The sequence below is a fragment of the Miniopterus schreibersii genome, assembly GCF_964146895.1.
Source record: "Miniopterus schreibersii genome assembly, chromosome: 5".
NCBI classification, from domain to species: domain Eukaryota; kingdom Metazoa; phylum Chordata; class Mammalia; order Chiroptera; family Miniopteridae; genus Miniopterus; species Miniopterus schreibersii.
In genome coordinates, this window is record NC_138106.1 from 10,238,773 (window position 1) to 10,310,861 (window position 72,089).

Here is a 72,089-nt window from a genome sequence, read left to right on the forward strand (position 1 = left end):
TAGTTTTATGGGTTTTTGTTTTATGGCTCGAAACCACAGAAATTTATTCTCTCATATGCTGGAGATCAGAAGCCCAAAAGCAAAGTGTCAGTAAGGCCACATGCCCTCTGAGAGTGCCAGAGGAGAATCCTTTCTTGTCTCTTCTGGTGTCTGATGGTTTCCAGCAAACCTTGGCCTTTTTTGGTTTATAGCTGCTGCCTCCCTCGGATCTCCATCTTCACATGGTCACCTCCCCTCTGTGCGTGTGTGTGTGTCCGTATCTGTGCCTTGTAAGGACATCAGTCATTAAATTTAGGGCCCACCCTAATCCTGGATGACCTCATAACTAATTACATCTGCAACAACCATAGTTCCAAGTAAGGTCACATTCTGTGGTTTTGGGATGGTCTCTTTTAAAGAAACAAAGAGTTGTGGTTTTAGCTTTTGCTTAATCTCTTTACCTTAGTTGCTTGTTACGTGATAATGAATATTCAAAACAAAACAAACGAAACCAGAACCGGGAACAGCAGGCCGCTGCACAGGCTGACCCCATTTCACATTATCAGAGCTGTGCACTGTAATCTAAGTTCTTCAGGAACCCCCAGGATTGGAAATGGGAGCAGCAAACCCACTAATCCCAAGGGTCCAATATGTTACTCCATGCGGTAGGAACGACAGGGGTTATCGAACCTTCCCTCAACAACCGATATCTTACTGTCACCCCCTGAATTCTCTTCTGGAGCCGGGCCTCTACAAGGCGACAGTTTCTACCAATCTGGGTTGTAGATAATTATGAGTACTTTCATAATCATAATTATGATTACTTTTCTTTTTCTTCAACTCAGACAGGGATCATGAAAAAGAAACACCAATTGAATAATCTTTGCTTTGTCTTTCCTCACTCAAACCTTCGGAGGTTAGAGGTAGTTGATTTAATTGAAATTAATTGGGGAAATCTGTGTTGAGACGGCGCAAGTTCTGATGCTGAGCTAGATGCTGGAGGCGAGGGCAGAAGGGGGCCGCAGGGTTTGCTCTGCGATGGGGGGAGGGCAGAAAAGACAAGCACGCAAGTGACTTTTCTTCTACCAGGGAGTGTGAACAGAGGACATGAGTGGGACAAATGAGGTGGTTTTGAACATCGCTCTGACATTTCGCATACACATCAGAGGTAATGACCATCGGAAGGCGCATCTCTCCAAACCTTCCTGGAGTTTCCACTTTACATCAGGCTTGTCTCCAACTTTAGCACCGGCCTGTCTTAAATATCTTTGTTCTTCCCGGCCGCAGGGACTGTCTTCCAAAACCCCCTATCAGGGTCAAGTCAGAGATCCACCATCTGAGCCAAAAGGTCAGACTGTGGCAACCTTGCTGGGGCTCTGGGGACTTCAGCTAGTGGGGAAAGGGGCCATTTCAGGTCTGACCAGCTGGAAAGAGAAAAGGGATGGGGGGGGTGATGGTGGTTGTCATGTAAGGGGTTCCTTTCTGGGACTTGGAATCAGACCTTCAGTCAGCCGGTGATGAGGGCCTTGTTGCTTCCTGTCTCCAACTTGATTCAGGGGCTGCGAAGAGGGGCATAGAAGAGTGACTCCTCCTAAATGAAAGAAGAGCTGCGATGCCTTCCCCTGAACCTCCATCCTCATGTGGGATCATAACCTGGATGACGGCTTTTCCACCCGCTTGTGCCTGACTAGGAAGGGGGGCATCCGAGAGGCAGAAAAGTCCGCGGGCGGTCACAGAAAAGGGCGCTACGTACCTTTCCCTTAAGCCTCGTGAGCAGCTTGCAGCGACCCCGGCATCGAGGGTGGGAGGTAAGCGTACTGACCGGGCCGCAGCTGTTTCCGTTTCTTATTGCCGGGGTGAGCGAGGCAGTGCCCAACGAGGTACTTTACTAAGCAGAATGAGGCAAGTGCAGTCCATGGGAGGGGCTGGGTCCTTTCCAGGAAGGTTGTGATGCTCCGGAGCTAGGAACCTAACCGTGGGGCTGCGGACCAGCAGCTCTCGCTGCTGCAAAAACAACTACGGCCACGGCCACTACCCATTGGGCGATCTGAAATCTTTCTTGAACTTGCCGTCATGTAGGAAAAACATAAAAACCTCAAATGTTTCAAATTACTCTAGGCTGGAAATTCCTGATTTTCCATGTGTTTCCAGTAAGGTTTGATTTTGAGATGATTTCCGGAAAATAAAGGGAAAAAGCAGAACTCGGGTAACTCGTAAAAGCAAGTAATATGCGCATAATTGTGTGAGAAAAGCTAAAACAACATTTCCCAGCTGGGCAGCATAAAACGGACTTGTCGGTTTTCCTTTACCAAGAGCACCTGTGTCTTAAATAACGCACATGTGCGGTACCCACTTGAAGACTTTGACAGTATAAAATTCCCGGGCATAAGAAAATGAAAATGTAGCTTTTCCAAAAATTTTCATTTCTTCTAACATTAGGTTAAGCTGATTCCAAAGCGTATATTATCCATCACCACAGAGAGACTGTCCTGTGATATTTCCTAAGCAGAGAGCAGCCAGAATGTTCTGAGTTTTCTCAGGAATGCAGAAAACGTCCCTGAAAAAATAAAGTCTCCACACTGTAGGTCCCCAGGAAGTCTTCTTGGCAAGGGGGAGTTGCTAAGATCCCCTCTCCTGTTATCTCAGCTTCCATGAGGACTTTCCATCCACCAGCCAGTGCGGCACAGAGGGGAAACTGAGTCAGGGTGAGTGTGTGTGTGAGCACACGCATGCTGGCATCACTTGCGTGTCTGTGTGTGAGGTCACACAGGTGCACTGGCGTGACAAGATGCATGTTAGAGCATCGTGGGACACGGGAGACAGGGAGGTAAAGGGCTGGAGAAGAAGAAAACTGTTCAGGTGGAGTTTCACCCTCCAAAAATTTCGGATTCCTGTCAAAGCCAGCATAGTTAACCCACTTCCTTTCCCTATCCCCCAAGTGTTATCTTTGGCTTTGTTTTGTTCTGTGGTAAGAACATTTAACACGAAATCCACCCTCAGTAGTGTTTGAAGTGTACAATATAGTGCTGTTAACTGCAGGCGTGATGTTGTACAGATCTCTACAACTTATTCTTCTGGCAAAACTCAAACTTTACGCCCATTGAGTAACAGCGCCCCACTTTCCCTGCCCCTGCCCCCTGGCCACCATCTACTCTCTGCTCCTGTGCATTGGACTATTTTATGCTTGATGGCATGGCGAACCTGCAAGATATCAAAGGAGAGAAATAAGCCAGTCACAGAAGAACAAATACTGCATGATTGCATTTAGATGAGGTACCTAAAATAACCAGTGGCTTTGAAGAAAGTCTTCTGAAAGCTAGAATTTGCAAAGCTGAGTGACGCTGAAAGGAGAGGCTGGCCAGGGGTCTCTCGGGCAGCGTGCATGGTCTCCAGTAGCAGTGGGGTGTTCGACTCCCAGCATCCACCATCTGCCACCGAGCAAGATGATGTTAAGGGGGCTCAAAATACTGCAAGGCCCAGGGTAGGGGTCTTGGTGTGAGAAAGAAACACTGTTGCAGAGTTGAGAGACTGCGCTTCTACATGGGGGGGGGGGGGGGTGAGGAGCAGGTGCTTGTTTGAAGGGGACTATTTTACTGTCAGTCTCTGTCTCACTTTTACCGTTAAAATCATAGATGGGGGAGAGGGAGGAAATAGCACTTCGGCAAATGGAAATTTGAGAAAAGACAACTTAAAAGAATGCACAAATCTTGTGGGGTGAAGGAGTGCTGGAAAAACACATCTTGGAGAACCTGCAGGATTTGCTTTCTTCCCTCTATACTTGTATTTTCCAGCTCGTATTCCAGTATCTCTCGGTACAATTGGCTCCACCTCTGAACTGTGAGATTCTTTGAACATTAATCGTGGCTTATTGGACTTTACATGCCTTCTGAGAACCTCACAGAGCACTTTGCAGCAGTCCCTCGACAGATATTTGTTAAACTGGATAGATTTTAAGAGGTGTTGCAGACTGAGCACCAATCAAAGGAGTAAGGCATTTAGGTTTCGGGAGAGCTGGCTGCTCGTGGACTTTTTAACCACAGGCAAGTCACTTTGGTCTCTACTCTCAGTTTCTCACTGGTAAATGGAGGGAGTTGCCTTAAATGACCTCCAAGATAACTTCCAACTGTAACTGTCTGCACTCAGAACTGTCTCTCCCTTTTGGAAACGGTACAATCGCATATCAGGTTTGATCAGACACTTTGTAAATGCAGTGGAAATTCTTTATTAAATATGCACAAGAAAAACTGCTACCCAGAATAATGAAATAGTAAAGTAGCAATTAGTCCACCTAAACATGATTGCTAGTATATTTTATCATTCTAAGGTAAAAAAATTAAATATAAATTGCTTTCATTCAGTGTAAAGTACTTGGACTGACAGGCATGGATTTGTTTTTGGAACATAGCAGTTCATCCTAATCCATCCACTAGGGTAATATTTTTAAAGTATCACCAATGTGCTTCCTAAAGTATCCAAATTCCTTTCACAAAACTAAAAGTTAAATCCAAGGAGAAGTTTTCTGAATATGAAAGAATTCGCTCATTATATTTATAAGCTGTATTAATTCCTATCTTTGTGAATATATGGTTCTAATAAATATTTAGTACTTGATATACACATTTGGAGTGTTACCTGCTTCAATGTATTTTTAAACATTTAAATAATCTGAGTACAGATGTCATTATTAAATTAGGGTTAAGTATAAAATTCAGAGACACGATTCATGTGAGAAATGTAGTGTTTTAGAAAGAAGAGAAAAACTTTCACTAAGAAGAAAATTCAGTCTGGCTGTGCGTGGCTCAGCAGCTGAGCATGGACCTAGGGTCCAGGAGATCGGGGGTTTGAGTCCTGGTCAGGGCACATGCCCGGGTTGTGGGCTCGGTCCCCAGCAGGAGGCAGCCCACCAATGACTCTCATCACTGATGTTTCTCTCTCTCTTCCTATCCCTTCCTCTCTCTAAAAATCAATAAAAACATATTTAAAAAAAAAAAATTCAGTTGGAATTTCTTTACATGCTAAATAAGAATGCAAATAATTGTAATTAATAAATTTAAATCAGTCATCTAAACTGCTTGTCTATGCCCGGCCAGGTGTGGCTCAGCGGTTGAGCATCAACCTAGGATCCAGGAGATCCAGGGAGGTTGGACTCCCGATTGCCAGGTGGATCCCCACTTGGGGGCGTGCAGGCCGCAGCCAATCAATGACTCTCTCATCATTGATGTTTCTCTCTCTCCCTCTCCCTTCCTCTTTGAAATCAATAAAGATATATTTTAAAAAATAAACTGTTTATCAAAATGATCCTTTGAGTAACAATGATGAAATGTTTAAAATAACTGAATCAAAATTGTTTTAGAAGATGGTGTTTATGCCAACTAGTGGACTACTTTCCATTGGAATGGGTAGGAGAGAAACTGCTTCTATAAGTCTAAGGACCGCAGCACTTGAAGGCCATTGGAGGGACAGAGAAGATTCCTGGGTTCTCATTTCTGGGAAAACCACCAGCAGCTTGGGGTCCACTGAGGCCTCCACATCCATGTAAGTTAAACAAACATGAGAAGACAGAAAAATGTGCTAATTATACCGGGTCTATTATTCAAGGGTGTATTCATTAATTTGCTTGCAGGATAATGGGAGAGGGGGGAGTCCCTTCCCTGCAGCAGACCTTCCGACAGTTTTCAGGTAATGGTTACAAAGTCATCAGATGTTCTTTTCTCTAAGAGCTGTTAAGCAGAAGAAGCAAAGCCGGGAAACCAAGGCACAGTGGCAATACCACTCCTGAACTAATAAGCACTAACCTGCATCACCCCGCCCCCCACCCCAAGTTTTTTTCTCCTAAAAGGACTTTCTGAGAATGATAGCAAGTCAGAGCCTAGGGCGATAGTGGTTGTTTTAGGAAAGATAGATACAAATATCAGTATTTATCATATAATTATCATTTAAGCCGAAGGAAAGAAAGTGTGCGCACTTTTTTTCTTTTTTTTTAATTTTATTTTTCAAATGAGCGCAATTCCCTTCAAGAGTTAACTCCTTCCGGCCCAGCCTTCTTAAAGCAAAGCAAAGCAAGTCCCAGTCACCCGGGATTAAGTGACAGATTGTGGGCACTGATGCGAAGCACGCCTGAGAAAGGGGGGAGCCCTGGGCTCGCACACAAAGGCGCGGAGTTCCCAGGCCGCGGGCGGCCCAGCGGGGGGCACCGCCGCGCGCGGGGCGCAGCGACGCGCCAGGAAGCGCCCGCGGCTCTCCCGCTGCCCGGCCCCTCTGCTGGTGGCTGGGAGAACTTAGTCACCCGGAGCCCAGACCCGGCGACTGTCGGAGCGCGCAGACCTGGGAATGGGGAGGGTAGAGAGCCGGTCCCGGGGCGCCTGGGAGGAGGCGAGGGGAGCGCGGGGCGGGGGGGCGCGCGGGAAGCCGACAGTCCTTTGCGGGTGGATACAGTTGCGAGGTTTACGAGGCCGGCGCGCCAGGGCGTGCAAAGGGGGAAAACTTGCGGCAGGAACTTCCTACGGAGGCAAAGCCAAGCAGGAGAGCAGGAGGCAGGGAGAGACTTGAGATGTCTCAGTAACTTTCAAAACACACCAAACACCCTTTCAGGAGATGAGGTAAGCCGAGGTTAGCCAACCCCGATTCGTTGTGAAATAATCAGACAAATCCGGAGCTGCTGTGGCTTTAAATGAGGCCAAGGAACTCTTCTGTTTTTCTTACCCGAATGCTTTTTCTCCCCCGCGTCCGTGTTCCCTCCCCCGTCCCTCCTTCTACCTCGCCGGGTCCCTGCCTCCCTCCCGGTCTCCCTTTCCTCGATCACCCCCCGCGCGCCCTCCCCCTCTGATTAGGCGCGGGCCGGGAAGGGTGGGAGTGGTGGGGGAAGCTCTCCCTTTAAGAGGCAGCTTGCAGTGACGAATTGTTGAAATTGCCATTGCAGGATGGCATGCCGCTATAAATTCATTGTTCCACCTCCTCGCATCTTCACAGCGCTCGCGCTGCGCTCCGCGCTCTCAGCGGCCGACTGGGGATGACGACCGGCGGGAGACGCTGCACCCGAGGGGACCCGGACGCGCCGCTCCACTGACTCGCCGCAGGCCGCCCCTGGCATTTTTGTTTTCATTTTTATGGCTTTTTTCTCTCTCTTGCTTCCCTTCCTCCTGGTTATATTAGCGTAAAGGAAACCCACGACATAAGAAAGTGGGCTCCGGAGCTTGGGAGCCCCGCGGCCGGCGGGTCCCGGGCGGCGCGGGGGCGGGAGGCAGCGCGCACCAGTTGCCCGCCTGGCGCACCGCACCGCACCGCACCTTCTTTACTTTTTCTCGGTGCGGCGATAGTGGGCTGTATTTGGGGGAGGATTTGGGTCCCCCCCCACCACCACCACCATTTTTCTCGTATTTGCTGAATCTCCACAATCTTGGCTTTTCTCTTTTTTAAATTCTTTCCTCTGGCCGGAGCACGAATCCAAACATTTTCCAAACCAACAAAGAAAAGTTCGCACGCTGGCACCGCGGTCCGGGCGGGCTGGCGCTGCGGCCGGGTCCCCCCTCCCTACGACACTTGACTCAACTTGCAAGCAAGTGTGTGTGTGCCCCCCACCTCCCGTGCGGTAACTTCCACAGCGAGTGACAAATTCCCACACGGTGCCCGCCGCGCAGCCCCTCCCCGCGGGCCGCGCACTATGCTGCTCGGGTGGGCGTCCCTGCTGCTGTGCGCGCTCCGCCTGCCCGCGCTCGCGGCCGGCCCCGCCGCCGCACCTGCCCAGGATAAAGCCGGGCGGCCTCGGGCTGCCGCAGCGGCCGCCCAGCCCGGCGGGCGGCGGGGGGAGGAGGCGCGGGAGCGGGCCGAGCCTCCGGGCCACCCGCACCCCCTGGCGCCGCAGCGCGGGAGCGGCGGGCTCGTGCAGAACATCGACCAGATCTACTCCGGCGGCGGCAAGGTGGGCTACCTCGTCTACGCGGGCGGCAGGAGGTTCCTGCTGGACCTGGAGCGGGATGGTGCGGTGGGCGCCTCTGGCTTTGCGCCCGCAGGAGGAGGGCCGAGCGCGCCCGCGCGCCACCGGGGCCACTGCTTCTACCGGGGCACCGTGGACGGCAGCCCCCGATCCCTGGCTGTGTTCGACCTCTGCGGGGGTCTGGACGGCTACTTCGCCGTCAGGCACGCGCGTTACACCCTGAAGCCGCTGCTGCGCGCGCCCTGGGCGGAGGCGGAGGCCGGGCGCGTGTACGGGGACGGGTCGGCGCGGATCCTGCACGCCTACACCCGCGAGGGCTTCAGCTTCGAGGCCCTGCCGCCGCGCGCGAGCTGCGAGACCCCCGCGTCCCCGCCGGGGACCCGCGAGCGCCCCTCGCGGCACAGCGGCCCCGACCGACGCTGGACGCCGGCTCCGCGCATCCTGGACCCGTCGCCTCCCTCCTCCGACGGGGACCAGGGACCACAGACCTGGTGGCGGCGGCGGCGCCGCTCCATCTCGCGGGCCCGCCAGGTGGAGCTGCTGCTGGTGGCCGACGCGTCCATGGCGCGGATGTACGGCCGGGGCCTGCAGCACTACTTGCTGACCCTGGCCTCCATCGCCAACCGGCTGTACAGCCACGCCAGCATCGAGAACCACATCCGCCTGGCCGTGGTGAAGGTGGTGGTGCTGGGCGACAAGGACAAGAGCCTGGAGGTGAGCAAGAACGCGGCCACCACGCTCAAGAACTTCTGCAAGTGGCAGCACCAGCACAACCAGCTGGGGGACGACCACGAGGAGCACTACGATGCGGCCATCCTGTTTACGCGCGAGGTAGGTGCCGCCCGGGCGGGAGGCTCAGACGCCGGACGCGCGGAGGGGGGGCAGCGGGGCAGCCGTACCCACGGCCCGGCGTCTCCCGCAGCCGCCTGCCACTCTGGAGACGCTTTACTGCCGCTTGCAGGATGCCCAGCCGGCCTCCAGCTCTGCTCCTGTGTCCAGGGTAACCCCAGCTGCAACCCCCGCCTTCCAGAACCAGAGCTGCTGAGACAGTCAGTCCGTCCACCCCGCAGGATGTCTCCTCTAGTCCGAGATACGGTGTCATAGATGCATAGACATGAAAGAAGGGACTGGAATGCTTGGGGAAATGAAGATAGCCAAGTGGGAAAGGGGGAAGGCAGCTTTGTCTTTGAAATCAGGGATCTTCTACTTTCCAGTGGGCTCAAAAGGAGAGCTTGGTCCAACTTAAGGGAATGGGCTCGATGGCCCATCCATTGTAGGCACTTTTCTCCATGACCTTCCTTTGCACTGTCCGCACATTCTTACCTAAACCTCTCCCACACCAAGCTGAGGGACGGGTTTCCAAGGGAAGGGCTCTTTTTACAATCTGGCTCCCTAATGAAGTGCTTTCATGCCCCCCGTTGGAATCTCATCCCTGGGAAGGAGGGAACGCAGGAGCATGTGGAGGACAGAGGAACCCAGCCTTGTGAGGGGCCTCGGCACCTCCTTTGCCACAGCACTGCCTTCTGCAGAAGGGTCACATCCCGCTTAGGTGTTTGGGTTTGGGATGTGTTTCTGCAGCCCCAGTGTGGAAAGATGTGGGCCAAGAGTCAAGACGTGGGGAAGGATGTTTTCTCAGGGTTTCCTCTTTTAAGGAAGGTGGTTACAGGAGGGGAAAGAAATTGATCTTTATAGGCCCAGAGGTTCTGGGAAGAACACAGTCTCTGTCCGCACAGTCATGAGACCACCATGTCAGCGTGACATTCAGACGCAAAGTCTGGGCTGGTTTGGAGCCTGGCTTGCTCAGAGCCCTGAGCCTCAGTTTTCCCAGCTCGACTCTAATTGGCAGTTTTAAGTTACGCCTCTCAGAGGCCTGGTAACAATGGACTTTTAAAGCTCATTCTTTAAGTGCTTGAGATCCACCCAGGATAGATGAAGGATTAGAAACTTGGAAATAGGATGCAAAGCGATGAGACAAAATGGAGCAAACAGAGCTAGGACGGGGCATTCAATGGTGGTTTAGAATCACAGAGCTGCACTAGCGAATTCTTTTTATACTAAAGCACCCCTGGTATGAAGGAAAAGTGTTGATAAATTTGGAGTGGAGAAACACTTGTGGTTTATGGGGTAGACATAAATGTAAACCACATGTAAACAAAGACAGCAGAGGGCAGCAGTTTCGGGAGAGCCGGGCAGGACACAGTGCCATGCACCATGGAAAATCTTCCTCCTCATGAGCCCATCTCCTGGAAACCGCCCTTTCATTTCTCCGTACAACATTAACCTTTGAAACGGAAGAACATTCGTTGCGTAGCCTTCAGTGTGAAGTTCTCCTGTAAAACGATTTCTTTCTCCCTTGGTTTCCAAGTTCTTTTTATTTTTTTGTGAGCAACTTTCCATGTCTGGATTTCTTGCTTTGCTACATCACAAGAGGCTGCCAAGAGGGAGGCTCCGGAGAGTTTATGGAAGGAAGTTCTATAAAGACAGAGGAAAAAATACTTTTGTAGGCAAACTGCTCCAAAGAGTAGGTCATTTTAATGCTTCGCTTTCATTTTTGAATGCAAATGCACATTCCATAATTTTTTAAATAAATAAAAATTAATAGAAGACTAGTACTTCTTACCTCCTGCCCCACAATTTTCCTAATTGCTTCCCTGTGAAACGGAAAACTAGTCAGTGATTCTAAATGATGTCTGTTGCTTCTCCTGGATTTGTTTTTAGTTTGGATAGCTAACATTTCCTATTTTCCAAGCTCTGAAACCTATCAGTGTATTTTAAATAGATAAATGCAAGGGAGAAATGAATTAACAGTCTATCTTCATGTTAATAAGTATTATAATAACATTTATTTCTCAAACTAGTCTACACATGGAAAGTATTTTGCACAGGCCCTCCCTGGTCCCCTCGCCAAGCAGAAACACACCTTTAGTAAGGCAGTTGTCATTTAGATTGTGGCTGGCCTTCTGGTATATACATCAAACTTGATGAGAACCAAATATTTGAAAAGCATGTGTGTTATGAATACATGCACCTAATTTAAAAGAGTGCTATTAATTAAAGGGGCTGAGAGAAATACTCTAAGACCCTTATGCAGCATCCACTTGAGAGTACTTAAAAATGTAAAGTTAATCTCCACCTAATACTTCAGAATGTGGAAAACACATTCTGGGCTAGAGGAGAAATGATCTGAGCTCTTCTATCCCATGGAAATCAGATATCTTAAGACCTAAAGAAAAGTGTTCACAGCTATTTTTTTTTTCAATGAGAAATACCGAGTTGGCACCAGGATCCTACTTTTACAACTCTGTTTTGATGTCAGAAATCCGTTGCTTAGCAGCCAGACGCCAAGCCATGAAATTCATGTTTTGATGGGCGCTGAGCTCTGTTCAAATTTTGTGTCCAGATGTCCTCTGCTAAATTACTTGTTTTTCAGGCATGAAGAAACTGTGAGGATATGCTTTCCACCCCTGTTTACTAGCCGAGGCCACCTTGAGCGTTGTGTCTGGGAGTCAGCAGAGTAGTGCAAGTAATTCATTTATCAAACTAACACGCTTCATTGTCAGGACTGTCCTCCAGCACTCAGTGCTGTTCTAATTAGAGGAACGTTAGTACCAGTCAGTTTTCTGGCATAAGAGCCATTTTTCATTCTGGAATGGCACTTATGCTGGAATTCACACCACTTTTGCCTTCACGCAGCAGAAATCCAATCTCCCCAGGATTTAATTGGACTTTCCAGAACCCTTCCTTATTCCCACCTTCTTCTTTTATTTTAAAGTAGTTTCTTTAAAGTCAAACTCTTAAACCCATTTTGGAGACCGTGCACTCTTCTTTAGAAGCAAAGGCCCTACCTGCTTGATACCTAAATTGGCGTTTTCTAACATCCTCTAACTGGTACAGCACCAGTGAAAGCTTCACTCACTCATGGATGGAAGGCATTGGATCGAAACTGAACCAGCTCGAGACTATGCAATATAGAAGGTTCGTGCACTTCATTCTTAATTATCGGTGTGCCAGTAATTGTCTCTCAGCTAAAACCTCTCTTTATGTTGTGCTTTCTAATGCTCTGATAGGGACTCCACAGATAGCATTTCTCCTTTCCCATCTGGCTTCTTGTTAGGTTCAGACAATAGTGGGCCCTAGAGGGAGACCGGGAGCTTGGAGGAGGCAGAAGGATATGATTTTTCTTATGTGCTTGCTGACTGGATTGACAAAATCAATCTCATATTTGAGTTCAAATCCCATTTCAAGCCAAAAGTTAACCCTTAACTAGGATTTATAGCCTATAGGTCAACCCCAATCAATAAAAGATGAAAGAACTCAGAAATGGGAAGACTGGAGCAGATTAACAGCTCTAGTTGACATTTGAAAAATGATTGATGAATTGAAAGTTGCTAAGAGAGTCGATCTTAAAAGTTCTCACACACAAAAAAATTGTAGCTATGTGTGGTGATGGATGTTAACTAGACTCGCTGTGGTGATCATTTCACGATATGTATATATATTGAATCATGATGTTGTACACCTGAAACTGATACGATGTTACGTCAATTATATAACAAAACAAAAATTGTGAAGAATATTCTGAAAAATCTAAAATCTGTTAGAGATAATATAGCACAGTACACAGAACCAACTTCATTATTGTCTTTCTCATGCAGTACATGCCAATAATGCAAGATGGAAAACGCTGGTTCCTTCCCACCAGGGCTTATCGCCAGGGGAGAGGAAGCAGATCCATGCATAAGTCACTCTAATGTTAGGAAGACTCTGATAAATGCTACAACTGAGCTAAAATCAAAGTCTGCCAAAGGGGAGGGGCGGGATCAATCAGTTCTGCCTATGGATCTTTATACAGACTTCATCGCACAGGTAGAATTGCATTGACCCTTGAAGGATGATTAGATTTTATTTGGAATGAGCCGGCTTTCAACGAGCATTTTTTACATACTATCCATAACCACTAACGAGTTTACAATTAATCTTTTCAACAACCTGCAACCATAGTATCATGGCTGTAATTTGAGAGAAAGAGAGAACTCTAGTATCTCTTCCTTTAGGACACTAATCCACTAGTGAATCAGGGCCTCACCCTTATGATCTCATTTATCCTTAATTCTTAATTACCTGCTTATGGGACCTATCTCCAAATACAGTTACACTGGGGATTTAAGGCTTCAACATAAAAACTTGGGCGGGGGGACCCAAGTCAGTTTATAGCACTCTGCTAAAGAGTTCAAATTACAAATTAAATTCTAGGATTATCTATGGAAGGAAACAGCAGTGACCAGAGGTATGTTCTGGAATAAGCCCTCTGGCCTATGGTAGTCATGTGGATCCAGGAGTTTTCAAGAGGAGATTGGAGGCGGTCTAAGTGAAAGTAGTGACACTAGAAATAGAGAAGTGGAGCTCAAGTCAAGAAATGTTAAAGTAAGGTGGATGTGAGTTAATTCATCCTTTCTGGCAGAAGGAATATGGAGTCTTAGGTTTAGGGCCAAAATATTGATGAGAAACACAGGAAATAATGGACAAGATGGGTCATGAAGGTGCGTAGAGGCTGACAGGAAGCTTGGGTTGCATCGTGCAAGGTTGAATGGCAGGCAATGTTGTGTCTTTTAAATGTCAGAAGAATGGAGGAATCGTATAAGATCTGGCGTCTATTGTATACATGTGCCACAACCTTTTTATACACTCATCTGTTGATGGGCATTTGGGTTGCTTCCATATCTTGACTATTGTAAATAGTGCTGCAGTGAACCTAGGGGTGCATATATTCTTTTCAATTAGTGTTTTGGAAATCTCAGAGGGAACACTGTGTAATGTATATGATTGTCTAACCAATATGCTGTATGTGCACCTGAAACTCATACAAAATACTATTGAATGTAAATTGTAATTGAAAAATAAAATAAGTGTTAAAAAAAGATCTGGGGTCTAAGAAGGTCACCTGTCGCAGCACATAGGTAGGCAAGTCACAGGAGGCAAGGGGACCAGCCTGGGGTGGTAGGCGAGTCAGGAAGGAGTAATGGAGTGACTGAGAAAGAGAGCACAGCTACAGGAGACTTTCGGCGGATGGGTCAGTGACTTACAGTGGCCTAGCAGATGTGACGCGTGAGAGAGAGAGAGAGGCAAGTTAATGAGACCACGAGCTCTCTTACCCAGCACCTCCACATTCTTGTTTTCTGGAACATCTTTCTCAGTGCATTTTGTATATTTAGTGTGCCTCTAAATTATTGAGTTATACCAAACACACCAGAAAGATACAGGCTATGCTGTATTATTTGTTGCAAACAAGTAGTTTGCTTGACCTAGCACAGTTTATGAATGTAAAAGTTAAGAGTAATGTCGAGAATAACATATGTGATGATCTAACTGCCATAGAAAAATAGGCTCAGGAGTTGAAGTATTTAGACATAGGTTGAATTTCAGCTTCACTAGTCTCTAGCTTCCCACTTTGAACATGTGTTGCCCCTGAGCTTTAATTTCTCCATCTATAAATTAGAGTGCTTTCATTTAATATCAACAGTGTATATCTGGACAGCCACAGAGATCACCTGGTCTAAATTCTTTATGTTAATGATGATGGAACTTTGTCTCAAAGCATATAAATGACTTTCGTGATGATTCTTACTAAGAGTTAGAATTAAAAAGCAATTGCTCTTCCATTTGTTATCTCTAATTAGCTTCCATTCCTGTTTTCCAAAATGGCTCTTCCAAGCATCTGCTCCCCTCAATTCCCAACTTTCTCCATCCCTTCTTCCCCTTCTTCTTACTGTACACTTATCAAAGAAAATGTCCTGTCTTGGAACCCTGGGCCCAGACTATGTCTCAATTTTCCCAATTGCCCTGCACCTAACAAATCCTGTCTACTCCATCCCCAACCAACTTTCTGTCACTTCCAAAACAGACCCTGCCATTCACCATCTCCTGATGGATTCACCAGTCTTTCCTTGTTAGAGTGTCTTTCCTCTAAGACTGTCAGACTTCTATTTATCTCCCAAGATCAATTATCTCCTTCCAGCACCTTTATTGATCCCCCCAAAGAAAGCTCATCAAGTCCTCTGCACTCCCTCAACAATCTATTCATAACAGCATGTGGCAATCTGCTCCCTTCATGGCACATCTGTTTTGCTCACTAGATCCTTATGCTTCTTAAGGGTCAGGATCAGCTCTTATTTTATTGTGTACCACAGTGTCAGTACTTAGCCCGGTGTCTGGCAGACTGGGCACAGCATAAATGTTCGAAGAATAAATGCACTTGGATCTCTTGGCCCCTAATCCAGCTGGGCTCTGTGTGTGGTATTACTTAGTTGTATCAGAAGCATGGGTAAGAGCTTGTATGACATGGATTATTGTAATGGTTGGGCTAACAGACCCAATTAGTGTAGTCTCTACTGAGATCCAAATCAAGGCCTTTATTATTGGGGTGGCCAGAGAGCTAAATGACACTTCAAGAATCAGATCCACAGGGATTGGGGAATATGGTGTACAAATGTATGTTTGTGTAATACTATGACTAAAATATGTTCCACATCAGACTAATTCTTCTGTCACTAATCCCTCTTCATAGGAACTGGGTAGATATCTGAGGCTAGTTAAACCCTCTCCTGTGCTCTTCCCTTGAGCTCCACACTTGCCCTTACCAGGTGGTGATATCTAGAGAAACAGAAGTTGCTGTTATTTAACTCTAGATTCTCCTGTACTAGGTACTCTTCCTTCATGTTGGCTCCTGTTGCTGCAGTTGTGATGATATGTGCTCTTATCGGCATGTTTCCTTTTAGCGTCTTTCCTTTAGCACATTTATGATGCAGGAGAGACCAATTTCCTGGGCAAGGCTAGAAGTCCTACAACCCCTGTTATTTGTCCCACTTTGCATGTTCACATCTGCTCGGTTCATTTTTCCCACCCAGTACCAACAACCAGGATTCTCCAAGTTGTACTATCTTCTCAGCATCTGCTTCTCAAGGTCGTACACTTTGCTGGCCCAGCTCCAACTGCAAGAATAGGTCTGGGGTACTATTAGTTCTTCTAAATTCCATGATAAGTCACAGATACTGCCAAAGTCATAATGGCCAAACCATTCTAAATGGCCAAATCTAGTGAATGGTCACCATGCCAATGACCTCCCTCTCAAGTTTTCGTTGGTCTTGTTGACCATTTTAGCTCTATTTTTGAGTAAGATATAGTGTCCCAGTCTTGCCTCCTCACCAACACGACACCACAAGCCCACTGGTTAAATCTCTGCATACTCCTACAACCCTCCCTTTTTACTTAATCTCCCATTGCAGTATTGTCTGTCTGCACCATGGTGATAAGATATTGATCCTGCATGAAAAGAACCATCCTTAACATGACGGAGATATAACTTACCTCTAGATCTACTCTAACCGAATAGAAAAACTCTCGTTAGGACTTTTAATTAATTTACCTCTTATGTGAATACTGTATGTGACTCACATTTCTTCAGTTTCCCCTGCCCCCAGATCCAAACAGATGGATGGATGGATGGATGATAGATGATAGATAGATAGATGATAGATGATAGATAGATAGATAGATAGATAGATAGATAGATAGATGATAGATAGATAGATGATAGATAGATGATATAGATAGATGATAGATAGATGATGATAGATAGATAGATGATAGATAGATAGATAGATAGATAGATAGATAGATAGATAGATAGATAGATAGATGATAGATAGATAGATAGATAGATGATAGATAGATAGATAGATAGATAGATAGATAGATAGATAGATAGATAGATAGATGCTATTGCCCATTAGCATTCTTTTGCCAACTGCGAATAATCATACAGATTCCTATAAATTTCAAATAAGGTTCTCACCTGTAAATATTGTTATAAATCATCACAAAAAATAGACATGGCTGCGATGTGCTATATTCTTAATAATTTGATGCACAAGTTGAGTTTTAATACATTGAAATGAACATTGTGTCACAAAGAAATACAGGCATTCATTGTGAATCTTGAGGATGAAACCATAACTGGGCTGCCAAGGTTTGAAACTGTGTGAATTAAATGGAAAGACTGCCAGTTTACATAATTACAGTTACAGAAATATGGAGAGTGTGACTATGTAGTCAAGGGGTTTAATCACTGTGTTTAAAAAAAAATAGTTGCTTCTGTTCATAATTTTGTCACATGCACACATTTCCATGGCAAAGGGCCAAATGCATTTAAGCAATTCAAGGAGGACAAGAAGGGTTGATGGCCTCTAATGAGCAACTGATCACCAGTAAACACAGAGATATTAAAACCCAGATTAAACTTTGTTCAGAACGGGAGGGCCATTTCCATTTGCTGCAGCTCTTCAAGCTTATTAATGAAGTAAGGAGCAAGAAGGGGAAACAATTCTGATTTTATCATTCTATTTGAAGATAGTGAGCCCCAAGTTGTGAAGAATAACATAAATCTTGGTTGAAAAAAGTATGTGTGTGCAGAAATAAACTTAGAGTGTCAAGCAATTCACTTAAACCATGACCTGGGTCTTTGGTCTTAAAGCTACTGAAATGATTGGGGGGGAATGGATTAAGAAATGTATTGTACTATATTATTATCTCAAAGACTGATTATTATGCAGAAGTGTGTTCCAATTTCAATTTTAAAGACTACTAATTTGTTCTCAACAGCTGTAATTTGAGATCCCACAGGATGACATATAAGGATACACAGGAAACTTTGGTAGGCTATTGTTGGTTTGGTGACTTGACTCACCAAGGCTACTTGGCTGAGATTTCCACTGTCTGAAACTATAATAAGATGGCAGCCACAGTGTAATTCATCACAGCTGGGATCTCATAATACACGGAGCCCAGTAAGGACCTGAAAATATACTAGAGAGATCATAGGATATATCTTCTAAATATGTTTCACCTTGGTTGGAATTTTATGCAGCAAAATAGAGAAGAGTTAGAAGAGCATTTGACAATGAGGAGGTGGCATTAGTTATGTAGTAATAACATCCTGTGCTGGCTTCCTGACGCCCCCTCAGGCCTCACTAGCACACAGCATGCTGAAGGTGTGTGAGGTCTACATCGCATCTGCCTGTGTATTATAATTCACCGAACTTAAGCGAATGTCTGTTGAGCTCCTATCATAGCCAGACGTGGTAGTGGGCATACAAAGATGATAGCTGTAATAGAAACAGCACATGTTATTTCAACTAGTCAATTGTCATCTTTATAGTAATTAATTTTTAAAATCTTTTCATTCTAGTTCTTTACCTATGGCTTACTAAGATACTATCTTGCTTTTTTGGATATAAATGTACACACTGTCAGTGAATTTTTATTGAAAACAGTAGTCAAGAACAAAAAATTCTGATGCCTATTAATACTCAAATAGCATTTAAGGGAAAGTTTATCTGTCACGTAAAAAATTTGGGCTTATATTTTCTCTTTATACTTCTCAATTTTAAATTGCCTTGTTGTCGCTTTTATCTAAATCTATAATTTGTAACTATTTGTGGGGTATGATCATGTTCCCCCTTGAGAATCTCTTACAATACAACTTCTCACCAGAAAAATGCATACGCTCATTTATATAAACACAATAAGTGACATGTATTTTCTGAGGATTGATCAGGTTGAGAAATGCTACATTAAATTCTGTGAATCAGAATGCAGACATTTATGAAGACAAGACCTGTGAAACTACAACTCATTTTGGAAACTAAGAGATGATCTTTCAAGGAATTATGCTTTAGATTAAAATTTTGTTTCCTATCTAAATTACTGATAAATTGATATTCTGCCATAAATATGTGGTGGCAGTTTGCCCCTGTGATGGAAAATCAATCATTAGCCAGGCCTCTGATAAAGTTAGCATGCATTCAGGTCAGAATGGTAAGGCTCCCCTAAGCATGACCATGCGTGAAAATGACCCGTGATGTGCGTGTCTGCATACATGGGGTGCAGCTCTTCTAAGGCTCTGGCTGCTTTTATAACAGACAGTCCTCCGACATCTTTTTAAACGTAATTGAGTCCCCTCATCTTTCCCTGCCTCTGGGGCTCAGAGGCTCTTCAAAGAGTTGATGCCGTTGGTTTGGCCTTGGAACATTTCCAGAGCTGAACAGGTGATGCCATAAACATCCCCCAGCGCTGCCTTTTGCAGTGAGCAAGTGGTTCCCCAAGGTGGACCCTTCTGGATGTAAACTGATTTTAATGATTTCTTTCTTTCTCCTGGGAAGGATTTGTGTGGGCATCATTCATGCGACACCCTGGGAATGGCAGACGTTGGGACCATATGTTCCCCGGAGCGCAGCTGCGCTGTGATTGAAGACGATGGCCTCCACGCAGCCTTCACTGTGGCTCACGAAATTGGTATGCAGTGCTTTTCTCTTCCCTCGCCAAATCAAACACTTGTAACAGCTGCAACAGGAACCAAAATACTTGGCAATGAATTCCAGATTTCTCCTGGTTCAGATGCACCCGTGGGGATTCAATTTGTTTAAACTTGCACTTCTAGGGTTAACTAGTAAGGCAGAGGGAAGGCAGAGTCAGGCACACGGTAGATGTTTCCTGTCTGACAGTGTTGTTTAAAATCATAAGAGAAATTTGCTACCACTACTGTCTTTTAAGCATCCTCAAATGACTCTTAGAGGCAATTTGTCACAGTTGACTATGGAATGCAGAGATGTTCCTCTTAGGAGTTACTCAAGGCTCTATTGACTCATCCAGGGCTAAGCGGTTTGCACACAAATTTATCATGTTTTCTTCCATTGTGACTGACTGATAATAATAGTCTGGGCCTGTCAAAGGTAATCAATAGCTATGGTAAACATGCCTGTCTTGTTTTCAATAGCAAAGCCAAGCTCAACAGTCAACAGGGTGTGTTTTAAAATGTCACTTAACTGTTGTGTTTGTCATAAGAAACACATGTAAATCCTAGAACTAGAAGTTTAGGACCAACTGTAAAATATCCCAGCAGTTAGAAATATGTGTTTCCTAACAATGGCCTGGGCTACTAGGTATATGAGAGGTTAGTTTAGAATTTACGATTAGATGTTAGAATTAGACACCTCTGGACTCAGTTCTTGCTGAAGTACTTTCTACCTGCGCCACATTGGTCTTAATATTTAAACTCTCTAAGCTTCAGCTTTTATATCTGGGATATAGGAATAATAGCACCTATTCATGGAGTTATTTTCAGGACCAAATTGGGTAGATTGTAGATGCCATCTGTTACTGATATCCACGTAGACATCTGTTTTGCTTTTTAGTTAAGTAGTTCATTTACATTTTTAAATAGCTGGATCACCTTTTAGCATCACCTTTTGGAACGGCAAAGTATGGCTTGATAATTATTGTAATTTTTGGTGTATTTTATTAAACAGATTTATTTTTTTAAGCTTTAAAACCCTAAGTTTGAAACAGAAATAAAAACTTTTCTTCCACATTCCTAGTAGACAGAGAGTGTTCCACAAGGTGTTGATTTCTAGCTGCTTTGGGAAGTTAAAATATCTTCCAATCAGAGGTATAATTGCATAAGTACAGAGATCATTACTTAAATTTCAATTCTTATGTATTAATTATGACTTTAATTTTCTTAACTGACACTCTTCTTATCATCTAAGCAAAAAAAGAAACAAACCTAAAAGATTTGTTACATAACTAACCATTCAGAGGCCCCACTGATAATAACATTTTATGAATCGAGCATCTTTATAGACATTTTTTAAATGTCCTTATTGATTACAGAGAGAGGAAGGGAGAGGGAGAGAGAGAGATAGAAACATCAATGATGAGAGAGCCACTGATCCACTGCCTCTTGCACACCCCCTGCTGGGGATCCAGCACTGACAGGGAAGGGAACCTCGATCTCCTGGATCATAGGTCGATGCTCAACCGCTAAGCCATGCCGGCAGGGCATGAATTGAGCATCTTTTGATTAAGGAGCCAAAGATCTGAGATGAAATACCAGCTCTGTCTTCTATTCTGTGTTTTATGTCCGGCCAGTCTTTACACAGCCTGAGAATCCATGGCTCTCTGATGTGCTGGGCTAAAAGAGCTGAAAGGATTTTTAAGACCCATATGCCATTTGCGCTTCAGGGATGGGCTTATGTCTTCACCTATCACTCACTCATGCCTATTAAAGTAACTGATTAAACCTATAGCCTCACCCTGGCCAGGTGGCTCAGTTGGTCTGTGACCAAAAGGTTGAGGGTTCAATCCCCAGTCGGGACACACCCAGGAGGCAACCGATCAATGTTCTCTCTCATATAGATGTTTCTCTCTCTCTCTCTCCCTCTCTCTTTCCTTCCTTCCCTCCCTCCCGTCCTCTCTCCAAAATCAATGAAAATATCTCCTCGGGTGAGGATTGAAAAATACCCACAAAACTACAGCCTCATATAGATCCTTCCTCAATATTTATTACATGTCTCTGTGCTCATGAGTGAGTAAGCGGGAGAGACGTGAGAGCTGCCCAAGAACTGGCAACCTTCCAATTCTGCATCAGAACCTCAGAGAGATTAGTCCAACTACTCAAGAAGATTGTAATTAAACAGAGAAGATTTTAAAAGCACACCAGTAATTAATCCCCACAATTCAGAGTGAGAGAAGTCCCATAAGAAAGATTCTAAGTTCCTGGGAAGGCAGAGGCTGGATCGTCTCCATCCGGGTAGAGGGGTGGTGAGAAATACGAGCAGAGCTGAATTGTGACATCGCCCATTGATAAGATTCTGAGCCAGGTCCTGACCTTCCAAAGAAGAGATCGTAAATTCCTTGAAGGAAGGGCTGCTTCTTCCTGCAGTCCTGTAGTGGTCCCTTCCCGCACTTCGACAGCAATTGGGAGACTTCCCTGTAAGAGAACCCCAGGGCAGCGAATGCGTCTTCTTTGGGGGTGCATTGCCTCTCAAGCCAACTGGGCTGGAATGAGAAGCCCCAGCATCACCTCTCCCAGGCCTCCTGAATCCTGAACCAAGGGTCTTGGGTGAGACAGATGCGGCAGCCTGAGAGGCAAGAAGCCAGAGACCGAGGAGAGCAAATGTTTTATTAAAACGAAATACGTGCAATGCAAACTTGTCCTAACAGTTCAAGAATATTGGGCATAGTTGTACAAGACGACAGTGCGGGAGGAATGTGGGCTTCTATGTGCAAAATCAAACCTGAATCGTTGACGTATGACTACAGCCTTGAGGCCCCTTTAATTTCTTGGTTGAATCATCTCTATTTACTTCTTTAGACTTTTCTATAATTCATGCTCCAATCAAACTCTGCTTACTTAATTTCTCCCATTTTTTTGCATTATATATGGCTCTGAGACATTTAAGGTCTGGGCATAGAGGAATACAGATTTAATTCCCCTTTCATAAAGGGATCTGGCTTTCATTCATTTTCTAATTGCTTTATTATTCTTTAATTTCACTTTTTGCCTAAAAATTGTAAACACGTGTTATAAAGTACAAGCCTTACGAAATTTAGGGAAGATAACCTTACAAGATATTTCCTAATCATCTGTATGTGATTACAGTCTCGCCCCTGCAGCCAGTGTGTCCTTGGGGACTGCTGCTCCTGGGTCTGATTCCAGTGCTTTATTTTTAGGTTGTTGCGTGAAGCCACGTAACCAGCTCTCCGTGCTCTGGATTCTAATTCTGCTCCATCCTTCTCATGTAATTTCCTCCCTTCCCTTTTATTAGACATGTACTACTTTCCAGATTCAGAGGTTAGGGATACACGCTACAGATGGTGATGAAAGTGACCTTGTGAAACTTCGGTTTTGCTGGAGTGTTTCGAATTGGCTTGAGCCCATTTCAAAATGTGCAGTTTGCTTCATGCACACGGACTGTCAATATGTTACTGTGCTCAAAACATAAGCTGTGGAGAGAATTCCCAGGCTGTTTCCATAGTTTTTCTTCTTTATTTCTTCTCTAAGCCGTAAAGGATAGATTCGGTTAAGATTACACCTTCATTAACTGACTTAAAATGTTTCGTAGAGTTACCCCGCTGTGTCCTTTTTGTACACAGTGGTTTAAAATACAAAATCGATGTAGTTGAATCAAAATGTTCTCTGTTCTTTTACCTCCCCCACCTGAAAAAGTTTTGTATTGAGAATTAGCAGGTTAAATAAAGAGAGAGCAGCCTGAAGACCCTTCTGGCACCTTTCCTATGCGTGGTGTTAAAGGCGGAGTGAAGTGGGCCAGGGAACAATCGGGAAGGTGGCTGTTCTCAGGCCCGCATGTTAACAGGAACACTTCTCTTTTCCTCCTAATTCTCCCTAAGAGCTAGACTGGGCCGGTACACACTCCACCAATGTCCACACTGGCTTCTGGAAAGTAGATTTGATGGCCTTAGTCTTCCTCGCCTGCCTCCTTCTGTGCCATGTGCATGTCAACACTGACTCAGTCGCGAGGACACTTAGGAGAGTTGCCTTAACCTAGAACATCAAGGACACAGTCCCCACCCCTGATCCTTGAGCGGAGGCAAGACCGTGGCTAGAGCCATTTTACAATCCAAACGTGAACTATAGGAAGTTTCCAGTGAATGTAAGTTTATATTTTTAACTTGTCAAGCGTTTATTGTCGGCTTGTAACAGTAAAGATTTCACCTGCTGCACACATGGTTCTTCAAAGTAATAACCGCATTGATGTCGGGCCAGCTTCTAATACAGCGCGGGCGGCAATCTGATTTTATTTAGACTGATGAAGTCCATGATTGGCAAACTTGCCAAAGCTTTGCTTTATGGTAGTTAATTATAAAATGTGCTAAGTGACTCTCTTCACCACGAAAGAGTCCAAAATGCTTCCTAAGCTGAAAGCAGGCAACTGAAAAAGCTGAAGCCAAATGTTTGGCGGGAGACTTAGGAAGCGGTCGAGACACAGCAGCGTGGCCGCCTGTGTTCTGCTGCGGTTAGAGCGAGTTCTCTGGTTGTGCTGATCTGCGTGCAACGGGGCTCCCATAGATGATTAGATTAAATAAGGCCGTGTTTTGAAAAGCTGCAGAGGCCCTGCAAACACCATAGACCAAAGCCAAGTGCACGGAATCAGATGTCAGGACTGGCTGCGAGATGTGAAGGGAAAGGAAACTAAGATTAAACTTGGTATTTCTCCCCAAACCCATAGCCTTAATCAAAAGAACTGAGCATTTTTTTCTATCCAGCCTGGAGCACTGCCACACTGTGTCTTTCTTGGCCCCCAGATGAAAGGTGGGAAAAATTCTCTGCTGCGTGTCTAGCAGCATTGAGAGATTTAGTGTCTAGTGTCAGTTGTTTGTTTGTTTCATCAAATCCCAATTCATATTTCTTTAGGGGAGGCCTATAGATTGTCTGCCGTACGTGGAAATCCAACCAGTAAAGGTAGCCTAAAAAGTAAATATATCACACACTTAATGGGTGATTTTTTTTCTTCTTATGAATGGAAATGTCCCCTTCTCTCCCAAATCAAGGGTGTCAGGTAATATCAAATTGTATCAAAACTCCTGAAGACTGGAATACTCATAAGCATAGCAAACCCAGGATATCAGTGGGAACAACAACGTAGCTAAGAGTCCCTGGGCATCGCATATTTGTCAAGCCTGTATTCTAAGCGCTTTGCATCTTTTATATCACTGAATCCTCACAGAATGCCTGGAGGGAAGTGCTTTTAATGGGTCACCCAACAGAGGAGGAAACTGATGCAGAGAAATTTCTAAACATGTCGAAGTTCAGCAACTAGTATCCGAACCCATTTCCCCTGGCCCCAGAGCCAAGATTTTGATGCCACCCTCTCCTGGTTTGTTGGCACTCAGTTTGAAGGAGATAATCTTGAATTTGATTCAAAAGGATATTGACAGGGCTAGTCAAAGTGGGGAAAAAAAGCTTCATTCCTTCCAATCTATGCAATATTTACCATTTATGTTTAGTGTTTTGAAATGGGAGTTTAAGAGTTTTATGATTTTTACATAAGAATTTGCATTTGAATAGACACTAGACACATGCAGTCCGGTTATTGGAGCTCCTGACTCTCTTCTTCAAGGATTCTAGATTCTGATCCCATGTGAGCTATTGACTCACTTTTCAACCCCTTGGCAAGACCTTCTTGCACCTCAATAATCCCAGCTGGAAAATTAGGTAAAATAAAAACATGATTTCATTAAGGGACATGCTTCAGCTGAGCCGTGCGTTCCTAAGCAAACACATTACAGAGCTTCTTGGGACTATATTTTTAGGATGTGGTGTTTGTTGCAATGTCTTGTCCATTGGTCACTGTGGGGTCAAGAGACAAGAGCTTGAAATTCTGTTTAACTTGCAGACCAAAGTTTAGAAAAACAACCAGTTTCCTTCCCAAGGTTAATGTTATAAGTCAGCCCTGGTTGTACAGTAAGACCTGAGCTGAATAAGAAGCTGAACTGGCATTTTCCTTTAAAGTAACGTGTCTTCACTCAGGCGAATGTTATCTCAGGTTTTCCAACACCAGATTCACTTGTGAATTTAGGGAGGCAAAGGTGATTTTAAAATCTATATTTTTAATATTAAAGATGAAATTTAATAAAATGGCACTCATTTTCCAATTTAAAAAGATGATATTATAGTAGGAAAATTATTGGGTAACTAATTGTTTACTATCTGAACTAACAATATAACTCAGATGCTTACCCTACAGTCTTTGTTTGACATAATTTATCGTGAAATTCATTTCGTTAGCCTAAGTGAAATGCACTCCTTCCTGATATTACTTTGGGTGATGGGTACTTATTAGCAAGACTTTTGTATTTATGACATGCTTTAATATCTATTAAGAATAGATCAGCCCGGCCGGGCATGGCTCAGCGGTTGAGCATCGACCTAGGATCCAGGCGATCAGGGTTCTATTCCCAGTCAGGGCACATGCCCGGGTTGTGGGCTGCAGACGATCAATGGCTCTCTCATCATTGGTGTTTCTATCTCTCTCTCTCCCTCTCCTTTCCTCTCCCTGAAATCAATAAAGATATATTAAAAAAAAAAAATTTTTTAAATCAGTATTTTCTACAGAAATACTTATGACTTGCACCTTGATTTTAAACAGCAACATACGGTTCTGACAGCTGCCTCACTTGGGAAAATACTGGATTAAACAATTACATATTCTCTAAATTTTACTCTGACCTCTCTAATACCATTTTGTTTTATTTCTTATATAAATACAAATGCCAATAACAAGCGCACCCACTGCACAAGTGTATTTGGTCCTTAATTGCCTCAGGATTTTAGGTGAGACATTTCCAATTACATTAATTGAGAATTAAAGATTCACTGAACAAAACAGTAATGTTAAACAAGATTGCTTAACTTAGATAAAACAAACTAACTGTTCTTCAGTCTTTTGCGTGTCTACTAATATTAAGTGGTTGCAAATACAAATACTAATTTCTCCTTAAGTCGACCTCGGGACCTCTCCTTGAAACCCTGGCAGTGACTTGTCCTAAATCCACTCGGGGTTTTCACCTTCTGCTTTACTGAGGGAGCTTGGCTAAGCTTCCTCTAACCTCTTCTTTTACCCTCCAAAATTGCTTTCAGACCCTTTTACCTTTCTTTCCTATGCTTTGACTTGAGAAAGATGTATTTTTCTGTCTTTCCAAGGGTAACAGTGGCTTTTCTGTGAGTTTCTGGAATCCATCCCTCAGCCTCCTCCAAGACCTTACCCCTCAAATAACTTTGCTCTGTACTGTTCTAAAAACTCATCTTAAAATACATTTTTGAGAAAAACAACAATGAGTCGCTTGAAGAGCTGTAAACGTTTTCTCCAGCACTTTCTTCAGTGCTGCTTGACTCTGGGGCCTGCGTGTGAGTCCCCGCCGCGCTGAGCCTGCTGGAGGCCGCCCGTCGGGGACGCGCCTAATCTCCGGCCACATCTGCGATTTTAAATATCTCGTGACTGATTTATGAGCAGACTCTCCCTGGAAAAGGCGATGTCCTGGGCGGTGAATGACATCATGATAAATTCTGATTCCCCTTCACGGCATGTACTCGAAATATATTGTTGTCAGCTGGGAGATGACATTTTAAATTTCCTAGATTCTGGATTTTTCTCTGTGAATCAGCTTTTAGTGTTCTCATGTGTTGTCTTTACGGAGAGTGTCCCTTTAAAATAGCTTAGGCTTTGATGTGGACCTTGCCATTTTAGGGCTCAAAGGTATTGGCAAATTTCATACCTGGCATTAGATGTCTTAGCATAATGATCGGAGGGTGCCGTTTGCAAGTTCCCACTTTTCTGCTCACAGCCTTTAGTATGGGTGTCACGTCTTTCCTGGAGGGGATCCAACATCCCTCACATTGATCTTCCATTTGGATTCTTGTCCAGCTCCTGCGGGGAAGTCACATGGGTGTCTCTCACTGTGCCCTGGCTCCAGCCTGGACCTGGCTGCCTATTTCTCTGGGCGCTTAAATGTTCTTCGGGTTGCCCATGACTCTCACTGCCCTTGAGAGAGCATGCTTGTCCCAGGCAGCTGACACACTTTTTTCATGGGGGACGAACCATTCATCTGCCCTCCGAAGAGTCCATCTCTTTCAGTGGATGTTCAAGAAAGTCCTCTCCTGACTGACTCTTGGAGACCTTACATCTCACATCTCCTTTTGGCTCTTGCTGAAGTGGGGCTCAGGTTTGTTCATGCTCAGAATGGCAATCTTCTCTGATGGCCACGTATGAATTTCTTATATGTATCTTCAGCAGAAATGAAGCTGCATTGATAAATTACTAAATTTAAGGGGCATAAAAGTCACAATATTATGCCAAAGAGCATGCCAAAATATTCATTAAATTATTCCAAAATATTTTAAATAAACTGCTTTGCTTCTATAATAGAAACCTTTAAAATTATGCCTTACCACTCTATGAAAGAAAAAAACTTGAAGCCCTCTCTCTGGCACCTCAAGGTGAATTTGGTGTTTGCCACATGGCCTGCATTTTAAATCAGAAATCTAAAACCTACCCCTCAACTGAAGTGACAACCCCTTAATGCAATAATAAAAATGCATATGAAAAGTGCTATTTCTTTATGTAGATTTGGAGGAAAAAAAGGCTATTAGTCCACTAAATAAATGACTATCATATGAAATAGGATGTAAAAATTACACGTTTTTAAAAAAATATATAAAACCTGGATTCAAATAAATATCTTGTCGCAGGCGTCACTTTAGGCCACTTTCCCTCTTTTCTGTGCCAGGGAAAAAAATCCAGTGTGAAATTTCCCCACAAATCCCAGTGTCAGCTGATAAAGACCCTACCTTGGAAAACCTCAAGAAGCACAGGGTGCACTCTCAGCCGGCCTTTGATGTGCTAAGTAACGCTGAGCCATTTTAAACAGCACATGAATGAAAGGGTCTGTTCCTGTGAGCTGTGGGCTCCCTGAAAACTCAGCATACCACCCCAAAACTGGAAGCGCCCCTCCAGTCTTCTTAGGCATGTTACTTGGGGTGTGCTTGGCAGACTCTGATGCGCTTTCATGCTACATACCAAATAAAACGTGACTGCTGGTGGGTGGTTTTCCCCAAGAAAACTTGCTGGCGCAGTAAATGCTATTGAAGTAAATAACTACCTAAATAGCATAAAAATGTTGAGCTTCGGTAGGTCACCAAGCCCTAGCTACTTAATTTCAGCCACAACAGCAACCAGCTGCTCAGTGGACAACTTTGTTATGAGGTGCTGGTGATTTAACAAGTTGGCCAAAGGAGTTGGAATGCGGCGTGAGAGATTTCATCTCGGTTGGGTTTTACTGGTATACTCTGGACTCTTTTGGCGGAATGACCCAACTTCTTGCCCTTGGCACTCAGAAACCCACAGAGAAGGCAGCGATCATTTTTCTATAGGAGTTTCTACGTTCTTCTGTGGTGGCTTGTGTATGATTCTATGAACATTTGCAAAAATGCTACCAGGAGTATCTATTTCCTACTTTTCAGTTTCTACACTGCTGCCCCAGATTGATTGATTGATTGATTGATTTTTAAATATATCTTTATTGATTTCAGAGAGAGGGAGAGAGAGAGAGACATCAATGATGAGAGAGTCATCGATTGGCTGCCTCCCGCACACCCCCTGCCAGAGATCAAGCATGTTCCCTGACCGGGAATCAAATCGTGACCTCCTGGTTCATAGTTCAATGCCCAACTGCTGAGCCACTCTGGCCGGGCCAGATTTATTTTTAATAGCATTTTAGATCTCTTGGATAATGTCATTTTAAAAGTTTTAAATTTATTTCCTTATTGTTGACAGTATTACAGATGCCCCCCATTTCCCCCCTTTGGCCCTTCTCCCCCAGCCCTCACCCCACAATGTCATTTTATCCTTAGACTATGTAAAAATTAATCTTATGTAATAACCAATTTAGTTGGATTACAAGAATGTGGCAGTGAGCCCCGTGATATATCATCTACCTTACAGAATGGAGATGGCAGTGGCTGGGAGCCCAGAGAACGTGGTTGGGTGGTTTTGGACACAAACACCACCTAGTTGAGTGGTTTTGGACAATCACTTATCTTCCCAATATTTTTTTTCTCTCCAAGTTCTAACACTCCATGATGGTCATCTTGGTATTTTAGGCATTTCCTAAATGTAAATGAAAGTATGCCATTTATTTGTGAGATTAGTAAACATTCACAACTCACCAAATAACAAAAAGAAATGAAAGGCTGAAACAAGCTTAGGTTTGCATGGAAGTGGGAAGTTATTAATGTCACTTCTCTTTCTTTCCCACCCCCAGCCATCTCTTATATAGCTGCTTGGCTAAGAAAATAGATGTCATCTAGTAAGTGTTTACATCTTGCAGAACATTGAGTTAAATACGGAGGAGTCAACAGTCAAGGGGGGGGGAAATGTCTGATTTCATGAGGATTATGGTTGATCAGAGAAGGTGGAAAATTAGACAAATAATCACAATAGTATGCAGCGAGGGCTATGACATAATACCATGGTTGCCTTGCAAATTCTTAATTCTAAATAAGGCCTCGTTTCTACATATCATGGAGCATGTGTGATCCAGATGCACTATGGGAACATCCACTCCTTAGTGTAGTTTTCAGATTTCCTCTAGATGCTCACCAAAGTGACTGCTTCTCATTACACACAGCCTTCCTTCCCGGGGGCCCTGGGTCCACCTGAGAAGGCAGCTGAAACGAACTCATGGACAACTGGGGGGTCGAGGGCTGGTGAAACTCCCAGAAGAGCAGCAACGCGGAATCACTCTCACTTGCACCTGCTGTCTTCCCTCCCTCAGGACATCTGCTTGGCCTGTCCCATGACGATTCCAAATTCTGTGAAGAGAACTTTGGCTCCACGGAAGACAAGCGCTTAATGTCCTCCATCCTGACCAGCATCGACGCCTCCAAGCCCTGGTCCAAATGCGCCTCGGCCACCATCACAGAATTCCTGGACGATGGCCACGGTAGGTACTGTCAAGGACGACAGGGACTCGAAACCAGGCCTGGGGGTTATTACGAGCTTTCCTTCGTCAAATCCTCAGGCCATCCCCCCGCCCTCTGAGACAGCGGTGGTTCAGATAGTGTGGGAGAAAGGATCGAGGGGGCCGTCTGTTGGGGTACCATGCCAGCGTCCTTGGTGGCATATAGGGGTGATATTTTTGCCTTTGAATTGAAAAGTTCCAGAGAGCAGCAGTGTGGGAGACCACACAGAAGGCCTAGCTAGTGGCCTGAAAGCCTGGCTTCTGTTCCTCCCTCACCACCAGCTTCCTGTGAGGAGCTGGCAGGCGTCTTGTATCCCTGCTATTAGCACCACTGGCTGAATTATTTGTTGCATGCCTGTCACAGGGGTGTGGTCCAGATGGAGGTGACAGTTCTCTCAGATCCTCTTTATGGCTGCAGAAAGCCAGGAAAGGAAGCTCTTTAGATTTGTGTTCGCTGGAAGGATTTGGTTTCATCCCGATGGCAGATCCTCCTGGAAGTGGGGTGAAAACTGAGGAACAGAAATAGAAAATCAATCTGAACCGTGGGAAAATCCTTGGAGAACTTCAAAAGAAAATCTTCGGCTTTCTCACCCAGATCCAGTTCAAGAGCACGGCACACTTTATTAAATTCTGTAAATCTAGGATTAGTGAAGTATATTAAAGTACTAAAGAAGTCACAGTTTTAAGAAATAATACATCCTGACCCGTAAGTAATCTTTGAAACAAGTGGTTGCAAATTTCCTAGCGTTCCTTATTATTTTAAAATACTAGAAACACTGGAGAGTAGACACGTTAGAGTTGAAAGAGAACTTCAGAGACCACTTAGTTCAAGTTTCTCATTTTACAGAAATGGGCATAGTCTCATTTTGTTGTTTTGGTTTTTTTCTCTTAAAATTTGTCTCTTTGTAAAACTGGTGGTTGAATTGAATATGACAAATTCCTGAGCAGAATAATTGCCCATAAATTTAACTTACAATATATGGTTCAAAGTTGGGTAAAGAGAATCTGTGATGACTGTTTTTTCCTAGTTCCACAAAGTTTATGGCTTGATATTTTTGTAATTTCTTAGTGAGCTTGCCATCTTCAGCTTTGGCTCCATAATGTCAAAACAATTAAAATTTAATTTGTTTCAGACAAAAAGAATTGCTCCATAGTTCTTTGGTATCTTGTAGGCAGACTCTGTTCATTAACTCATTTTTTGCTCTGTTAGTGGAAATGCTTTATCGACTTAGGACTTTTAAAATTTCCTATTCCTAAATAAAATCCTTGCCCAACTAGGTTTAAAATTTTCCTCAGTACAAAATACATGTTCTTTGTTAATTGAAAGGACATCTCAATATCTCAAAGATTTAGAGACAATACTAAGAATCAATGAACTAGGCTTTGCCTTTATTTAGACTAATAATAAAGTGATAATTTTCTGTTTAGCTCAGTTTACAATGTTGATAAACTCCCAAAATGAATGTTTACTTAATTATCTGCCTGTCTGCATGGATCAAGTTAATATCTAGTAAAGTCCCCCTTGGGTGAGATCTTACTCTCTACTGTTAATATTGCTTTTGCTGGGGCTTTTTGAGGCTTTCTGAAAATGAAATCACATTAATATTTTATTTCAGCATCACACGTTACACATTCCAAAAGGTTGAGCTAAACTTTGAATCACTAAATGAGCGGATTTGGTTGCTAAGGCAGCAAATACTTATGGCTAAAATGGGACCAAATTTTTTCTTTCCTATGCAAGTATTAGGTCAGTTAATTACAATGCTGTGCAGAATTTTGTTTCTCATTGCCATAATTTTGGAACGATTCATTTATTTCATGTTTGTGGAATCCATGATCTTACTTTCTGTGCAGTAAATATGCTCTTAGTATCGTCTTCATTTCTTAACGTTATTTCTGTATTTAAGAGTCCATGCTCAGATTTGTTAAATTTTTGCAACAAACGTACATATTTTATATGTATCACTCTATGTCTATTCCAAAGATTCAAAAGAACATAGTTTTAGCAGAAATAGATCTAATTCACTTACAGTGATAAAATCTTATCAGAATTTCTCATATATATGTTAAATAAGTAAATTCAGTTACCTAAATTGAATTTGGACAGCAAATTCTCTTAGTTGATTTATTAATTCATTTCCTCAAACCTAGACTCTCACTTTTGAATATATTGTATTTTATTGAATATATTGAACACTGTCTTGTATTTTAACAACAACCACCACCACCACCTTTATCAGTAGCCAGAATGAATGAAGTAATTTCAGGATAAGGGAAAACAATGAAAGGCCCTATGATACCATGGCAAAGCTCAATTATGTTCATTTCAAAACAGCATGCACAGCCGTGCTCTCTGTAGTATTATCACTTAAATGTGAATTCAAATAATATATTGCAGCCGGGAAAACTGACTTAAGTGAAAGTGTGGCAGTAGAAACGAGTAAATGCAGTTTCCAGATGGTTGAGGTTCTGACATTTATACTTCAGAGCTTAGGAGAGAACCAAGAAGAAAGTCCAAGTCCAAGGTGATGGGCAAACAAGCAAATACGTCTTTGTCAGAAGGCTGAAGTGGTACCGTGAAACCATATCATAGAGCCCTTTACTCATAGAGAGCTGCTCAGGATTCCATCAAGACCTTTATTCATATTTATTAACAGTAATCTACTAGTTTTTTGTTCTAATTTTCTATGCCGCCAATAATTTTAAGCGATAATATAATCATGGCAGGGGTGGGGTGCTCTTCAGACAGGTAAACTGGGAGCAAGAATTGATGCCATTTGACAATAAGGGAGAAACCAGAAAAGCCGAAAGCTGTAGCCCTAACATATTAAAAGCTTAGAAGTCTGGCACCATTTTCAAAAGGTCAAAAACCCTATCCTATCAGCAGGATCTGTGAAGGTACCTCTATATTTTAGCATGATGCAAAAATCGATGCTCCTTTGTTTTAGGAAGATTAAACTGCGACACCAATATAAAGGCTGCAAAGCAATTGCCATTTGTAAGTAGCTACCCTCACAAAATGTATATAATTATTAGATAGTACCTAAAGAATTTATTATATGGAAAAATCTATTTATGGATAAAAATAGCTCATCCGTCCCCCTCCCATCTCCAGCTCTGCTGGAGAAATGAGGTCTTAGAGTATGATTAAATTCAAATCGTTTGATTTGTTTTTAAAATTATTAGCCATAAGTAGGTGGACATTTATAGCACTCAACCACTGCCAAATTTAAATTCATTAATACTGAGTGTTTCCTGATTTAGTTCCAACAAGAACTATGTAGCAATTAGGTTATAGTTGTGAAGTCAATACGCACACTCGAGAATAACTGTGCCCACACATTTCTGATTCAGAAAAAGAGAAACCATGTCTCACGGGGACTCCCAGCCCCCGCCAGCCTGGCCAAGATACTTGTAGACATTCTGCAGTGTTTATACAAGTTAGCTCCAGGCAAGCTGGCTACGAGTAGGGTCCTCAAAAATAAAGGGAAGCACTGGCAGAGAAATTGTGCAGTGAAAGCAGGTTATTGAATTTCCTCTCTTAAGTATTCAGGAACCTTGAAGCCAAGAAACGATAGCTGTGCCCCATTGTATCCCTAAGTTGCGGTGTCAGGCGATGAGAAAGGCCACCGCCCAAGTAGGTACAGCTCCAGTACCCATGACACAGGCTGCTAAGGAAAACCTATCGACGGCTTTGAAAAATTAACATGGAGCATATTTAAAGGTATGAATTTACAGCCACTTACTGAACACAGGACTTTGGAGATAAAATGGTATTAGAAAATCAATTCTCTAAGTATGGGCTATAAAGCTAGTAATATGATCTTAATATTCAATGTCTTTTCATCTCGCTCGATCAGAATGTATTAGCATAAAGCTGTTCATAACATCCTAATTATATTTTTAACATCTAGTGCATCTGTGCTTTTATTATTTATTTATTTAGGATTTTTTTTTTTTTTTAGGTTCTTTATTTATTTAAGCGTAGTTGGTATGCAAGATTATGTTAGTTTTAGGTGTACGATATAATGATTCCGCGTTCGTATACCTTTCAATGTGATCACCCCACTAAGTCTACTAGACTTAACATTCAGTTTTTAAGGTAGGCCTCGTCGATTCAAAGCCCATTATGGTAGGATTTGATTTTCACCATAACTGTGTCCTTTGTTCGAGTCTGCAAATAAGACATCTATTTTAAGTCCATGGTGACTTCTATGTTTAAAAAGGTAGGCTTCATCCTTTCACAGGGAGAATTTTTAATCTAATTTCCTTGGCATTAATCTGCTTAACAGTGTCCCTAGTGCTTCTAACAGTTTCCCAGCCCCTCGCTGACTGTTGGTCAGCAACCACTATCTGGGCTTCCTCTGTGCCCTCGCTAGTTTACCTGCCACTGGGCCCATAACGGGTCCGTCTCTCTTTTAATGTCAAACATTCAAATAAAGACTCAAAAGAAGAGTTGTAGGGCCAGGGAGATGCAGACAAGAAGCAAAGGGGAGGGTCTGCAGTGTTGTTAGGCTCCTTCGAATGAGTTTTATTAGGAATATTAACTAATTTCTCTGAGGCCATGGATATTTGGGGCAATGCTCAATTTCATTCCTGTATCCTGAAAAGGAAAACAGAATGACTACAGTGTTAGAAATAGGGAAGAAAAACTGAAAAGAACAGAGAGCAACCAACCTTAGTTCAGTGATTTCCATTAACTGTTAATATGAAAGACCAATCGCACTGGAAGTCAGATATAAAAAACCCCAAAGTTTTTCCTGTTCCATCTCCTAGAGGCTTGGCACGCCTCCATCACCCCATGGTGTGCCTCGTGGCCATGGAGAGACCATTCTTTATTTCTCCTTCGCAAATCACTGCATTTTACTTTTCAGTTTTTTTACCTTCCTGGTAGCATTTACCTTAACATGGGGAGTAAAACAAATATACAGTACACAGGCACTTCTATTGCCTTTCTCTTAGAAACCACCCATTTATATGCAGCAAATGTTAAAACAAAAGGAAGGAAGGAAGGAGCGAGGCAGAGAACGGAGGGAGAGAAGAGGCAGCTTGGCAGCTTGTGCGGCACAGCGAACAGAAAAGGTTGGCAGCGAAGCCCGGATAGGGTTTCAGCCGAGGGCAAATTAAAAAACACACAAAGTAGATATGAAAACGCGGCTGAGAATAAAAGCGAAGGAGCGTCGGCAGTAGACCGGGTACTTTTGGAGTCAACGTGAATGGCACTGAATGATGGATCCATTTCCTCTTTCCCACCTCCCCCAACATGTACACAATTTTTAAACTGGAAAACCTATATCCAATCCACTAGGACTGAGATTAAAATAATTTATACTGCAAGATTCAGAAGAAGGCATTTTATCTATTTTTTTTGTTTTTTTGTTACTGTTCTGTGGCACAAGTCTGCCGTTTGGTAGAGATGCCTGCACCTCGTTTACACCAAAAGGACACGATTCAACAAATAGATGAAATCGATAGATTATATATTTCAGATTAAAAAGAAACAGATGCAGCGACAAATCCTAATGCTGAACACATCAGAGTAATACATTAATGGCAGTTCTGAAATGAATCATTTAAGCAAGAAAAGGTCATCTCCAGGTGACCTCTAAGGGAAGACCATGCAGCCGAGATGCTGAATTTTTAATAGCAAAGCATATGTGTTTTTCATTTTTCAAACTTGTCTTTGGCTATTAAGCTCCATAAAGGAGGTGCCACCTCTTGCCCTCACCTGTTCGTAAGCTGATTTCAAACCGTTCGCATTACGCATTTCTTCTCACTCGTCAGCTACTAGTGAAGTAGAAAGGATGTCGGTGAGTGCGTGTCCATAGGGAGGGGGAGAGTGATTTGGCTGGAGACATACCAGCCGGTCCCATGACACATGCACACACGCACACTCTCTCTCTCTCTCTCTCTCTTCCCAGCTAATATTTAGTTACCCAGCCGTATGGCCTGTGCTTTTCAGTAAAGTTAAAGTGCTTTTGAAAACAGCACATCTGAAGCGCTGGAAGGCATTCTTCTGTCCCGGAGGTTCGTGGACAGGGCTGTCCCCCAGCCATCTGCGGAGCGCTCCTGGCTCACACAGTGCTCTCTGCGTAGCAGTGAAGACCAGGCTTCCCAGGGGGTCCCGAAATGCCCAGCCTCACCCTGTCCTCTAAACAAAGCTTAGGGAGCTTTTACTACCATTCTTTCCTCTTGACTTGATGTTGATATTTTTTCTTTTAACTCGGTGTTTTTCTCCCAAAGTTCTCTTTGGCTGGATACTTATTTTTAATGCTTTTGCTGGCTCGCCTTAAGAAGTTTTACCTCTTCAAACGCTCTGGCTCAGGAGTTAAATAGGAATTTTGCTCTTTACTCATTTTCATATAATGCCGCCGTTGCAGATTGACAAATTCTAGGGTTTTCGCTTTGAAGAAATTTGAACGTAGTAGTTGTAAAAACGTTTGCAGTATATTCAAAATGTGCTGAATAGTTCGTTTCTCAGTGGAAAATAGGATTTAAATGTGATTTTCCTTTGTTGAATAAAATAATAACTCCAATACATGTAAATGGTTGTTAACTACGTTGGGCATAGTAGCAACTCTCATTGCCTTGTATTTTTCTCGTGGCCTCTTATATCTTTTTTAGCTAATTTTACCCTCATAGTGTCACAGTGAAAAGAGAAACATTTCACAGAGCTTGAAAATAAATTAGGGAGAGGTTAACTAAGTTGGCCAAGAACACTCAGCCCTTAGTGTTTTGCCAGAATTAGACTTTAGACCTGGTGTTTCTACCATTAGGCACGATACCCACCATTTAAAGGATCCATACACGCGTTTACCCTTCAGCAATAAAACAAGAAAAACCTCTCCACGTGCAAAGCAGAAGTAAGACGGTAAGTGACCAGCAGGGCAGGCTCTGATCATAAAACCCTAATAGCTACTTGACCTTGGGTCAGTGATCTATCTTGATGTTCCTCAGCATCCTTAGCTGTAAAATAAGGAAAACAATAGTGTCTGCTTGGTAGAGTTCTCATGAGGATTAAATAAACTAGTACTTTTAAATAACTGAGAATAGTGTAAGTGGGTAAGAAATAGTTCTTATTTTTAGTACTCTCAATCATCAGCAGGTAAACCCTAAAATCAAGTAGACAAAAAAATGCAGGAAGTGTTGGGCAGTGCGCACGCTCCCGTGATGGGGGAAAAGTAATGATAGTCACTCACCCAGCAGGGATCCTTGGGGAGGCTGCGTGCCGGGAGGTGACTGCGTCGTTCACGTGGAGGGCTGGCTCCTGTTGGTCCCCAGCTCACTGTACACTCCCCATGTTACTCCGCAATGAGGGCACCGACTTGTTGGGGGCAGACACACGCCAAACACCCAACAAGTACACATTGAAAACTGGCACAAAGGGGAGAAAAGGGAGGGGAAGAGTAGAAAGATGGGCCTCGGCCCAAATCATCAACGATGATTTCTCTTTCTCCCAACCCTCCTTTGTTCTGTGACTCTTGAAAGCTCCTTATTAAAATTCTTATCAGTCTGGGAGAACTGCTTTCCTTAGTCTATTTCTTTCACTTTATTGGGAGGCCCTGAGGGACGAATCTGGGTCACTTCTTCGGTTTTCCCGATACCTAGGATGTTTGCTAGCTCACTGTAGGTGCTAAGCAAATCTGCTGGGCAGCATACCCACTGTCATTTTCAGTGAGTGCTTGAACGAATGCGGTGTCACCTTGTTTGTTATTTATGGAGTTAATAGGCGGGGGACATGGAGAGGCACATGAGGAAGAGGTGAGTTGAAAGTGGAGAGTGGGGTATAAATAGAGTGCCAAGGACACACAGCTTCTCAGTGTTGTAAATGCTTATATATTGCTGCTGTTACGTCCATTATTTTATTTCCCCTCCGTCTATCCCAGTTTCTTTTAGTCCCTCAGCACAATGGCTGTTTTCACAACTGATTATTATAAAATGTTTTTATTCAATCATGCCACTGCCATCCTTATAGACACCCCAGAGCTAACACTTTAACCCACTGAAAATCCTGGACGGTGTGAACGCAGGGAGGCACCCAGCCTCACCCCCCCCCCACGGAGTCCCTTCTCGGGGGCATCGGGCTTCAGCACAAGCTGGAGCTCTTCCCCTTGAGACCCTTGCCCTCAGGGACTGAAACCTAAACGCGGAACAGTGGCCCATCTTGGTTCTTCTTTCAGGTAACTGTTTGCTAGACCTGCCTCGCAAGCAGATCCTGGGCCCCGAGGAGCTCCCCGGACAGACCTACGATGCCACCCAGCAGTGCAACCTGACCTTCGGGCCCGAGTACTCCGTGTGCCCGGGCATGGACGTGTGCGCGCGCCTCTGGTGCGCCGTGGTGCGCCAGGGCCAGATGGTGTGCCTCACCAAGAAGCTGCCCGCCGTGGAAGGCACGCCCTGTGGCAAGGGCAGGGTCTGCCTGCAGGGCAAGTGCGTGGACAAAACCAAGAAAAAGTACTATTCCGTAAGTGATCTTCCGGCACGCGTGCCTGGAGGCCCGGGCCTGCAGTACATTCCTGTGACATGTGTGGGGACTGTCACCACAAGGCTTTATTTCCGAGTTAAAATATTTTCTCTTGAGGGATCTGTTTACGGCTTCCTCCTTTAAGCGCAGGGGCCACCTCCAGTCATCAGAAACCGGAGGAAATGCAGACCCTAGGTGCTCTTTCCGGGGCATGTCCTGGGACAGATCCACAGCCCAGAGTCTCTCTGCTTGAGACCCCAGTAGGGCCCACTTTTTGGAAGTTTACTTTCAGACTGCTCTTCGGAGACTGCATTTATTTGAATTCGTTAAGGAAATAGCAGTAGAGCTGACACATGCTCCTCACACATACTGGGTGAGCTCCAAAACGGTCATGTTTCCCCTCACAGCAAGTTAATCTAACTTTAGGAGCTAAAGTAACCCACGCCTGCTGCGGGGACACACCGCCCGCCCCACCCCTGTGGTCCACTTTCATAGCAGCGACTGCCACCTTCATTTTCAAGGCCCAAACAAAACTTCTGTTTCTCACTCACAAAATTTTCAAAGTCCCTAGAGCAGCGATTTTCAACCTTTTTCATCTCATGGCACACATAAACTACTAAAATTCTGTGGCACACCAAAAAAAATATTACATTTTTTTCTCGATATGACCAAAAAAAACAGGTATAATGTTTTCCTGTTCTTTTTTATTATATTTATTTTTTATTGTTGACACCATTACCGATGTCTCCCATCCCCCGCTTGCCCACCTCCCCCCAGCCCCCACCCCTTCCCTCTGGCCTTCACCACACTGTCGTCCCTGTCCGTGATCTATGCATGTATATTCTTTGGCTAATCTCCACCTTCTTTCAGCCAGTCCCCCTCCCCGCCCCCTGACAGCTGTCAGTCTGTTCCATGTATCCATGCCTCACACCAGATGGCTATCATTGTGTTGGCTGTTGTCATTTTTTTATTTGACAATCTAAGCGAAAAGGGGTCACTGCCCCTGATTAAATAGTCAGGTATCGCATGTTTTAAACATTCTGGCAGCACACCGGTTGGAAATCGCTGCTCTAGGAGAGTGTTGCCATGTGCACGTTGCCTGTATCTTCAAAGGCTGTCGCCTTCTCGGACCCCCCAACACAGGCAGGCAACCCTCGGACTTCTTTACACGTTCCCTCGGCAAAGGAATTCATCATTTTCTTCTTCTAGGAGTCGCAGCTTCAGGCCGCAGCGTTTCCAAAGTAACAGACCTGGGGTGTGGTAACAGGGCTTGTCATTTCCCGTGGTGTGTGTGCGTGTGGAGTGGGTGCACCTCACTATCCGCCGCATTTCCTCTCCAGGCGCTGAGACTCTAGTTAGGGATTAAGCCAACCCCGGTCAAGTACGTGGATGCACGTGGCAGAGGGTCTGTCACAAGCAGGATGTGTGACGTCAGGAAAGGCACTGCAGAACTTTCATGCCGAAGAGGGAGAGCAGACACAGCAGGATGAACCCATGCCCGGTGTCACGCAAAGCCTTTAGCATCATACGTTTTGCCAAAGATGCAAGATCAGTGTGGACAGAAAGTTAACCAGGGTTCAGTGGTGACTGACAGAAATGTGCGAGATCAGAACGCGTAAGTTAAAATGACCGGAGAAACCAGGAGGCAGTCCTTGCGGTGCGCTGAGTACGTAGGGGGAGGCAGGAAAGATGAACTGCTTAGGATCGGAAACACATTGCAATTCCAGGACATTCACTACCCACGCTAACTTCACTGAAAGCGGAACTCCGACTGTGATGACGTTTCCATTGTCATATATGCAAGGGATTTCCAAGTGCATATTTTAAATGCTTTCCTCCCTTCTGAGTTATAATGTCTTCCGTGTTCTATTTCAGACATCAAGCCACGGCAACTGGGGGTCCTGGGGGTCCTGGGGCCAGTGTTCCCGCTCATGTGGGGGCGGAGTACAGTTTGCCTACCGCCACTGCAACAACCCAGCACCCAGGAACAGCGGCCGCTACTGCACCGGGAAGAGGGCCATCTACCGCTCCTGCAGCGTGACGCCCTGCCCTGCCCAGGGTACGCCGCCCGACTGCCAGCAATCTCTGTTCTCGCTGTAATAGATAGCCTACCGGTCTTGAACGTCATACTTCCCCCAGTGTGCACATCAGTAACAAATACAGAAGTGATTTCCAAATTATTATTATTATGAACAACTGAGTATTCAGGGAGTAGGGAGAAAATAATTGCTGTTCTCAACTCTGTGTGTAGATAAAAATCCTTCGGCACTGGTGTGTAAAGAGGCTCTGAGAGGAAAAAGCATCTTCTTAAAATTGCTGAAAGGCACAAGAAGGTATGTAGGTTTCGGAACGGTAGAGTACTGATGTGACGTGTTTGCTTTTTAGGTAAATCTTTTCGTCATGAGCAGTGTGAGGCCAAAAATGGATATCAGTCTGATGCGAAAGGAGTCAAAACATTTGTGGAGTGGGTTCCCAAATATGCCGGCGTCCTGCCAGGAGACGTGTGCAAGCTGACCTGCAGAGCGAAGGGCACCGGCTACTATGTGGTGTTTTCTCCAAAGGTAACGAACCGCACACCGTCTGTCCAGACACTGGAGGCGTCCTTGGTGGACATTTGGTAGAAGGAAGCCTGGCAGATACCAACTGTAAACAATCATTATTTTGGGGGTTGGCTAGGTTTGGAAGGGTTTTATTTTCATCTCTATAATTTCTATATTTTCAAACTTTATACAATGAATAAAAATTTTCTGTAAACAGAACAAGTAAATGTTTTAAAAGCTATTTTTGAAGAGCCTAACTCTGTCAAGTCAGGTGAGATGTGACCTTAAGTTCAAAATAGCCCTGAAAATAAGTGGTATTTCCAAGGCACATTTGTAAAGGGGACTATACGGCAAGAAAGCTTTCCTATTTCTTCATCATTTACTTAAGACTTTTGTTAGTGGTTCATGAGGACAGGTTTCAAGATCATTGTCTCTGACCTAGATTTTTAAATGTCCTGCACCCTTAGTATGAATCAGTGTCCCTTTAGTTGTACACATAACGTATGCCTGTGAAATTATCCCTTATTTTTCACAGAAGAACGTTTTCTGAATTACTGCAGCTTTATGTCTCACAATCAATACTATGCAGCAATTTATCTAATACTATTTATCTAATTTGCAAACCGGTGCTACATGTATTATTTTAAATTTTTTTTCAATTACAGTTATAGTCAATATTATTTTTATTAGTTTCAGGTGTACAGGATAGTGGTTAGACAGTATATACTTTACAAAGTGTTTCCCCTGATATTTCCAGTATCCATCTGACACTATACATAGTTATTAGAATATTATTGACTATACTCCCTAAGCTGTACTTTACATCCCTGTGACTATTTTGTAACTACCAATTTGTACTTCTTAATCCCTTCACAGCAGATGATACATTTAAAACCACCTCTGTAACTGGTCTTCAGATATTTCTGACATATTTCTGAAAAATAAGTTCATATCCAACAATACATTTTCATTTTAAAAAATATACAGAGAAATAAAATCAAAAACATCACGTGGAAATATAACCATCTGGAGAGCTGTTAACCAGTTGAAGTATACCCTATTTTAATTTACAGACACTCAGACACACACACATATATGAAGACTTATGTATATTCACAAATACAAAATATACTGTTTATTTATATATATGACATGTTATTTATATACATGCATGCACAAACCACAGGTAGTCCATGTTCATCTTACTTTGTAACTAGCTTTATATGTTAATTATTTCATTCAAATATATACATTCTCTTCCAGTTAGTGGTTCTCACCAGCTTCCCCAGATTCCTTTTCCTACACTAATTTGTTCGTCTCAATTTCAGCTTCTGACAGCTCGACACAACAGGGAGTGCTTTCCAACCATTACACAGTTTTGAAAGTCGGGTTTAGATTTTCAGATTTATTGCTATAATAACAATTATGCGACAAAAAGATCTCCGGTGATCTTAGGCCTGCTCATATTCTGCTCTCGACACAAGTGACAGACAATCCCACAGGCTAAGTGAAAAAATTGCTTCTCTCTGTGTCATAAAGCCAGACTGTGCATTGGGAATGTGTTATGCGTACAGGAAGGGAGATGAGTACCTTGGGTGTCCCAGCACATTTGGATTTGAGCTCAAGAGAGAAAGTGCATGGCTGAGATTTATCCCGGATCTCCTACCAACATGTAAAGGATTTTTCAGTGAGATACTCCTGAAAACTATAGTTTTTTGGTTCTTTGTTTTTTTCTCAATGTACTATCTATTCCGATCAAACTCAAAACTCACAGATTAGAACGTGCTCTTTTACCAAAAAAAGAAACCAAGTAGGGGGCACAAGCACTGCCCACCACTAAGGCGTGTCTCACGTGCAGGTGACGGATGGAACTGAATGTAGGCCCTACAGCAATTCCGTCTGCGTCCGGGGGAAGTGTGTGCGGACGGGCTGTGACGGCATCATCGGCTCAAAGCTGCAGTATGACAAGTGTGGAGTGTGTGGAGGAGACAACTCCAGTTGCACAAAGATTATTGGAACCTTCAATAAAAAAAGGTAATGTGATGGAACAGTTGCCCATGTGTGAATTGAAGGAAGCTTCAGACTCTCCAGTTGACAAAGGACTCATGTTACGTCGTCAGCTCCTACCCAATTCCCTTACCCTTCTTTCTTTATCTCCATTACCCCGTTTGGCATCATTTCAGCTCAGTGTAACCAGAATTTATTTTTGTTTAGGATGTTATAAAATATAAATGGCACAAGAATGGGTTATATCTTTGGGAATATGGTGAGAGGAGTCCAAATTTGGAGTCAGGGGCCTGATTTTAAGCCCAGCACTGCCATTATATTAGCGCTGGGGTGAACTTGTTCAGATGCTTTAATATATGCCCACTTGATATGCTTTTTGTGTAAGATATTATCACTATCATCCCTCCTGGCTTTGTTTGAAGCCACTGTAGGTTTGCGTGACATCTCTTGATATTAGATACTTCAAAAGAAAAAGTCCTATAATGAAGTCTAATCCAAAGTGTATTACAAAAATAAAAATATTAGATCAAGTTGAATGGATAAGCAACATCATCAGGATTGCATCTTCTGTCTTCAACACAGTAGGAAGCTTAAATACATTGAAACTCTATGTTATGATAAGGTAAAATTTTTAGAGAATTTCTGTTGGTTTATCTATTTTCTAAGTGTTTACTTCTCTCTCTCTCCCCCCCTCCTTCTCCCCTGTGGCCATTCCTGCCTCCAGTAAGGGTTATACTGACGTTGTGAGGATCCCCGAAGGGGCAACCCACATAAAAGTCCGACAGTTCAAAGCCAAAGACCAGACTAGATTCACTGCCTACCTAGCCTTGAAGAAGAAAACCGGTGAGTACCTTATCAATGGCAAGTACATGATCTCCACTTCGGAAACCATCGTTGACATCAACGGCACGGTCATGAACTACAGCGGCTGGAGCCACAGGGATGACTTCTTGCATGGGATGGGCTACGCCGCCACCAAGGAGATTCTAATAGTGCAGATTCTTGCAACAGACCCAACAAAAGCGTTAGATGTCCGCTACAGCTTTTTTGTTCCCAAGAAGTCCACTCAAAAAGTAAACTCTGTGACAAGCCATGGCAGCAATAAAGTGGGATCGCACCCTCCCCAGCTGCAGTGGGTGACGGGCCCGTGGCTCGCCTGCTCCAGGTCCTGTGACACGGGCTGGCACACCCGGACCGTGCAGTGCCAGGATGGGAACCGGAAGCTAGCCAAGGGATGTCTTCTCTCCCAGAGACCTTCAGCATTTAAGCAGTGTCTGCTGAAGAAATGCTAGCCTGCGACTCTGCTCTGACGCAGGGACGACCGGGTGGCTCACCAGCTATCAGGCGTGGTGAGCAAGAGGCCCACCTGCAGCACAGAAAGTCACGCTTCAGTGTCACTGTCAACAGGAGTCCGATTATGGGCAGAATCTGCTCTCCGAGACCAAATGAAGATGTGCACTATTTCATGTGACAGTGGTGACCCTGGAATATAGAAAAACTCAGGAGCTGGCGAACATCCCCCGGGCGTGCAGGAATGAAACAACACTGATGGATGTAGCATCAGGCGACATTTGAAGACGGCAGAAGGAGAGTCCCCTTTGTCACCTACCTCTAACAGAATGTCTTCAAAGGCACTGTAACCATTTTCACCCACAACCCACAGTAGCTTCTTTTTACTGTTTGTAAATACATCCTGCCTTGGTATGTCACTTTATATCACTCGGTTCTATTAAAAAACATATATATATGTATGTACATATACATATATATTTCTATAAAAAAAAAGTGTTTGACCAAAGTAGGTCTGCAGCTATTTCAATTCTTCCAGTTTCTGGAAAGAGCTGTGGATGTTTTACTGGAAATTTAAGACCTTGCTGCTGTTTTCATGAGATTTAGTTATACTTTCAGACAACAGGAGATAAAATTTTAGTCAAAAAACCATTTGAGAGCAAGCATCTTCTGAGAAATTCTGAAAAGGAAAAGGGTCTTAGTGTATCTAGTCATTTAAATACATACATGAGTCCATCTACTTAGACATTTGACGGCCTGTGTTTTTCTCAGGCAGCCAGCCAAATTCATGCGTAATTAGGTTGTGAAAGTAGTGTTGATGATGTGTGTGTGTTATCGGTATTGAAGAGTCTAAAAGTTTGTTTCCTCATGCTAGAATTTAAAAGGGAAAAAACACATACTTCACCATATTTTCCATTTAAATTTTCACAATCGCTTTCCCTTTCTATGGCTCTCATCTGATATGATATCTCACAATGTGTAATATATACAAAATACACACAGCAAAGAGTTTCCTGATCACAGTCAGCACTCTCAGTGCCGGTATACCTTTACCAGCAAGTCTTTAAAATGTGTTCGTTTTCGCTTGTTTGTTTGGTTCCAGAGTTCTGTGAGACCTACAAGGTTTCTACTTCTTGTTAACTTAGTTTAATAGGAATATTAAAGATCACTTGGCAATTAGCCGCATCTAGAAGTGACTATCGGTAATGTGGCTAGTGCAAAAAATAAGTGGTTATTAATAAGACTGTTTCCACACTTTATAGGCAATAATTCTTTGAATTTTTAAAAATCCAAGTCTACTGATATTGCACTTGAGATTTTTCCCAATTGGAAGGCATTTGGTTGTACCAGTAAGTGTCTGAGTGATGGAATAGGATGATTTTTGAGAAGTTTGTTGCTTTTATTTCCACAGCCTGCCTGGGTAGGTTGTAAGTTTGAATAGTTAGACATGGAAAAATTTTGCAATCATTTGCCTAAAAATCTCTTTTTAGACAGTAAGCTGTATCTCTCCACCCCATAGCTCAGAAAATCTAAGGTGTTTCGTTTCATTGGGATTTCTTTTTCTTTGTGAAATATCACAAAGCCAGTTGTTTTTATAAAATTGTATAATAATCATACCAAATGTGCCTATTGTGAAGATTTTCATATCAGGATGTTAGGGGACCATTGTTTTGAGTTCCCTTAAGCTCATGAGAGTTTATTTTTATTATAAGATATTTTTAATATAAAAGGATTATGTAGTTCATCTTGCTAAATCACGTTTATTTCAGTGGGCCAGGAGAATGGATGTCTCACTGTTCAAAGTATTTTCTTAGGAAATTATTTGGTAAAACAAATAATTATTTTACAGTACTGATTAACCATATTTGGATTTTTATAAACTGACTTTGCTTTAGATGTGGTCGTTTTTTCTTAATAAATTATCAGTTAGCGAAATGAGGCCTATACGAGACTGGTAAGGTACACTTGATGGAGGTCAACCAGATAATTGGGGCCAGGGAACAAAGCTGTTCAAATTAGTCAGGACAGGAATTAAAATCACACCCACCATTTGACTACACAGAGAGAATTACTAGAGGCCAACATTATTTTTTTCCAATTTCCGAAATAATTTTAATCAAGTAATTCAATTATGACAGTTTTATTTTATCTTTTGTGGGTATATAGATGGCAACATTAAAAGATCATTGAAGAGCAAACATGATTGTCTCCTACTCTGCTTTTCTATACTGGACTCATAGATTTTTAATATGATTTATCAGTGATTCATTTTCCTCCAAATAATGAAGTCTGACACTTTTCATTGGAACAATCCTAGGGAGCTTAGAATGGATAAACCACTATTCCATGCTTTTAAAGAATTTTCTCTAGTATTTGGGGGGTTTTTGTTTTGTGGGTTTTTTGTTTTTTGTTGTTTTTGTTTTTTGGGGTTTTTTCTGTATGGGCATCAATAGATTGACTAAGGAATGTATGTATAAACTCCTGAGAAAAATGATACAGACCGGAAACTGAAATTCAGAGAAATTGAGTGTTCGATAGATAGGAAGAATGAGAAACAAAGGGAAAATCCTCTGTAACACAATCTAATTCAGTCCAGCTTGATTTTGGACTACGCCTTTCACCTTCCCGCAGTTGCATCTTGAATAAAGAATCTAAGATTCATGATGCTAGGGGATGGATACTTCCTATAAAAAAAAATAATAATAAAAAATAAAGAGTTTATCTGAAAATGCTCCGGTTAGTAAGAATCTAACCTCACTCACAAAACTAAACGCTCCAGGTTAAGTTTTATTAAATACAAAGGGAGCCCAGGAAAAAATATCATTTATTTCTTCTAGAACAGAAAAGGCCAAATTAAGCCCTGCCTTGTTGTTTAGGGATTTAAGGGCATTAATTTAATTTCTTCAACAAATTCAATTTCCTTTGCCTTCCTGTGGAAACAGTTTTATCCCATTAAACTGAGAATGAAGGGATTAATCACAAACAAAAAAAGTTGCAGCACTGAAAAAAAAGTAATTTATTGTTTATGCAACTGGTATGTGAATTTGTGTGATGAAATTATTTATTCTTATTTAACAAAAATATGTGCAAATTCTATATTTAAAATGTTTTGCTGTTGTCCTACTTTTTAATTTATGCTTCATGTTTGTGTATAAAGTACACTTTGTGAGTTTACATAATATACAGCACTGTTTGCTTTTGTATTTTTTTACAGAAAGCTTTCTGTGTGAAACAGGTGTACGTGTATATATTCCTCGTGTATCTTTATTCTGATGCTATCGTTTTCCTTTCTAAGGAATTTTTAATTTAATCTTTCATCATGACCAGTCATGTTCATTAGTTGTAGTTATATTAACAGGCCTTTTGGGTTCCATTAATACTAATTTTTCCAAGTCACAAATAAGAAAAACACTTATTCAAGGAACTACAGTCCAAGTTTTAAACTTGGATACAGAGAAAGCCTGGAAACTTCCCACTGAAGCTGACACCATTAAGAATCAGGTCTCTTCATTTCACCGATATACTTGGACAAAGAGCTGTTGATGGGTTGTATGAAAGTTGTATACACATAAACTCCAGGTGACATCAATGATAATAAAACCAAATATTGTCTTTTGCTGCTTAACAAACACTACTCAAACATTAATAATTCATATCACTTAGTCTCTAGTGTCTGTAGGATTCTGTAGATGAGAGTAAAGGAAATGGATTTAAATGATTCCAATGTTAGTAGTCATGACTGTTTCTACAAATACGGGGTCTCCGTTGATAAAGGGTGACTTTTTACTACTGCCGATGTCTTTCATGGAGTTGTAATAGGACTTGGGACAGGCAGGGACAAATCACATCAGCTTGCCCCTGACTCTGATTTCACAGTCTGGTCACAGCAATAAGGCAAAGCCCCCCTTGGACACACAATTGACCAGACCAACCTCTGGCTCTAATGCTTCTCCCAGGGACTGACTCCTTCCTTATCATCAAGGTCACTGTCATGGTTTAGGTCAGGATAGCAGCCAGATTCAAAGAAACTCAGGACGTGTGCTATGACTTAGAGGTCATTGTGAAATAGGACTGACTGTAATAATGTCCAAATTTTGCTGACGGTTTATGGCCAAGTGTGAAACCTCATTGGCACGATTGGTGAACATTCCCACTCTATTTATAATTAAACTTGAGACCATAAAAATACCTTATTATTTTTAACATTTCAAAGCTACAAAATAAATGAATAACCCTGAGTAGAGAAACGTCCATCCAAAGCTATAACAGAGCCAAGTGCAATGCCAAGGTGATCTGTCATTTAGACACACGGAAAAGGAACTTGGATATTTTCTCTATTATTTTTCTCATTCATCAAGAGCCTGTAGTTTTAGATTGTCTAAGAGGCAGATCAACTTAACTCGCTAGTCCACTGGAAAAAAGCAATCTTCCTAATAGCTTCCCGCTACCGGGAATTGCAGAAATGACTTCTCAAATTATATCACCATGAAACACATCAATCTATGAAGCATAACTGTGTTCTGGTCAATTAATATATGGGAACATGTTGCAATAAAACCCATGTATTAGTGAAACAAAAAATGGAAATGGATGTGATGTTCAGACTAGAAAAGCATTTAATCTGGCCGATGTTTTTTCTGGTGCCATGATACCGTAACTCTCAATGCAGATTTTGTGGAGACAATAAAGAAATATGTTGTTAGAAGATGCTGGTTTGAAAGAGAATAGGACTGAAATGTATGTGTTAGCTAACCCAGTTAACTGCACCCTCCTGATATACTAGCACTTTAGCAGTAAGTCTGCTGTCTGTGGCCCTTGTCCCGTAGCTCCAGCTGGCCCACGTGGACGCCATAGGTCAATGAAGAAACGGATAATGCCCCATCATCCTAGAAGGCACTGTCACCTCAGAGTGACCCAAGTCTAACACTGTGAGAAAAGCTGTGATTTATAAATAAAACAGGGCATTCTTAGTTTTTTTCATTTTCCTCTGGTACATGCAATGAACAATTATAATTTTTTATCAAGGTGCTAACATCTTCAGTGATCAACTGTCCAGTGTGGTATTTCTGAGTTACTATTTTATTCTACATGATTTTTCTGTTTTCAAGAACTTAAATTTTTTTGTTTTTTTGTTGGTTGTTTTTTTTTGTGTGTGTCAAGGCTGGGCACAACTTGATACTCAAAAGTTAGGAAAACTGCATCGAGTGGTCATTCCGATCAGCGGTGTCCAGTGATACAAGCTGTATGTACATCGGAGATGTTTCAGGTGACATCAAAACTTGAAGAGTCAGGCTGGAGAGGGGACTTTTAGATGAGTCACATTTCTTCACTGACTAAGACAATCAGCCTTCTTTTTAAACAAATGTGCTTGGTTCTTATACACAGACTTCTATGTATCCTTACTTGGCCTGACTTCGTTTAAGCTTCGCAGTATTTTACGTCCATAGTAAACACTTGGCTACTATATCTCAATCTTTGCTTTAATAATTCACAGCATATTAGCAACACTTCACCCCATACTGAGAGGATATTGAGACTAGATCATGCTGTGTGTCCTTTGTGAGGCTAGACTTTTGATTAAGAAATAAATACATCGTCCTCTGGATGGTGTTTTTGCATTTTGCTCTCAGGCATGACGTAAATGTAGGAGTTGACAAATACTGCTTACATTTGAGTATTCTATATTTGTCAGAGAAAATCATGCACATGCTTTGTAAATAGACCGCAGACAACTAAGCAGATTGCAGAAATATGTTCAATCAGATGTGAGCAGTGGCGCGAATATTTGATTTCTGTATTTGAGTCTCTGAGTAAATTCAGGTGATAAATCTAAGTAGGTAGAACTGAGTTTTTTTAAATCTTGAAAGGTGCTTACAAGGTAGAGTAAGACTTTGAAGATTTACATGTTGTATATAAGCTGCTTATTACCCCTGGTTTTTCAGAAGTGATGGTATTTTTCAGTAAATACAATGCAGTTGAAAAACCAAACATCTTGGGAAACTGTGGTGGGTCTCACTGAAAATGTCTCTCCAGCTTTGGCAAATTTCAAGCCTGAATAGACTATCGAAAGCATCACTGTGTCTTCTAGCCTGCATTCCACAACAGCTCTGTTATTCAGGTAAAGCCCTTGAACTGAGTCAACGGGGACCTGTACTGTAATAACTCATTGAGGAACAATATCCTATTTTGTAAAGCATTTTCCTATGTATGACTTTAAACTGTAAAATTAAACATTGGCTTTGTGGTTTCAGTGAGCATAATAAATGTAAACTGTAAACTAGGTTAAAGTATGTACTGCATATAATATGTTTTAGAGTTGGAAACTATTGCCCATTTATTTTAAATATTCTCATAATAGCAGTAGAACGCTGCCAGGTCTTAAGAAAACTCTAGGCTCGCTATCATTTTGACCATCCCTCATCCACTTTGGTATAGACAATTAACACTTTATCTGTTTTAAAGTCTTCTTGCCAGACCGCCACCCCCTAAGTCTGTCTAGTATCAAAATGTTGGTATTAAATCAGAAAAAGAGAACAACATAATCTACCTGGTTCACCTACTATTTTCAAGCTAAAGTTTTTCTAGATATAAAATCAAAGAGTCAAAATGATAATGCATGCATGGAAATTCAAAACAAGTTGGCATTCACTAGCAAAACCCTATTTATTTGCCAACAAATTTATGGTATTAAGGTCCGAAGGACATCAATTCTTTCTAAACCTGTAATCATTACCATTTAGCACACATTGCAAACATTGAATTTCCCTCTCATATCAAATATTTCAGAATTGTATATTTTTTCTTTTTAGTAGAATGTTTACTTTTTAAGAAATAATTTAAAACACTTATACTTCTTAAAATATTATACATAAACAGCCATCCTAAATGGCTAGGATTTGTTGAACATCTCTCTGGGTGAGGCCCAGTGGTAAATACCAACTTTCTCCCACATGTTTCTCTCCATGACCTTTTTGACCTTGGTCTTAAGAGTCCAGTATTATGGATGACTGTCACATAATAACTGTTAATGGTCATCTAGCTGTTGCCAAGTGCCAGGCACCGTTACAAGCACTTTAGACATTTATTTTCAATTACTGGCTTTTTTAAGCACTGAGAGTCTTAAATCCTTATGGACTCTGAGTCTGATGGAGGGATTGTGGGGTGGGTGGAGGATTGTGTGAGTTTGGAGAAATGAGGGGAAGTGTTTAGAAGCCCTAATGTGTGGGCCTCCTGTGTAAAAGCAAACACGATCCTAAAATTCCAATAAAAATGGCAAGAAAACTCTGGAGAATCAGGCAAGCAGCAAGACTAGAGGCAACAGCTTAGAGTGTACAAAGGACTGTTGTTTAAGGAGAGAGAATTTGATTTAGAAAACTGGTTAATTGCTCGGAAGGATTAAAACAAAAAAACCTGTGGTATTTAACCTTACAAACCCCTTTCACAGCTAATAATGGGCTAGTTCAGACAAGGTCAAGGGCATAAAAATGGTCCTGGGGGGTAGATTTTAGATTAGGAGTAGAATGAACGAAGAAGATGGTTAGAAATGAAACTATAGGTGTTTGAAAAGTCAAAATTGTCTTTAATTCCTAGGTTCTGTAGGGTGATCCCTGATATTTTACTCTTTTATCTGTTCAATTAAACTCATGTTTTCCCACAGAATGGAAGATTGTAGGTCTTAATGCAGATATATGAAGGGGTATAGTTTTTTTCTCAGTTCCCTCCCATGGCCCTCTCACGGGTTAATAGAATCACATCCCAGAATGATTAACGCTCTGGGGCAGTTCTCAGGGGTGGAAGATAAACAGTCCGAAGATCTCACTGTAACGTGAAGTCAGGATATTTGCTATAATAAAACATTTCTCTTTCCACTTCTAGATGCCTATAGCATTTTGTCTCTTTGTTTCAGCTTCATTGGAGTTTGCCTTGAATTGTAGCTACAGACCTTTTGCTCTTGTTGGTATTTATTATTAAAAGCATCTAAATATTGGATAGCAGGAAGGTACCTTTTTTTAATTGCTCGTAAGTAGAATCGTCACAAAAAAACAATGGCTGAACTAGTTTTAGGTTTAAAAAAATTCTCTATAAAAGTGTTGGGAACCACTAAGTTATTCGCTTTCCATAGAAGTCTGGTACCTTCTAGACGTTGTAAAGAGTGTACCCAGATTGTTTCTTTACTCTCCAGCTCCTTTGCTATCTCTTTTCCAAAACATCAAAGACGTTTCTCTTGCTCCCTGGATCTTAGTCATATTGTTACAGGCAGTGTTGAGATGGGAGCTCAGATTTGAGGGCTGGATAGGATCAGGCAGAAGATACAAAAGCGGGCGAGAGAGAGGCAGACGGAGAAGTAGGAGAAATCCACAGCCTGAGAAGGATTTTGTACCCCTTTGCTGGCTTTGAAGATGGAAAAACGGAGCCACAAGCCAAGAAATGCAGGTGGTGTCTAGAAGCTGAAAACAACCCCCGGCCAACAGCCAGCAGGGCAGCAGGGATCTCGGTTCTACAAGTGCAAGGAACTAGGTTGAAACAACCGCATGGAGGTGCCTGGAGTCAGACTCATCCTCAGAGGCCCCGGAAAGGGAGGCAGCCCTGTGGACCCCGTGAGCCCGACCTGGCAGCACCCAGAGCAGGGGCCCAGCGGAGCCTTGCTGGGCCCGGACAGCTACAGAACTGTGAGGCAATAAACTAGTACCGTGTTAAGCTGCGAAATGTGTGGCGATTTGTTACGGTGCTTACAGGAAATGAAAACAAGGAAGGATCTCAGCTTACAGGGGAGTGTTAGAAAGGCCATCAGGCTCGATCCTACGCTGACGGACAGGTGAGGAAGACCCAGTTATCGGGACGGCATATGGCGGGGGGGGGGGGGGGGGGACATAAAAAAACAGAATCACAATTACTAGAGCTGACACACTGTCTTGGAATAAGACCATCTAAGCTACCTTTGCTAGGGAGTCACTTGGGCTGCTAGACAAGGGGTTCATATAAACTCCCTGACTCAAGGACAGAACTCATTAAAAGTTGGTCTGAAGCGAGAGTCTTTCGCCACAGTGGTACGAATAAGTGAAACCAGGGTTGAAAATGGGGCAAAAGGAAAAGAAGTTTATGGATGGGGGCATCTATTGCCTGGATTAATGTTTTCCAAAATCCAGCTGAGGAATCCTTTGTTGGTATTAAATAAGTAAATAAAGATTTTGATCAAATAAATTAAAATTTTAGCAAAGGTGTTCTGACTATATATTGCTCTTAACAAATCATCCCGAAATTTAGTGGTGTGAGATGACAATTTATTGATTTCATGAGTCAAAGCTCAGGTGGACCCTATGTTTGCCCTTCACATCACCTGGGGTCATTTGGTGAGATTCTTCGGGTGGTTGGTCTGGACGGCAGGATCCAGGACAGGCTCACTCACACGCCTGGAGTCTTGGCAGGGGCAGCTAGGAGGTCATGCTCAGCTGTGCCCCTCCCTTTTTACGTAGCCTCAAGCTTTTCCCTGTGGTCCTTCAGTAAGTTGTAGTTAGTCTTCTCACGAGGTGACTCAGGGTTCCAGGGGGAGGTGGTTCCAGAGAATCAAATCAAACCTGCAAGGTTTCTTATGGCAGAGATCTGGGAGTCCCTAAGCATCTGTTTTAGCACAGCTAAATACAATTTGCACATCCTATGAGTCAGCAACACTCAAAGGTCTCCCTTTGGACCACTGTAGGACCAATGGTAGAAGAGCTGGTAGGATTTGGAAGTGACGTCTGTCATTTTAAAGTTCATTTTTCTTTGCAAACATGTCATTTCTGCATGCAAATCAGTGGTTGTTTTTGTTTTAAAAACAACAACGTTTAGAAATACAAAGGCATAACAGTTAATGGCCTAGTGGAAATCATTACCCTCGATATCCGTCGGAGTACGAACCCAGCAAGCGCAGACGCTAAGTCATACAGCCTTCATCCCCTTGGTGCGCCAGCCCTCACTCTAGGGAATCTTCCTCGTTGGGTGGGGAAGATGAACTGATTGTTATTTGTTTATGTCGTTTTGTTTTCCAAGTCTGCATGCCTTTCCATGAAAAGCATTTCAATATGTGTGGATCAGGAGTGCCTGACTTAAGGAGGCCTTCGATTTAAGGTTGCAAAAGAAAGCTTTTGGTATCAGTTGTCCATGTGGAATTGGATGTCTTTATTTCCCAAAATATCTTAAGCCAAATATACACAATAGCATGATAAATTGTTTAGTACTCAGCAGGCCAATTCATAAGCCACTGAAACCCCTCTAATTAGGGAGATGAAGACTTAGGAAATGTGCTCTAGAGGAAATGGGTCTAGCTCCTTAAGATGACCCTCTTTCCTGTAGCCATGGTCAAGTTCCTGTTCCTTTAAAGTGACCAACCTCACTCCCAAATCCTACTGGCTCTCCTGCCATTGGTCCTGCAGTGGGCCATTCAGATGCTCAATGAATCTGCATAAATCCATCAGCACAGCATCAAAATATATTTGCTGAAAATGGGTCTAGAGACTACAGGAAAGGCAGTTATATGTTGCATCTTTATCCTAGTGAAAGAATAAAACCATTTTAATGTTGGCAGTGTTTCTGGAACTTATTATTTTTATACTCATAATCCAATCGAGATTAGATTTGTAGACCTTTATTGGATTTTGGCACTGACTGGTTTCCATTATGGGAGCTCAGGTACAGAATTTGACGTGAAAACCAGGACTGTCACTGAAGGTGCTTTTTAAAAAATGTTTTTAAACTTTTAAAAATAGAAATCTCTCAAAAAATAGGTTTTCTCTGGCTGTCTGGATTTCCTGAGCACATCTCTTCTTTCGGCGTACTTTTCCTTTGACCTTCCATTTATTCTTTTTTAGAAAAATCTATACGAGAACTTAAAATTTCTTGAGTCAAATACCTCTTTAAGGACCTGATTAAATGCACATGCACAAAAATACTATATACAATTTCTGGAGAATTCATGGACCTCCACAAGAAATTCCAATGTAGCAGAAAGAAAATAAATATGTTGTAAATAGAAGTTTTCTAATAAACAACTTCTTGCAAGTAAGAACTTTGCTCTTAAGATTAGAACATACTGATATACATTGATAATTTTAAAAATATTTTTAGTGATTGCTTATGTATATAAGCTGTAATACTATTAGGGTGCAAATAATACAGGGTTCCAGTAATCAAGGATGTAAAGCCAGGGAGAGGCAAACTATATTGCAGTGGAATGGTTTCTATACTGCAGTTAAATAGTGTCAGTCATGCAAGATAGTTGCCAAAAAGCACCTGGACTCCTGCAGCGCACTGACAGTCACGCACACTGTATGTACACAGCGATTCCCTTCCTGCTATGCATTGAGAACATACGTTGCAGACGCTGCTGATGCAAACCTCCTTTCCACCCTCCCTTTTTGCTCTGTTTGAACAAGGGTGGGACAGATGATCAACCAGAAACTAGGCCCTGGGGCAGCTGAACTAATGCTAACAATCAACCATCTTTGAAATTCTTCTTTTGTGAGAACATTTTTTAAAAGTTTAAATTTCTACTGAATTTTCTCTTTCTTACAGACAAAAGCATTTCTAGTTGATTCAAGTTCTCATTTCAATCGTGGGAATCATAATTTGAGTATAATATTAACAGACTGTCTCCATTAGGAGAAAGAAATTAGAAAGATAAAGGAACTTAAAACTGCATCCTATATTGTATGATTAAAAAAAGTTGGAAAGGGACTTTAGAATCACACAGTATATGTTTTCAAATAATTGGGCTATTACAGGGAAGAGAAATTACAATTATTTTACATAACCAGAAGGGTAGAATGAAAACTATGAATTGGTCAAGATAGGGACCAATGTGGAAAAAAGTTTCTACCATCCACTTTTCTTCCAAACACGGGTGCTTCAGAAATGTCGTAAGTGTGGAGGTTTATTTTCACCACCCCCATCCCCAGTGGAAAGTTTTCTAACAGTGTCAATAGATGCTTTGTGTGTATGTACATTATGTTTTAATATGTTTAATTAATATTTATCTTGTTATTCCTTTTCATGCTGGAGACTGCTACAGACTTCATGCATGGAGTACGCAATGCTGGCCAATTACGAAAGCTCAGTTGTACTTTTCCCCTAGTACAGTTCTCATTCAGGGGGAACTGAGTCCCCTAGGAGAAAATTGGCAACATTTGGGGATACTTTTGATTGTCACAATGCAGGGCAAGGGGTGCTACTGGAATCCAGTGGGTTTCAGAATCGAAGGAGGCCTACCACAAAGAGTCATCCCATCCAAAATGCCCAAAGTGCTGAGGTTGAAGAACCCTGCACTAGGAGGCCACTCCTGTCCTGCTCGGCCCGTGTGATGCACATTCTCAGGGGACTACTTCTTACCTTCCAATTAGATGTGAGTCAACATGCCTGCGGCTCTTTTCTCCTTGCAGCTGGGGGCCAGGGCTTCATTCTTGGAACATTGGCACTTGGCGTGTGTTTCCTCACACAAGAACCAAATAGCCTCAGAGAGGTTATGAGCTCTGGGCATTGTTGGGACAATTGATGGATTATGCAGGTGAGCATGGCATAGACTGATGACAGGCAATTACTATAAATCACCCCCGTTAGTCTTCCAGCCACGTGCAACTGATTGCAAGAAATGTACGGAAACCAGCCCTGGTCCATCCATTTTAGAAAATTAGTATTGCGCCCAGAGCCAGGTTTGCACATTTTTTGAATGAGCTAAGTGGAATGTTTTCCATATAGCCAAATGAAGGAATTGAGAAGAAGGAAAGTTTTGTTCCTTCAAGGGCATTTTTTAGCAACATTTTATTTTAGGTGCAAATAGCACTTATTTTTCAATAGTAAGCACTGTAAGTGAGCATGTTTCGGTTTCTAGAGAATTCGAGAAATATGAAAACTCAAGAAAATGCAAAAATACAGTCATGCAATAGACAATCCCAATTCAACTTTTACATGAGTCGCTAGCTGTAGATCCTGGGGTTTTTGTCTAAAAACCTTTTTGCTTAAGAATAAGAGCTACATAAAGGCTTTATATAGCCAAATTATACATCACTACACTTAGTCATTTAGAATAGCCTGAATTCTATTCTAACTGACCAAAGAGAAAAAAGGGGGGCAGGGGTCTTTTCTTTTTTGTCAACCACAATATCCTAACGTAGAAAGAAAATCACCAATAATTCAATAGATGGAAGTTTACTCAAAACCAAAAAGGAAGCACAATACACAGTATCTTAGAGATTAAATAGAACATGAAAGAGAGGGAGGGAGAGGGAGAGAAGAGAGGGAGAGAGGGAGAGAAGTCGCAAGCATTATGGGTAAGGCCAGGTAAGATCAGCAGAGGACACACTATGAAACGCTGCTTACATTCCTGTGAGGTGATTATTCATCTTAGATATATACAGTGTCCTTGCCACTGGGCTCCATCCTGCCAAACCAGAAGGATTCCTGAGGTTCTCGTTTATTTCTGCTGTCTGAAGCCATTACCTTCCACCTCCTAAAAGGCTCAACACCACAGCTTTCAAGTCAAGGCCAAAAGCGCTCCATCTCCAGAAGTGAGGGTACAGTTTGAAAAACGATGGCTCTTTGATGTGCTTTGTTTTCCTCTCACATTGATTATTTGCGATCATAAGAGCCAACGGTGGCTTCATTCAAAACCTGACACGCAGCAAACAGTGTCACCCGGGAGCCACCGAAACTGGGGGCGGCCGCTCCAAAGGCGCCACCTTTGTGCGGATCCTCGGGCGGGACGCAGGCGGGCGGTGAATCATTACTCTTGTCCGGCCAAAGCTAACCCCTGGAGGCAGCTCTTCCCTGGGTGTCTCACTAACCCCTCTTGGCGAAGTTGGCTAGTCAGAGCTCCCGACTTCCAGACCCTTGCATTTAGAAGCACGGTGGGTTCTCCCTGTGGGGGTTCCTAGCTTTAAAGGGTGTTCACGGCTCTGTCCCTCACCCTGGGGACCAGACCCTGGAGCCCAGCTGCTGACGGGCACTCACAACATTCAAATTCCAGCCAACTTTTCCAGCCACACGTCCAGCTAGTGTGTCCGATCGTGCACACTCATGATTCTGCCACAGAAGCCATCTCCTTTCTTGAATTCTCTCTGCGTCCTCAAGTCTCTGTGCCTTTGTCACTTTGTTCCTTCTGTTTGTTCTCCGTCATCTCCCCTAACAAAACCCTACATGGGTCAAAAGTCACATTTTTCATGATGGCTGCCCAATCTACCACATAGGCACAAACACACACACACTCCCAGTCAGAAACCCTGTCTTCTAAATAACCACATTGTGGGTACCTATATTATTACACTCTCCTATTTTGCCTTGTCTTACAATTAATTGCAGACATTGGCTTGTCCCCCTACCCCACAGGCTTCACCACCCCGCATTAGATTATAAATCCCTTCAAGTCCAAGGCTAGGTTTTCAACATCCTCATATTTGCAGTCACTCCAGGTTTATTGCATGAATGATTGATATACACATATCTGAATATTAGCTCAGGCAAACACTATAAACATTAATTTATAATGTTTATAAATTAAGCTAAACTAAATTTTAAAATGTAGGCCTGTTTTTATTTAGATTATTGGTGTTTTTTTCACCATAGATATTTTGCACTAATTTTTATTTTTTTAAATGTGACACTAAATTTTTTTTTTCTTAATTACTGAGTCTTATGACACCACCCCCTCCTTCAGGTTGGTGCTACAGGCAAGTTTTTCACGAACATCATCATAAATCTGATGCTGGAATATCCATGGTTACTTTAGTTATCTAAAGTAACTGCTGAGCCCGGCCGGGCGTGGCTCAGTGGTTGAGCATCGACCTACAATCCAGGAGATCGAGATTCGTCTCCCGGTCAGGGCCCATGCCCGGGTTTCAGGTTCGATCCTCAGTGGGGGGAGTGCAGGGCAGCAGCCAATCAATGACTCTCATCATTGATGTTTCTCTCTCTCTCTCCCTCTCCCTTCCTCTCTGAAATCAATAAAGATATATTAAAAAAAAAATTTACAAAGTAACTGCTGAAAAGTTAGTAGAACATACTTTTTTTTTTATTTGTTGTCCTCAATGCTAATCAAATGCTAATACTGAAGAATAATATTATAATGTATAGATTAGAGAATTAAGGAAGCTTTAAATCATATCCCCACTCTCTTCATTGTATAGATGAAGCACCTGAAGGCCAGAGGGTTCAGGAGAAAATAGTCCAGGAAAACACTTTTACTTCCTTTTTGGTAGGTAATGCTAGATATTCAGCCAGCTCTTCAGGTTCTGTGACCATGAACAGAGCCCAGTTAGCTTCCCTGCGCAGTGGCCCAGTTCAAGGTCCTTGTCTTTATTAGAACTGCTCTCAGTCAGTTTGAACATAACCGATCTTACAATAACAATACAGTCTAAATAAAAAAAGGGGCAAAGAATTCATCTCAGGTCACATGCAATTTCGGCTCTTCTCATTTGCTCGTTGGCTCTCCTGTTTTAAAATGGTATGTATTTTCTTGGAGCATTTTATAATATACATGTTACGAAGGAACATTTCCAAGAAGGTAGGAGAAACACAATGGTTCACTGGAGGTTTTCTTATTGAAGGTTTGTCTTCTACCAGATAAAGAAAGTGCCATTCAGTGAGGGGAGCACAGTTGTAAAGAGATGTTCTTGCTAAGTCAGTGGCTCTTAATGTTGGCTGCATTAGAGTAACGTGGGGACACTTTTAAAACATATCAGTGCCCAGGCCTACCTGCACATCAGTTGTTTCACAGGCTATGGCATTGAGGCTTAGGTGTTGGTATTTTTTTTAAAAAATCTCTCCAGATTAATTGTGCAACCAGGGAAGCAAAGTATTTCTGCATGCCTTCTTGGCGACGTTCTTGGTTCTTATTTTATATTTTCCTATCATGGGCCACGTACTTTGATTTGGTTTAGTTTTTAGTGGCTCATCTTTGAAGTATCCATTCATGATTTTTGCAATGTAGAGGATGGCCAGCCTCTCTCATAATGCATTTGAATATGAGGAGTTTTCCTTTCTGAAACTAAAAGTCAAGAGGAGGTGCCTAATGCTTTGCTCATCTTGTGGACCAGGGCAGGGACTTATTCAGTGGGCCGTGGGGAACTGAGTTTGCATCTTGTCCAACATTAACAGTAGGTTGCTCTGACAATGCTTGAATCCGGTGCAGTTCACAGCTCTTCATATCTTCAGTGCTACTAGAAACACTGCCTCATGTTTAAACCCCTTTACTTCCTGGCCTTTAGTACCCTGAGACTTGTAATATCTGAATGAATGTCAAAAGGGAGGTGGATGCTTGTACGTAGAAGAAAAGAGAGAAAGGGCTGGGCTCTGAATTTCATGAGTTTGGATCTGAGCACAGTTGCTACTCAGAAGTCCATGCCCATGGGCTGAACATAGCCCTTCAATCTAATATTCAGCAACCTGCAATGGGGAGGTAAAGGCGTTTGCCTGATGGCTTGGCTGGCTTTTATCTTATCCAAGTTCAGAGGTTGGAACCTAGATTATATAGCCAAAGACCATGCTTTTCAAATCTGCCACACCCAAGATGCAATTAGAGAAAATCCTGTCCTTGTTTTCTTCTTGTGTTTAATTTATAATGTTGCAGCCACTCTGTCTGTGCATCATTATGGTATTTTAATGGGAAGTTAAGATGAGGTATATTATTAAGCATGCCTAGTATGCTAACACAGAAATCCTAGGAACTTTGACAATGAGAAAAAATAAGAAGCTAGAATTCCGGTGTTTGCCCTGTGTTGTTTAACGTCACCATTCAGGAGGTCTACTGAGATGCAGACTAGCATCCGTTTAGTGTCCCTGCCCCCAATCTCTATGCCGTCTGCCAGATCTCTGGTTTTAAAGTAGCTCTTGGTTCTTGTCATTATTGAAGCTTAGGCTTTCATTCAACAAACCTGGATTTGAATGCTAAGTTTATAGATCTTAGCAGTTTTCAACGTGTCTGAGCCCAAGTGGCCCTCGCCTCATAGTGGGGAATCTGACGTGCCTAAGTAACGTAGGGCACAAAGAATAGCTCCCCAGGCATGTGGGCTTTCTTCATTCGTTTCTCTTTTCTAGCTTACCCAGTTCCTCTTCATGGAATTCTACTTAAAACTGTCAGTGTCTAGCAAGGGCCAGTTATTCAAAAAGAACTCCTAGTCCTGGCATTCTGCGGTATGCACAAGACTAATTTTCTACCTTTCTTCTTCCTTTGCTTTTGTCTTACACCAAAGGTCACTCTCACTCATCAGAAAGGACTTGGCCCGCATGCAACCATACTCTTGCATTCAACAGTCCCACCCCCTCTGTGGGGGGAACTCTACCCCATCCTTTTGTTGTTGAAACCACACCCTTTTCTCTAAGAGCCAATTTAATGGCCACTCCCTCCCGGAAGTTAGGAGGACCTCACTCCAAAGACATGTTTCCAAATTTAGGGAGTGAAATTCATCCCTCGCTTTTTAAAATCAAAAGTCAAATAAACCCAGAGCTTATTTGAATTCACGTTGGAATCAACAAATGGAAGAAGCCAATAAATGTGCCAGGAAAAAGAAAACATGCTAAAATATGTTTTCAATTAAAAATCTGATTCTTCATTCATACACTTTGTATTTCTCATTTTAAACCGTCAGATAAGCTAAATGCCATTTGTTTCATTTTAGCTTAACCTTTTCTCGCTCTAAAAGAAGGGCGTGTGTTTACATTAATTGTCTACGTAAGTGAAAGTCTTAGATCATTGGAGGGCCTGGTGTGCATCCTGTTTGCAATCTCAGATTTCTTTATGAATGAAGAGCAAAATATGCATATGCAGGACTGAACCAGAAACCTTGCTTTGGGGCACTGCTATTAGCCCCAATCTTTATAATCGGCATCTCTGAAACGTTCCACTTTCAAACTACAAAGACTGTTTTCATGGTTCTCTCTCGTGTTTTCCTAATGCACTCTAGTTTGATGCCAGTAACTTTCTGTTGTGTTTATTATATTTTGTCTTCTCTCCACCCAGGCCCCCACCCTCAAATCCCACATTGTGAGCAAGCCTTTGAGTAACCAAAAGCTTATTAGCAAATTTTCCAGCAAATAGAATTTTTTTGGAATTTTTTCCACCTTTGGTTGACGGGCTTTCACTGAAATAAACCAGTCGTGTTTGTGCTAAACTTCTAAGGGAACTTGACTTTCAGTCATCTTAATGAATGAATGGCAAATGGAATATACCAACAAAATCGAGTCATGAGTAAAAATAGAGACAGAAAGACGTTCAGTAAAACAGAAAGAATGTGAGAAGGGAAAGTTGAGAAAGAGATTGAATGCTTACTCTCCTCTGACTTCTGTAACAAAAGCTTAAAAATATGTTTTTTTCTAAATTAAATATGAATATGTGAATATCTGAGAAGATTACCTGAAGATGTTATGCCCTTATTTTATTTTCATGTATTTTCCATAACTATTGGTCTTCCTTCAAATGGCATCATAACATTGATAAATATATTGTTAATATGAGTGTTAAAATGAACATGAGATCATAAGTGACTGAATTCAAACATTAGGTAGGCGTACCCAGGTGCGTTGAGAAGTGCACAGTGACAAAGCCTTAGAAAAATATCAGTTGGAATGGGACCTGACATCCTTACTTTTGAAAGTCCTGAGGCCTTAAGTACATTCACTCCTTGGGTTTTTGATCTCATACTATGTCCTTTCATTTATTTTTCATTTAACTTCTCTGTATCTTTCTTACTAACTTTCCAAAAAGTACCAAAGTATTAACTTTGATAAAGATGAATAACTTAATAGCAAAAGAATTTTAAAAAATCAAACAGAGGAATGACATCTTCAAAGTAGAAGAATCTTGCAAATGGTCACATTTCCATCTTCTAAATCAATTTCACACCTTGGCTCAACCCATAACCATTTGTTGTTCATTTCACTGAATTTAGCCTCGAGGATCTGAGAAAACTTGAGACGATCAGCATGCACATCCCAGTCCTGGATAATGCTGACACCTAACCTGTTCTAAACACCTCAAGATAATTCTAAATTTCTGATTACTAGATAAATAATAATAATCTCTTTCACATAAAATAGCACTGTGTATCTTTTTATAAATGCTTTTAAGTATGGCATCATATTTTATCTTATCGATGTAACCACAAAGAAACTTCATTTCTTTCTTGTGGCCTTCGCGGCTTTCTTTCCTTTTGTTTCTAACTGGCCCCATCCAGCACCCGACTCACCCACCTCCTTCTCTCTTGCACATCCAGTTCCTTAACCATTAAGCTGTCAGGACAATGAGCTTCTTTCTGGGCAGCATCAAATAATCTTAAGAACAAAGCCTCGTATCTGTTGAACACAGAGACGGAGTTTCAGTCACACTAGAGATAATATCTAGGCCTCAGCTCCAGACCCAGAAAACCAGAATGGCCCCACCAAACACATCCTGGCAAAACCAGACAAAGTGATGCCATGGCTGACATCAACATCAAATGCAATAATCAACTACCCCCTACTTTAGTGCTGACCAATCAATAGATACCAGGGCCCTAATCATGATCCTAAGTCCCTTAGTCCCCTCTATAATTCATGCCCTAGAAGCCATCTGGGAGCCAGGTCTTTGAGCAGGAACTCACCTGTGAGTCTGGGCTTGGTGCCACTTCCTTAAAAATAAACCTTTGCTCTCTTGGCTGCAAACTTCTGTTTGCATTCGATTAGACTTTGAGACCCCTTTAGTCCAGGAACAATGGTCCAAGACAGCTAGATTGAGTGCTCAGTGCTCGCTTAATTGGATACAAATATGCTGAAATCGTGTGAGAAACACTCATGAGTGTTAGGGACCTGAGAAAAGAGAAGTCAAACTAACATTAAGTTAGAGACAGAGCTTGGTTTGTATGGAGCTTAATCAGAGCTAAGGCCCAAGCTCATTGGAAGAGTTGACACACCAGAGCAGCTGGGGTTAGTTTATTTACCTGTGGAAGAAAACACTACACAGAGAGCTGATTAGAACCCGATGATGCCAAAACCAATTAGAAAATGTGTGGTCACCTGTCCTGTTGCATTTTTATGAGTAGAGATCAACAATTCATGACTAGAAGTCAAATTACCTGCCAATGCTGTTAACAGAAGTCTTTCATCTATTGACCCAAAGGGACTAAGTCTGCATTCATGTCCTCACAACACTTCATATTTCCATAAACTTCAGTGTTCTTCATGGCAAGCATGGTACCATGCTCACCTCTCTCATTGCTTCCCCTCCCACCACAAGCACTGACCAAAACCAACACCTCCTTGAGATTCAGGGAGCCAGCAAGTACACAGGACTTCTAGTCCTCACTAGGAAATCTGAAATTGTCCCACTGGCATAGCCCTGTGCTGCCTTTGTGATGTGCCAGTCTGATTTAGGGCAAGAGCAGATCGGACATAAGGTGTGAGAGCAAAGGAACCAAAGTGAGACTCTCACTAGAGTTAGAAGCATTGATTATACATGTCTGTAGATGGAAATGGGACTGCTTTAAAGTGCTCTTTGGGGACAGACACTATTTAAAGATTCCAAAAAGAAACATTAAAACTCATCTTTATCTGTTATATGCCAGGATTCACAAATGTTTAGTTAGGACCTTTGTGTATGTTTACTTGCATGGCAAAATCACAAGAGAGCAAAGAAGTTTACATTCATACAGGATTCTGTGTGCATGTGTGTGTGTGTGTACACATGCTAACAGCCTAAATTTTCTTATCTTCTTGTTTATTTGATTTGGAATTCGATACAAGACCATGATTCTAGTATGTAAAATATGATAAAGAAACAAAAACTCCTAGCAGTGCTAGTTCAATTTAAAAAATATGAATTTTACTCTGAAAACAATAAATGAAAAGCAATATATTCAAAATATTAACCATTTTAACATATGAGCAATATTAAAATATTGAGATATTTTATATTGTTTTTTAATGTAAACGAATTAACATTAAATTGAATTAAAAATTCTGTTTCTCTGTCTCACTAGCTACTTTCGGGAGTTCAGTGGTCACCCCTGGCTGACAGCTACTATATTGAACAGTGTAATGCTAGAACCAAAGAATAATGGCAATGTGTGACCTTCTGAAAAACACTCAGATTCAATGAATATCTATATCTGATGCTTACAGTCAATGAAATTCTTACTCCTCTTTGAGAAGGGCACATTTAAAAAAATTCTACTTGTTGAAAGCTTCTTAATGGCAGACGCTACTGCAGAAGCCAAAACAATCATCACTTACTGAAGAGCATTCTGAGTTAAGCTGTTTTTATTTATAATTCTGGCCTTTCTGGAATGTTCCATGACTTCTACCTGACCTTGCCACTCAGTTTCCAGATGAGCTGCCATATATTAATGATGTTCTTACTGTGGCATGAATAGACAGTGAACCCATGAGGAGAATTTTAGAGAGTTCTAAATAGTTTTGGTACAAGTGTCAGGATGAAAACTCTGCTATAAACTTGTCAAATTCCAAATAAGTGCCATTGGTATTATCCCACCCAAAAAAAGCCACGGCGGCACAGGAAATGTAAATTCTCAAAATAGGACAAGATTTTAAAACTTTCTTATGGTAACATTACAATTTCTTACCTCATTCCACCCCTAAAAAAATAAACAAAAACAAAATCATACAAAGTCAACTTATATACCAGAATAAAGCCAGATTTGACAAGCTTTTGTAATTAGGAATTTATTCTTCTATTATAAGATCAAGGACACCTATTCTCCACAAACAATTATCGGGAAATACAATCATGAAGTCATGTAATTTTGTACACATTTCTCAGGGAATAAATTTTTTTATTTTGATAGGTAGCTTAAAATACCTTCTGGTCTAGTAACTTCCATTTCAAACCTCTCCTGGCATAACCCCCAAAATGCACAGAGAGCCACACAATTCTTTTGCCAAGAGTAGGCTGAGTTCATTTAGTTCAAGGACTTTCTACAAGTTATCATTCAAGATTCATCATGTTCAACAAATAACAGCCTAAAAGGAAGGTAGCAATGACTAAAGAAATGCTAAAATAAATTATTGTAAAAATTTGCCTAAGTTGAATTATGAATTATCAACTTTTCATCACCAACATGCCCTTCTATGTTCCATATCAGAAATTATATTGACTGCCACTTATGGGAAAATATCTCAGTACTCACCTCAATCAGACCCCCTCCCAGACTGGAATAAGAGCTTATAAAACAAATAGGAATCTATCTTGAATTCCATTCCACCTCCGCCTACCAATTCATCTCATCTTTCCCACAAAAAAAGTAATCTGTGCTAGACAAAGGAGCTAGCTCAGAGTGGCTTAACCCTGACATAACTGTGTTCCATGTGAAATGGGTTGGGATAACAGCATTATGATCACCAACAAAAGTTTTCTTCTTAGATAGCTTAGTAGGATTGAGACCTTTAAATCAATCTTCATCAGAGCTGTCAGCTTTATTAGTGATATATTCATAAATACATTAAGTATATACATATTTCCATATACACATATATACATTATATATCATCATATATGTGTCTAGACGCAAACTTGTAACTTTCTCTAGGATCATCAAATGAAAAAACAACTGATAGAGTAAAATTTCTGGATTTTTCTGCATCAACTAATATACACAGTTATAGCTCTACAAAAGGCCACTTGTCTGTGACTTATGGATGGTAGCTGATTCTATAGCTGAGAACTGGCATTTAGATCCAGGTAGTCTGGCTTATATCGTTGGCCATATCCTTGACCACAATAGTCACATAAAAAATTCACTTTTGGGAAAAATTTAAGAGGTTTTCTAGTCCAACATATAAACCGGTGTTTAATGTTTTCACCATTCCTGCAAAATATGACTTCCTCTAGCAGTGAGGATAGAAAAACATTTCTGAAGGAGAAAGAGTATGTCAGGTCTTTCTTCTGTGTGACAAAGTAAAATAGTTTAAAGTTAAGCCTCAGTCAGCCCAGACATCTGATTTCTAAGTTTTGAAGATTACCTATTCCCATCTGCTGTTCCATAATCATCTTTTCTACACAGAGAGAAAACAATCACACCCATGAGATTTAAAAGTAAGTGCAAATAAATGAACTATAAGCCATTGCTTATTTTCTTTGACATCTTTGGAGTTTGGGAAAAGAAAAGAAAAACAGAGAATTTCCAGAGTAAGTTATAATATCAACTATAAAGATGCATCAAGCCAGTACATTATATGTCTAATACAGTAACAAAACCACATTGCTCACAGAACATGCTGATTAGGTTTTCAAAAAGTACGTTTCACCCATCACAGCTAAGGTCTCAACTGGATTCTGCCCTATCAAGAGATGCAAGCTTTCTCAAGGTTGAGCTTGTCTATGTTTGCAGAAAAAGAGAAATTGTTGTCTTTAAATAATGTAGTATTAGAAATGAAAGAAAATTTAAACATCATCAAAATTTTAGCTTCAAATAAAAAACAATGTAAAAAACAATGTAAAATCTTTCCACAGTTTTGAAAATCAAACATAAAAGCGGTCCCTTAAACTAATTTTCTCAAAAGGGGTGGGGTAAGGAGTCTTCACAGTGATCTCTAAGTAAAACTTCAAAGAGGACTACAGTCCTGTTTCCCACATTTACGTAAACATCCTCCTGGGCCGTTTGACTCTGGAGCACCCGGACTGTCTGCATACCAGACAAAGCCATAGCTGGCACAGGTATCTCCCCAGCTCTGGAGTGAGATTAGAGATGGAAGAAATATCAACATCTACTAAGACCAGTGGACGTAAATTTAAACTCTCTTTACCACCAAACAAACAACCACAGCCACATCTTAAAGGCCACCACAGGGATGACTGACTCGGGCCCCACAGCCCTGAAGTGGCTTCTTGCATATCTCAGTCCTGTAATTACTGCCGGGTGTTCCCTCCAGACACTCAAGAGTTAGAGATTTGGTTTAAATGTTGTTCTAAAGTTTATCCAAATAAGGCTGGATTTTTCTTCTGTGTGTGTTCCTCCTTTTTCTCACATGTTTTCTTTCCCACCCCACTCCCAACCTATTCAATTTTCTCCTGTAAAATCCACATATTTCCTTCCAAGCCTAGAATTTCTTATTGTGTCTCAGTTTAGTCTTTGTATTCTACTATATTTTAAATGTCTGTTTTGCTCTCTAGATGCAAAATAGGTTAAATTTATTGTCAAAGAGAGTAGCTAAATTAAAGATCCAAATTCCTTTTAGCCATAATAATTTCTCATGCCCATACTTCATAAATCTTCATTTTTTTTTGTTTCTAAGAACTTTTTCTAAACAGAAAACAACAGAAGTTATAATCAGCTTGAAGTAGACATTTGTAATATTTGGCTATTATCTTTTTTTCTTCCTAAGAACACCATGATTTCCAAATGTTTGAGGAATTACCCCCTTCCCTTCTTGTGGGACTATAATTAGGGGCCCAGCCCTGCACTAGCCAGGCAGTGGAGATGTTACTCAAGATGAGCAATAATTTAGAGCTCTCTGGAATTCGAACCTTGAACACAGGAAAACAACTGAAAGTTGCTGTGGTTTGCCCATTTCTGTGGTGGCTTCCTGACTAGCTCCTCCATGCTCCAGGACACTTCCTGTGGTTCTTGCTTGTTCTCTGCACCTGCTGATCTTCCTGCCTGTTTCCAAGCCCGTTTCTCCAGATGTTATGTCATGTCATAGAACTTCCAATAACACACCACAATTATCTTTGCTCATGTTAGTCAAAGTCAGTTTCTGTTGCTCGCAATCAAAGATTCCCAACTGGTATTCAATTGAAACATGTCAGTTCTTCAGTGGATAATTCTGTATGCTGGATTCACTGAATTGTTTACAATTGATTATAATTCAGCACAGATAATGGATCATATTATGTATGGCCAGCACTGTTTTCAGTGCTGGAAAAAGTATAAAAAAAAAGGAAGACATTGACTTACTCTTAGAGGGTTTGTTGTAGAGTTAAAATTAATCTACCAACAACAATTACTGTCCCCAGGCATACAAAGAACTCAGGAGGGGTGCATTCCCCATCCAAGCAAAGACTTTTCATGTCACCCACCTCATTTCCCAAACCTGTAATTCATCCTTGACTTCTCCTTCCTCCTCACCCCACACATCTAATTAGTTATAATTCATTCATTGAGAAAATATTTATTAGCAAACCATGTTATTGTGCTTACTTTAGATCTCTTACGTCTTTCCATCACCAAAGCCTCTCCTTTAATTCAGCCCCTCCTGATGCATTTATCAACCGACTAACTGTAGCCATGCAGCAACTGGCCCCCCTTACTTTGTCTTTGTTCCTTACCATCTATTCTCCTCTAAAAAGACAGAATTTTCTTCCTAAAGTGCAAATCGGATTACGTTGTTCTCTGCATGAGCCTTGCCAACATCTTAGAAGAGCTCCAAATGCCTCGGGATGGTCTTCACAGCCCTTGAAGGCACTTGAAAACTCTCTGGAACAAAGTGAGTTATAACTAAACAAATAAATGAAAAAGTGAGGTCTATCTTGCTCTGGCTCTTGTTTGTCTCTTGGGCTTCATCTCTCACCATTCTGTGCTACCAGCATATTGAACTACTTACAGGTCCTTCCAGCACCATTATCTCATCCTCTGCCCTGGGCACCAGCTGTTCCTTTGCCTGGAATGTCCTTCCTGCGCCCTGATTGCATTTCACCTGAAGAACTCTACTTTTCCACCCTCTAGGCCAGGAAAGCAGCTCCTTCAAAATGTCACAGTAGTCACTCTGTGCATACCTCCTACACATTACATCTCTCTGTATTACAATGCACACACTATCACTCTATATTCTAATTTTCTATTCCTTTGTATGCTTTCCTTCTCAGAAGGCAGGTTCTGATCTTTGAGTTTGGAAGTTCTGTCTGCTTCATCTTTGGATTCCCCATGCTTAATAGAACACCCAGCACATGAAAACACTCAATACATGTTTATTGAAATGAATGAATACACATAAAATAGTCTCATAAATAATGCATATAATATCTTCTTTACTGACCTACTTACACAGTGGAGCTGGATAGAACACATTTTAAGCATTCTATTTATAAACACAGGAAACATCTTAATACCTAGACATTGTACAGTTTCAGTGCTCTCTAAAGATGCCAACCCTACATTTAACAGATTTATTACAACAAACAAGTAAACTTTCTAGATTTATGTAAAGTTTCTATAGACTCAATAAATCTGTAAACTTGCACAGAAACATTGACACAACTATAGATGTCCATAGAGCCCTGGATTGTGTGGGACAACATTTCATATGGTATTGTACCAAGCATACTTGAAGTAGAAGCCAGTCCAACAGAATTGGTTTTATAGAAACATAGGACAAATTAAACCAGTGTGTTGGAGCCAAAGAAATAGGCAACATTTTGGACAATATTTTCTGAGTAAATGAATTCAGACAAAAATAATGGAAAGCTGTGTAAGAAACCAGAGGATGATTGGGCGACTATGGCAGATACTCTCCTAAGATGGAGTCCAATGGAATAAAAATGTGCATGGTTTCATAGGCGTTTGTAACAAATAGAGGCAACGTGTATATTGTAAAGACATATGATATAGTCCTTTAAGAATTTAAGAATTTATTTCTTTTTCTATGATGAACAGTTCTGTCATCAGCCCTTTACCCATCTCTCTGTATACACTGTCCCACAGCAAAATGTTTCTCTTTCTATAATTATAATCTTCAGGCCTTAATTACCACCCCTTAACATTAATCCCAAATCTGTAATTCACTTCCAATTAAGTTTTAGTTCTTTATACACAGCCATCCAGTAAGCTTGCCTTTATCTCAATTTATTTGAGTCAATAATTTTCAATCTAATATCAGTTTCTCTTATCATCTCTTTCTGCAGAGAAACTGCAGATCTTCCAATATCATGTCATCTTCATTTCCCTTTTTATACTTTGTATGTAGCCCCCACCCCTTTCTCTTCACTGAATGCTCAAAAACATCAGTTATAAAGTATCCATCAAGTGCCATATTTTTCTGATCCTAGCTACTTAGCTGGGATATCACCTTATCTCGATGGGTGAGCATCGTGGCCAGCATCATCTTTGGGATCCACTGCCTACTGTTTCCATCTTGTCTCTTCCACGCCCATTTCCTCAAAGACATCATATGGATTCCCTGACAGTTTTCTCACTCTGGAATCATCACACCTATAAAAAGTCATCTTGTACATCTCTATAACTCAAACTCCTTGTTCTATCCAAGCCAGCCTTACTATACTATAATTTTCCTTCCTAAACCTTTGCTCAGAACCCACTGCTCAATATGCCTTCATAGCTTTCTCAACTTATCCCAAATTTTACCTGTCTTCTAAAAAAACTTGCTCTAATCTCATATCTATGAAGAGCTGCACAATTCCACCATGAAATCCTTTCTGCTAATATAACAGTCCTAATAAAACATGCAAACTAACTTGGATTCCTTTTAGATACAAAAGCTCTGGATAACTGTATTGGTCAAGATAGGCTATTTATACTGTTCTAACAGTGACTTA

General features: G+C 41.9%; 1 protein-coding gene across 4 annotated transcripts; it reads left to right on the forward strand.

Annotated features, from left to right (window-relative positions):
• Positions 1–6,087: 6,087 nt before the first annotated feature.
• Positions 6,088–46,180, forward strand: ADAMTS5 (ADAM metallopeptidase with thrombospondin type 1 motif 5). 4 transcript variants are annotated; one of them, XM_081137716.1, is made up of 9 exons: positions 6,088–6,588; positions 6,899–8,743; positions 19,129–19,261; positions 30,101–30,268; positions 38,467–38,750; positions 40,626–40,809; positions 41,136–41,311; positions 43,149–43,324; positions 44,022–46,180. In XM_081137716.1, the coding sequence occupies exons 2-9, from the start codon at positions 7,640–7,642 to the stop codon at positions 44,587–44,589; spliced, it is 2,793 nt and encodes a 930-aa protein (XP_080993842.1). In that variant the 5' UTR covers positions 6,088–6,588; positions 6,899–7,639; the 3' UTR covers positions 44,590–46,180. The 4 variants fall into 4 exon arrangements, with proteins under 4 accessions (XP_080993842.1, XP_080993841.1, XP_080993843.1 ...); XM_081137715.1 differs by having other exon boundaries at positions 6,088–6,578; XM_081137717.1 differs by having other exon boundaries at positions 6,088–6,578; positions 6,949–8,743.
• Positions 46,181–72,089: the final 25,909 nt, after the last annotated feature.

Excerpts from the sequence above, each read along its gene's own strand:
- ADAMTS5 (XM_081137714.1), top strand. The coding sequence starts at position 7,640 with ATGCTGCTCGGGTGGGCGTCCCTGCTGCTGTGCGCGCTCCGCCTGCCC. Across the intron at positions 30,269-38,466 it reads ATTCCTGGACGATGGCCACG|GTAACTGTTTGCTAGACCTG; the intron begins GTAGGTACTGTC and ends TTCTTCTTTCAG. Across the intron at positions 40,810-41,135 it reads GACGCCCTGCCCTGCCCAGG|GTAAATCTTTTCGTCATGAG; the intron begins GTACGCCGCCCG and ends TTTGCTTTTTAG.